Source organism: Mustela nigripes, chromosome 14, assembly GCF_022355385.1.
Source record: "Mustela nigripes isolate SB6536 chromosome 14, MUSNIG.SB6536, whole genome shotgun sequence".
NCBI classification, from domain to species: domain Eukaryota; kingdom Metazoa; phylum Chordata; class Mammalia; order Carnivora; family Mustelidae; genus Mustela; species Mustela nigripes.
Window position 1 is genome coordinate 16,137,187 of NC_081570.1, and position 69,953 is coordinate 16,207,139.

General features: G+C 55.8%; 1 protein-coding gene across 1 annotated transcript; it reads left to right on the plus strand.

Annotated features, from left to right (window-relative positions):
* Positions 1-6,586: 6,586 nt before the first annotated feature.
* EPHA8 (EPH receptor A8) lies at positions 6,587-42,210 on the plus strand. The gene is made up of 17 exons (XM_059376584.1): positions 6,587-6,674; positions 12,077-12,141; positions 17,882-18,545; positions 26,141-26,296; positions 28,467-28,802; positions 32,842-32,966; positions 33,044-33,206; positions 34,338-34,431; positions 35,612-35,679; positions 36,514-36,678; positions 36,870-37,055; positions 37,357-37,418; positions 37,962-38,171; positions 38,885-39,034; positions 39,141-39,331; positions 39,839-40,012; positions 40,177-42,210. The coding sequence occupies exons 3-17, from the start codon at positions 17,948-17,950 to the stop codon at positions 40,289-40,291; spliced, it is 2,793 nt and encodes a 930-aa protein (XP_059232567.1). The 5' UTR covers positions 6,587-6,674; positions 12,077-12,141; positions 17,882-17,947; the 3' UTR covers positions 40,292-42,210.
* Positions 42,211-69,953: the final 27,743 nt, after the last annotated feature.

The following is a 69,953-nucleotide window of genomic DNA, read 5'->3' on the forward strand; positions in this document are numbered from 1 at the left end:
GCCTCACGACTTCGCTCCTGGGCTCTGGAAACACGGATCTGAGTTCGAATTCCGAGCCCACGACTTAGTGACTTTGTCCTCTAGGACAAATATGTCACCTGCCCGCATCCCTGATTATTCTCACTTATAAAATCTAGATAATAATAGAACCTACTTCAAAGGGCTGTTGTTAAGATGAACAGGTGTAATGAACATTGGTCCCTGTCATCCTAGATGTTGGGAACACTTAGAGACCTTCCCCCAGGCTGAGCAGCCCCCCGGAGAGGTAGCAGGTTTGCCTGTAGTCACATAGGCAGTTAGTGGCAAAGGGAATCTAGCTTTAGTTCCAGGCCTGGGCAGGGCTCAAAAGGGAGCCAGGGACGGGGCGAAGAGTCCTTACAAAGGGCTGCGCATGCGCCGGTTGTTGCAGGTTCGGGCCCACGAGGAGCAGAGGCAGTCCCCCTTCTCACAGGACTGTGGCTGGAGTCAAGGAATCAGACACGCAAAGGCAGGATTCCGAACTGAGCCGAGGGTGCCAATGGAAATGGGCAAGTTTCCGCGAGAGCACCGATCCCGGCCAGGGCTCAGGCGTGGCTCTCTGAGGATGGACAGGGGGTACAGAGGTAGGAGAATGTTCCAGAAGAGAGACTTGAGGACACCGTCTGTATGCAAGAGGGGGCATGGTACATTCAAAAGAACACAGAAGGGGAAGAGCAGGTGCCTGGAGAGATGCCGGGGTCCACGTCACCTGGACTGGGCCTTGCAGGTATGATAAGGATTTGGGTCTTTTTCCAGAGAGAAGGGTGGAAGGGTCTGGAAAGTCTCCCCTCAGGGGAGGGGAAGGTGTGGGGCAGCAGCTGACCATGATCTTTGGCACTGAATGGCTTTCTGGCTGCAGTGTGGGCCGTGACTGGAGGGACCCGGGGAGGGTGCACGATGTCAGTCCCCCAGGTGACGGGTGGCTATGGTGAGGAGCAGATGAATTCGAGGTATGTTTTGGTGGTAAAAATCAAAGGATTTGGGGTGTCCAGGATACTCGGCTGATGGAGAAGGAGGTACCGGAGAGAAAGTTCCGTCTTCTGACTTGTGCGGCTGTCTACCGACGAGGATGGTGGCTGAGACCAGGCACGGGCCAGAGAACCGTGCGGCGTGGGTCTGGGGCAGGTGGTGTGTGAGGGGCGGGGAAGGTGAAAAGAATAGAGGAGGGACGGAGAGAGAAGAGCAGGAGAGTCTGTGGAATACACCATTCCTTCCAGAAGTTTCCTGGGTGAGGGTAGGAGAGAGTGAGACAGCATGGGCCAGGCGAGTGAGGGACAAAGGGATGGTTTGGTTTCTCGGGGCAGGAAAGACTTGCACACCAGCAGTGAGCAGCCCAGGGCTCGGAGGCCCATCCCAGTGGGGTCCACCCCCCTTCCCCCCCATTTTCTGCTGTCTCTGGTGGCTCCAAACTGTGGAAGTGATTGATTATATGTAAACAGGAGGAAGCAATTAGTCTGTGCATGCCTGGCCATTAATAAGCCTCTTAGGTATTTATAACAACACCTCATTTACCCTCCAACCCCAGAACAAACATCCTGAGAGCAGCCAGAGCTACCTAAAGAGAACTAGCCACCACATCCCTGACACTAAGCTCGGGCTCCGCTCACAAGGGAGACCCTCGCTTAGAGCCCACGGAGTCTTACTCTACAGACAATTCTAATAGCGTTCCGTTTTCTCAGTCCACGCCAGAAGCAGCAGTTCAGGAGGCTGGAAACTGGTAGAGGCAGGAGCCTAGCAGCAGAGAGAAGGTAGCAGATAGCCAGGGGGTCCTGGGAAGATGGGGTCACACTAGGGAGGCAGAGAAGCCCTGGGGTCATGCTGTGGTCCAGGAGGCCATTCAGCACGCCACCATGGTGCTGGAGGTGCCTCTGCCCCCCACTGTCCTGCCATGAGCGGCTGGATGGACGAACTCATCTTAAAGTCCTTTCCCACATCAATAGTCGAGGATTCTTTATTCATAGGGATGATTCTGGGCCACTGAGCAAGGGCTAAATTACATTCAGTATTTTCTGCTTAAAGAGGACTTTTTTTTTTTTTTTGGAAATATTTTAAATTGTAAATTTTATTTTAAGTTTTCCTACAGTTTCTGAAATATTCCCTTATGTGGAAAGGGATTTTGTAATTGCCTAGTTAATTATCTGCCTCCCCGCTAGGCCGAAGTTCTGCGAGCACGAGGACCATGTCCGTGTGGCCCCAAAGTGTTCACCCCAGCACCTGGCACGGTGCCCTGGGAGGGGTTCAGCACAGAGTTGTTAAATTAGCAAATTGATTAGTAAATTAACATTGTATACCGGGCAACAGTCACTCAACAAATACATTATGACGTTCGATATGGCCTATTTCTTGTTACTTTTGTAATACGGCTACTAGAAAAAAAACAAATTACAAATGTGGCGCGTCAGATCTATTTCGATCTGACAGGTTTGTCTTGGGCTTTCCTGCTCTGGCTCTAGAGGCAACATACAAAAAGTAAACACATTCCCCGTCTTCGGGTGAATCTTTCCTATGTCCCATGAGCTACTTCCTCCCTCGTGTTCTGGGGGGCTGCCTCCTCTCCAGCCTGCAAGCACGTTCCTGGGCGGGGTCCCGTGTCCAGTGGAGTGCCAGCACCGCGTTCCCTCCATGCCCGTTACAACTTGGGAAAACAGGCGCAGTGGGCACATTACAGATTGGAACACTGAGGCCCTAAGGGAGAAGTAACATGAGCCTCATGCTAGGAATCTGGCTCTTCCTAAGACCTCCCAGATTTCCATCCTCCAGCCTGGAGACAAGACAACATTTCTATATGCACAGGTGAGGAATGGGCCCCCCTCCAGTCCCCTGACAGTAGAGGATGAGAGGGGCCGTGGGGCGGGCTTCTCTGCAGGAGTCTGGGTGAGACAGCCTGGGGCAACAGGATATCCTGCGCAGGGGTTAGGGTAGGTGAACCACGAACCACTGTCCCCACTGGGAGCACCCACACCCACCCACCTCCTGCCAGAGCATCTCTTGTACTTGTTCCTGAAGGGGCGCCCTGTGGAGTGCTTCCCTTGGGGTGTGGGACTGCCCAGAGCCAGTCCCGTCCTCTCAAATACAGGAGCGCCTTCCCAACCCAGATCTCATGATGGGTTGCCAAGCACATGTGCACCTGTGAACTCACGTGAGCCTCATAGCAAGCCTTTGAGCTGGTGCACACCCTCATTACACCCCTCTGGTCGGAGAAACTGAGGCTCAGAAAGGTGAAGTGAGAAGAACTACTCCGGAGAGGGTATTTCTCCCAGGAAATGGAGAGTCTCATGGGGCTTGCATCATGTTCCCTTCAACCTCCCTTCCCACTCAGGACAGAGAAGTCCAAAGGCCGGGGGTTGGGGGAGGAACCGTGAAGTGGGAGAGGGAGTCAGAGGCTGTCCTGCTTGGCCAAGTTCAGCTGTCCCCACCCTACCCCCACCTTGCCTGCTCCGCTGGAGCGAGATCCCAAGGGACCCCACGTGCTGGTGGGAGAAGGTGACGTGAGCACTGTTCAGTTTCACCCCGTGGAGAGTGAAGGTCAAGCCCATTTAGCAGGGCTGGCTAGCACACCTGCACGGTGTTCAGAAGGCAAACTGTCCTGCAGCCCAGAAACGGCTTTAGCAATGGCGGCCTCAAGCACTTGGCCAGAGAGGCATGGGCTCCTTGGAGGGTTTCTCACTCATTCACTCACTCAGCAAAAGTTTCCACGGCACCCAGCCAGGACCCTTCATGGCCAACTGCCCTCGAGAGGCTCAGAACCCAGTCGGGGAGGGGAGGCAAGCTAATCACAACCATCCCAGTTCCCACCCGTGCACCTCACATAATTGTATGTGTCCCCAAGAATCTCACTTCCCTTGCCTTTGAAATGGGGAAAAAGCAGGGATCAGAGGAGAGAAGGGATGCAGAGTCCAGCCTGGGAGATGGGCTGGCGGTGACAGAGGCGCCAGGGAAGCTCCCCGGCTCCCCAGCTGCCCTGCCTGCCTGACCACTCAGGAGAGGAGAGAAGGCATCTTATTCCCAAAGGCTCTGGTGAGACACCCATTTCTTTAGGAGAAGGGTCTGATGGCTTCTTTCTTCCCACTGGCGGGTGGGCAAGTTGCATCTTTGCCACACAAGACAGGCAGAGTGGAAAGGGTGGGAGGGAGAGACCCGGATAGGGCACACGGGGGCTGGGGCATCCTGGGAGTTTTGGAGAGCGAGGAGAGGACTGAAAGCAAGCAGCTCTTACCCCGCAGAATTCCGGTGAAATGCAGTTCTAATTTCGCTAAAGAAGATTCAGAATATGGAGCAGACCCGTGACAGAGAACGTCCCCCCATGCTTCAAGGAGTCCCCAGCTCCAAAAGACTGCAGTACGGGTAGAACCCAGGTTCAGCAGGCTCCACCTGGACCTGGAAATGCAGAACCCCAGCCCCCAGCAAAGCCTCCTCCCATGAGTAAATATTTCTGGGAGCCCCGGCCCGGATAGGCAGTGCCCATGAGTACTGGTGACTGCATCCTGCACTCTCCGTGCAATTTTCTGCCCCGTGGTGCCCACGCGCCCAGTGCCCCACAAGCGAGGTGCCAGCCACGAACTCTTCCATCTGAGGAGCCTGCAGGGAGGTCTGGAGTCCTAGGAGCTGTGGCCGCTCCACCACGGGCTTGCCCACACTGCGTTGTTATGAAAACGTTTGCATTAGCTGCCAACTTTAAATATTAGCAGAGAGCACATAAAAATTCCAGCTATAAAATCTCTCTTGGAAGCACAGAAAATCGGATCCCCCTCCCTAAAGCGATGTGAACTGGAGCTGGGGAGCCCCCCCCCCCTCCCGCCACAGTGGGTTTCATCAGGATGCCTGCCTGTCTCATGTGGGCATTTGAGTTTGCCTCTCCGGGTCTGGTCCAATCTGCTCCCTCTAACCCCCACCCCCTTCACAGCATCCCCGAACAGCCTTTTGCTAGTGTCTGCTTGAATGCCTCTGGTAACAGGGGGCTTACTACATCTTTGAGGCAGTTGGTCTGAGCAGTTGGTGCTAGGAAAGCACCTAATCTGAGCTACCTTCCCCCTTTGTGTCACTAAGAAAGATGCACGGGAAAGAAGTGGGTGTTAGAATCCAGTGGATCTGGATCTGAGCTCCTCTCTAGCATGTAACCAGCTGTGTGGTGCAAGCGAGCAATGCTCTTTCTTCACTTCGGTTTCCTTAGCTGCATGGCTGCTGCAGGACTGTGAGACTCAAAGCAGAGCAAATTTATAAAGCGCCTAAAGCAGGGTCTGGCACGTCCTCCCCCAATGGTCTTGATCATTCTATGCAACCTCCAGCCAGGAGTCCAACCAGCTCTTCCGGGTGAACTTGGAGGCTGGGAGTGCAGTTGGAGAGCTAAGGAAAGGTCTATGCCAGCTAAGTCACAGGCAGAGTCCCAACTTGTCCTGGGGGTACCAACACTTGAGGGCCAGTCCCCCAGGAGCTGCAGGTCTCTTATCTGCCTCCTAGACAGCTTGACCCTCCAGGTGCTCAGGTGGCAAGCAGGGCCCAGGGAGGGAGCCCCCACATCCCCACGATCGGCACACAGACCGCAGCCTTCCCAGGACGGGATCCCTACTCCCGAGAATGGAACTGGAGGTGGGGAAGTCAGGGGAGGGAAAAGCAGGGAATGGTGATCACCATCATCTAGGAACAGCTGCCGTTACTGGGCACCTGGCAGTATGCCTGGCAGTATGCTGGACCCTTACCTGAGTCCTTGAATAGGATTCTCATAACAACCCTAGGACACAGAAACGGTTATTCCTGTTTTACAGATCTGGAAATTGAGGCTCAGAGAGGCTAAGAAACATGCCCAAGGCCACACAGCCAGGATTGAAAATCTTGTATGTCTGCACTCCCGACCACTGCACTCTACCGCTTCCTAAACTCGAGGTGCCTTCCTCGCGCCCAGCCATTAGGCTGTGGAAGGGGCGAGGAGTTTTTACCCCAGCGTGCTTCTGAATTGCCCTTCGAGCCTCTGTGTCCGCGCACTAGTTAGGGGGCATCCAAATGTGTCACCGCGCGAGGCACTTTGGGCGCGTGTGTCTGAGGGTCATACGTGTGAGCGTGAGTGTGCGGGAGGACGCCTCGCCTCTGCGTGAGTGTCCACGCGGGGACTCCCCCGTCTGGCCCGCGCGTCCCGGTGTCGCGGGGAGCGTCCTGCCCTGCACGCGGCTCGGCGCGCGGTGGCTCCGAGTCCACGTGCGGACGTGGGGCGCGGGGCGCGCGCCGCCCCCCGAAGGTGCGGGCGGGTGAGGGCGAGCGTGCGCACGTGCGGCGGCGGGGTCCGCGGGCCGGTGTCCGCCGTGCGGCTCCGTGTCCCCCACCCCCACCCCCGCCTCGGTGCTGATTGGCTCGGCGCCGTGACGGGCCGGCCCCCGCCCGGGGCGGCGGCGGCGGCGGCGGCGGCGGCGGGCGCGGGTGCCCGCGTGTGCGCTGTGTGCCGGCGTGTGCGCCGGGGTGTGCGCCCGGCCGCCGGGTGTGCGGGAGAGCGAGGGAGCGCGCCGACGCGCCGGCCGCTGCGGCCGAGCTGGAGGGTGCGCGGCGCCCCCGCCCGCCCGGCCGGGCCATGGCCGTGGCCCCCGCCCGGGGCCGCCTGCCCCCCGCGCTCTGGGTCGTCACGGCCGCGGCGGCGGCGGCCACCTGCGTGTCCGCGGCGCGCGGCGAAGGTGAGCGGCGGCGGCGGCGGCGGGGCGGGGGCGGCCGAGGGGCCGGGGCGCGGTGCCGGCTGCCCGAGGCTCAACTTCCTTCCCCTCCACCAAAGGGGCTGGGATTCCCGGGTTGGGGGCGGGGTTGGGGGGAGCAGGAATGGCTCAGCGGGAGAGACCCGAGGTCAGGGGACCGTGCGATGGAGATGGGAACAGGGCTTGGGGGATAGGGAGCGGAGGGCTTGAGGATGGGGGACAGAGGCCCCCAGGGTCTGGGGGAGAGGAAGGGAGGATAGCACTGAGGGGTCCGAGCCCGGAGGAGAACTGAGGGTTGGACACTGGGGATGAGGGAACAGGACGGGGCACAGAAGACAAGAGGAGAGAGGGGACAGAGCAGGGGAAAGGACCAGGGGACCTGGCAGGGACAGAGAACAGAGGGACACAGGGATGCGAGCAGAGGTTCAGAAGGCTGCAGAAGAGGGCAGGGGTGGCATTGAGAAGGAGGACCAACAACTAAGGAGCAGAGAGCAGGACCAGGTTGCCGGAAGCCGGTGAGAGGGGCGGAGGGACAGGGCATGAGTCTCAGGTGGCCGGGCTACATGGCTGGGGAAGTCATGGCTGGAGGGGAGGGGCAGGAGGGTGGCCGTGGGAGGAGGGGACAGTGAGGAGCAGGCCCAGGGGCTGAGGCAGACAAGGTCCTTGAGAGCAGGGTCTTGTCCAGGGGCAAGGCCGGGGGCCATCCAGTCACAAGGGGAACCCAGGGGTGGGGGGTAAGAGCAGGAGTGTGGGCTGAGCAGTCAGGACCAAAAACGTCTGGGAGGTGACCTCCTGGCGGTGGGAGAGAGCAAGGAAAGCTGGGAAGAGACACCCATCAGGGTCCCCCAACATCCCGGGCCTCACATCTGCACGCATGCACACACCTGAGCGCACCCGCGCACGCATACAATTAGCCCCACTGACGTCCAGGTCCAGCCCGGATGCCGCCCCGGGTTCTGTTCTGCACCCCGCCTCCCATCCCCCAGGATCTCCTCTGCTCCTGCAGCTCGGCCCAGAGGAGGCCCGACGTGTGCTCTGGGCAGGATCCGGGGGCTGGGGTCCTGGGGGCTGAGCTGTGTGCCCACCCCGGCAGGATGAACTTCTTGCACCTGCGAGGGAGCTCCAGAGCCAGTTTCCCTCATCCACACTCGGCTACACCGAAGATCCACCCCCTCACGCATGAACAGCTCAGAAACGCACACGTGCACACATGGACTCACATCAGGATTTACACACATACACCCAGGCCTGTAGAGACTCACATTCATGGACGGCTCCCCACCTCCAGCATCGCCCACAGTCAAACCCAGAAGTGCAGCCAGGACACATGTGCGTAGACATGCCTGTGCACACGCATACATGTCCAGAAGCATGCCCAGGAAAATAGGCGCACCATGGGCGGTTACTCCATATATAAGAAGACCATCCAGCTTGCATTTACGCCCGCGGAAACACACGTGCATGTGATAAATGCACACGTAGAGGAATTCAGTCTCCAGGGGGAGAGGGACTGTGGCAGGGAAGCTGAGAGGTGAGGTAAGGCGGCAGGCGGAGCTGGGCTAGCTGGGGTGGCTGGGGACCGGGGACAGGTTCCTGGGCCACCAGAAGAGAATTGAGGTGGGAGCCAGGTGAATTGGGAAGAGGGCAGGATGGGGGTAGAGGGGCCTGGGGGAGGGGGACACTTTCTTACCAGCAGGATGCTGTGGGGTCCACATTGAGGCTCTGGGTTGTGGACCACACACCCTCAACTGCTTGCTTCAGTTATCTTCTCCAGGAAGGATGCAGCACCTTCCAGAATGGCAGACTGGCACTCCCCAGAGTCCCCTGGGGAGGTGACTTGGAGCAGACTCTCCTGCAGAAGGCAGGCCACTGGCCTGAGAAAGAGAGAGGACTTGTCCAGGGAGGGGGCAGCAGCTGGGGAAGAGGCAAGGTCCACAAAAGGAGGCAGGCGGGATGTCTTTGTCCTGGGCAGAGGGAAGCATCGTCCAAGGGCCAGTCCTCACCTGTCCAGCCAGTGTGGCAGAGTACCCACAGGGGGTCAGGGCTAGGCCATGCGGGCTGGACCGCCCGGGGCAGAGGTTCCGCAAAGGCCAGCCCTCCCTCCGGAAGGAGTCCCTCCCAGTATCAGTCCTGGGCTGGTGCAGTGCCAGGATTGGCCAGGGAGACTGTGGGCACTGAGAGAGGGGTTATCTGCTCCCAGCTGGGCTCCTGAAAAGTAGCAGTGCTCCAGCCTGGCCAGGTGCCCCCATGCCAGGTCCCTCACGGGGCAGGAGAGGACCCTACACCTGCAGCCGTGCCCCCCCCCCCCAAGCCCGATCAGGCCCACAGCCGCTTATCACTCTCTGGTGTGGATTCTCTACCACATTGGGGTGATCGCTGAGGCATTCACATCCTGGCCGACGTCCCCTGGCCACCCGGATTCTCCAGCCTCACCATCACGCACTGCGTCCTCAGGGAATGTAAATCAATTTAAGTATTAGTCTCAGCGAAATGGAATGGGGGAAGGTGACGGTGCTGGAGAAAAAAAGAAATCGCATAATGCTTTCCACAGTGGAACAGGAAAGGCTTAGGAATTATCTGTGCTTCTCAGAGCAGGAGAGGGACCCGTTTGATCTCCTAGAACAGCCTAGGAGGGTAGGCCCAAGAGGGAGGCCTACGGACATCTTGCAGATGAGGAAACTGAACACCGAGGGGCCAAGAGGTTTGCTTCACTGAAGGCCCGGAGAGGCCATGAGTCCTCTCCTCGCACTGGTAAATGGGGAGATGGACCCAGAGAGAACTGACTTCACGGAAGGCACACAGACCTACAGGCCAGGAGTGCAGAAGAGCAGGAGAGAGCCTGGGCTGGGTGACCAGAAGGTTCTGCATTTCCAAGGGCACTCGGGGGGAGTGGGCTTCACGCTGGACTCGTCTCTAGGCCTGAAGCAATCTCCTGTGGGCCCGGAGCTTCCCGTGACCGGCATATACCGGCATATGCTGTGTCTCCTCCCCAGCCCCCCAGGAGAGGGCATGGGAGGTGGGGAAGAAGAGGGACAAAGGGAGAGGAGAGGAGGGCAGGGACGGGGAAGCATCTGGAAGGAGTTGGAACAGGCAGCCCTAGAATCCTATAGCTCTTCCCGAATCCGATAGCATCGACTTTTGACTTATCTTAGGATGCTCCGGGCCCCCTGGCTGGCTGATCAAGAATCCGATGCAAATGTGGTGAGGTTTCCCAGGGCGGGAAGGACCTGGAAGGTGGGGTCCGCTGGCCGCTGCCCCTCCAGTCACGGTGCCCCAACGGAGAGGAGTCTGAGTGGTGGGCACTTACGCCGACCCTCCTGCGGTAGGGGCAGGTCGCGGCTGCGTGGAGAGCGTGCAGCTCCGAGACCCCATCTGGAATGTGGGTTGGGATGGGGGAGCCCCCTAGTCCCCTGTCCCCATCCTCTCCCCCGGACTAGGCTCTGCTGGTCTGGGGGAAACTGCAGTGCGGCCCCTTCCCCCTCCCACCAGCCAGCAGGAGGAGAGAGCTTGCCTGACCCAGTTTTCTCTCCATTGCCTGAGAGGGAGGGAGGGAGGCGGGAAGGCTTCTCTGCCTGCGCCCCTGGCATGGGGCCGGCTGGGGAGGGGAGATCCTTCTGCGGACACTGGCTCTATCCCCCTGATCCCACCTGACCCCTGGGGACCCAGGGAGGAGGACAGAGGCCCCTCCCCTGGTTCTGCAAGCTCTCTCCAGCTGGCCTCTCCTCTGGGGCCCCTGACAATGGGGTAGGAGGGTAAGAGGAGGGAGAAAATCAGCAAATAAGAGCATCCTCACTCCAGCATTTCCTGAAGACGCTTGTCTCCATCTTTGAGGGGCAGGCGCCGAGCTGTGCAAATTTCAGGCAGAAGGACACCAGGCCTCCCTGCAGAAAAGTTCCAAGAGGGCCCCCGCGGGGTTAACCCTCTGGAACATGCCCCAGCTGGCCTAAGCGGAAGCCCATGGTTGTAGCCAGGGAGAGGGGGTCCGGGGAAGGGAGCGTGAAACGGCAACCATCGGGACCATGGAGCCAAGAGCCCTCTTGTACGCCCATCACCAGACAGAGCAAACGGGGCAGGGGCTCAGAGAGGTGAGGGGACTCACCAGAGGACACACAGCAGTGGAGATTCAAACCCCAGTTTCTTAACAGTTTAGCGCGCCTTCATCACCGTACAGTGAGTGGGTAGGTCTGAGGGACAAGGAGAGAGGCAGGAGGGACAGGACTTTGGGAAAGGGGATTAGCTTTAATAAGGCAGTGACTCCTGGCTTTCCGGTTTACTCTCTAGGTGTTGTTATCCCCATTTTACACGTGAAGCAACAGGGGCAGAGAAGCCAAGGTCACCTGCTACTATGTAGCTGGTCCGTGATCTGAGCCCGGGAGTGTCTGTCTCCAAAGGCAAGGTCTTCTCTGTTGTGTCACTGAGACTTCGTGGGGTCCCCTTTGGGGGTCAGGCTTAGAGTAGGCTTGCCTTTCAGGCCAGCGCTCCTTCGCGGCCGCAGCGGTTTGCGCTCAGGTGCTGTTTCCTGGGCTCAGGCTGCTGGAACTGGCGTCTGCGGAGGCTTCTGCGGGTGTTGTGGATGCCAGCCCGTCTGGCTACCCCGGTGGGGCTCCGAGCACGTTCCTGAATGTCCCCAACGCCCAGTGTCTTCACTGGTGAAACAGAGACAGGAGTCACCACCTCGCGGCAACCGTTGTGGTGCAGGGAACGGATGGGAGGCTTCTAGAGCGCCCCTCGCAGAGCTCAGTGTACAGTAGGGGCTGAGAGGCAGCATTTCCCGCTCTAGGTGCCCCCACATCAGATGTGCTCAGAGGATGGAGTAGGTGCCAGGCATCTCCCGAGGGACACTGGTGATTGCAGAGCTGGGCTGGTCCTCCTGTGGGAGGTATGACCTTGAGAGGCGAAGCTTGCTGGGTGCTTTTGAATGCCGTCGTGTCCCATGAGTGAGACCAGCATGAGGCTGTCTTAAAGACACCCTGTGAGACAGGACCCACCGTCACGCTCATTTTTCACAGGAGGAAACTGAGGCTGGGGGGTGGGGACTTGTGCAGGGACACACAGCTGTACGTGGCAGGGCTGGGAATCTGGCCCAGGCCTCCCGGATTCCTGAGCCCATCTCTTAGCCATTCCACTGCATCGCCAACCAGGCAAGCCCGGCTCTTGGGGCACCTTATGTTGTGGGGGTTTGGAAAGTCACATTTGGGCCAAGGTGGTGGGAGATGGCTTCAGGTAAGAGGGACAACTTGAACCAGACCCGGAAGGAGAAGGGAAGTGAGGCGTGAAGCTGGCGTGTTCAGGAGCGAGAGCAGACCAGCATGTCCAGGTTGGGCTGCACTGTGGGACTGGGGAATGGTATCCTAGGGCCTGATGTTCTCTCCTCTCCTGTTTTACAGTGAACTTGCTGGACACGTCCACCATCCACGGAGACTGGGGCTGGCTCACATATCCAGCTCACGGGGTAGGTGACCCGCAGCGGGGCCCGCATCACCCTCTGTGAGCAGAGAAATGCTGTGACTCAGGGTCTTATCATCAGATCAAAAGGAAGCAGATGCCCAGAGAGGTATAGTGACTTACCCAAGGCCACACAGCAGTTAGAAATAGAGCTGCTGATTCCTTCTCTCCCTTCCTCCCTCCCGTTGTGCCTTCCTTCCTTTCTTTATGCAGACCCTTGGGATTATAGAACCAACCCTGCTACAGAGCTCCCAGTTCTTAAGCCTAAGGCCACTAGGTGTGGAATCCGTACATCTGTGTTCTGGGCCTCCAGATTCATATGGGCCCCAGCCAGGCATGTCACCCCTTCGGGATTGGCCCCTCCGTCCTGCCCTGCCTTCACCAGGAGCCACCGGGCCCCTGTTATTCTCTTCCATCAGAATCATCTGGACGGCACCTGCCAACACCCACTGCAGCCAAAGCCGCCAGGCCCCTCTGACCTCCACGGTGACCCTTGGGCTGAGCCCGTCAGGTCTTCGGGGGGTTCCGGACTCTCAGGCGGTACCCCTGCCATCCTCCTGGGGAGTGGGTGTGGTAACCCCACGGCATCCTCGGCCCGACCCTCCACCTTTCCTATCCAGACCCTCCCTCCGTGAGCCTGGCGAGCCCCGATTCTGCCACTGACAAGCGGGGCGGCCCTGGGGGTCACCACCTCACTCCCCGAGGCTCAGTTCCCCGTCTGTGGCAAGGGATAAGCTTGTGACGACCTCGTGGGCTTTGCTGTCAGGTTGAGAGGAGGTGACACCTGGTCCTGGCGCCATGCCTGGCACCTGGGGAGCCCTCGCCGAATGTGCTGTCACTGTCATTGTCATTAGTGTGTGTGACGGTTCTGTGTCACAGACATTTCCTCCTGCAGCACGCTCAGAAACACACACACACATACATCCCCGTCCCCGCCAGATGCAGGCGTGTCACGTGCATGTGACTTCTTTCGTGAACGCTGGCTTCCATGGTTCTGGAGACAAGGCTAATAATGTTAATAATGATGGTGACAGTGACTTCAACTTGTGAAGGGAGTGGGAGTGTTTCTTCACTTTTCATCTGGGCCGTTTGTGGCCTGTGGCTGGGGGCAGGCTGGAGCCCCCCTCCTCTCCCTTTGGAGCTCTCATCTCTGGGCGGCGGGAGGCCAAGTGCACTTCCATGAGGTCCCGTGCTCCAGGCTTCGGGGAGTTTCACAGCAGACCCCATGGACCCAAGAACCAGGAGGGAACTCCTTTCTGCCTGAGAAGCTCAGCCTTGACTCCGGGCAAAGGCTGGGTCCTTGAGGTGTCTCTTTACCTCCCTGGGCCTCAGTTTCTCCCGGTGAAATGCCCCTTTGTGTGCCCCAGGTGGCTGCCTTCCAGGGGTGAGCAGGGTAGGAAAGGGCTTGAGAAAGTGACCCAGCTCTGGAACTGACCCTTGAGTAGGTGACCGCCGGGCCGATGATTGGGTCATCTTTTCCCCTGAGACCCAGCAGCTAGAAAGGACTGAGCCCGGCCCCAGGTTGGCTCTGGGTGTCTCTGTCCCTCTGTCCTTCTCAGAGCTCAGGACTTGGTGTTTAGAGGAATTGTAAGGGTTTTACGCAGGTGGAGTATGGCCAGACTTGTGTTTTCGCTGATTGTGCTAGAAATCTAAGATTCTTTTGTTTGCAGAGTGCCGCAAAGCGTGGCTCAGAGTTATCTTATCCTGTTGGGGAATTAGAACAAATAATGTATATTCACATAGCTCTGAATGGTTCAGAGACATGATCTCATTTAATCCGCATAGCCAATCCTGTGAGTAGGTACAGCCATCCCATTTCACAGATGAGGAAGCTGAGGTCAGAGCAGCCAGGAATAACTTTCCTGCTATCAGTTTCCAGAGGATGGACTCAGACTCCAGTTGCTTGGGCCCAGAGCCTTGGTTGAGTCCCTTGTCCTCTCTTTAGTCTATGTCCTCCTATGTCCACCTATGCGAGAAGGTGAGAGGCCCCCAGCATTGTATGCTGAGCAGGGACCATCTGGGCTTGCCCGGAGTGGAAAGAAGCCTGGGTGAAATCCCTGCTCCCCAAACTCTAGACCTTAACCTGTTCCAGGCTAGCAAGTGAGGCTACAGGACCCTACATGCAGGGGATCCCGGGAGGTTGCCTGGCAGTCTTTTGTTTCATAAGCTTTCCAGGTGATTCTCCTGCTTAGCTGGCTAGGGAGCCTGTGGTCATGGCCCTTAAGGCTCCAGGAGGTTCCTCGGATTCTGAAGGCTATTAAACAGCCTGGGAGCAAGGGCCATCCATGGCTGTCTCCGGCATCAGCAGAGTGACTGGATTGTCAGCCACGGCTGCACAGCCTAAAGGCCGAGGGTGCTGCTGGGTCTGGACGAGCCTGTACTCTGCGGCCTCTAATCACTGTGACCCAGGCAGGTCACTTACCTGGCCGCCACCTCCCCATTTATCACACGGGAATGATCACAGAACCTGCTCTGTGCAGTGGTTATCAATGAGAATGCACGAAAGGGACATTTTCCCTGTGAGAAACCCGAAGCTCTGGGAGGTTAAGCCCCTCTGCTGAGGTCAGGGGATATCTGGCCCCAGGATCCAGGCTCTTCATCAGGCCATGCCCCTCCCTGCACAGGCTGGGACCCATTCCATGGTTCCAGCACATCTGGTGAATTAGCAGGCAGAAACCAGCGCTGCCTTAGATGACAGACACATTCAGTTGTCCCCCACCAAACCTCAGCATCCCCTGGAGTTGGTGGAAGGGGCAGGCCTCCGCCAGCCCACTTCACATACGAGAAGCACAGGCTTCAGAGAGGGGACGGGAGGCCCCCAGGGCTGCACAGCTGGGTCAGTGCATTCTGTTCCAGACAGAGCACAGAGCTGCAGAGCAGTCGGAGGGGGTGGGGGGGGGGGGGGGGGGGCCCCAGGCCCCGGGGGGCGGGGACGGGGGTGCCCAGGTGGGGAGCACGGCTCATTCCATCCTTGCAGCAGCCTCCGGGAATTCTCGCCATTCTGGGCGTCTGCAGCGGCCCCTGGGGCTGACAGGACAAGGCCAGGGCATTGGCATTGGTAGAGCGGCTGGAGCAGACTCAGATGAGGCCGATTAATTTATCCAGGTCCCTGGCAGGAAACAGACAGGGAGCAGCTGGCTGGCTCTTCAGGGCTCCATTAATTGTGACAATGACTTTAACCCCAGATGTGACACAGCACTGCCCAAAGGCCTTGGCTGCAGTGTGGGGTCCAAGGGGGTCCTTCTGGGATACGGGATGTAGGAGGCGTAAGCTTTCAGGTGAGGCCGGCACACCCTGGACCTCTTCCCCCAGGGGCCCCTGGAGGCAGGCACAGGTGGGCTGGGAAGGTGTTGCCAGGCTGGCACCATAGCAGGCCCGTTCCTCTGGTGCCCTGCTGTGCCAGGCCCCAGCCAAGCACTTGGCAGCCTTCTTTCATTCTCTCAAGCCTCGCCGCAGTGTGCCTGTCTGAGCCCCATTTTACAGATGTGGGCACCGAGGGTTGAGACCACATGCTGGCCAAGATAAGGTGAGAGGGAGGGGCTTTCGTCAGGAAAGACTCGAGGCCCCCGTGGTCCCCACTCTTGCACTCGTAGGTCACTCAGAACCCCCAAGATTCTCAGAACATCACGAGGACTGGTTTGTACCTCCCCCATCCCCCATAAGCAATAGGATCTTTAGTTCAAGGACAATTGCGCATAGAGGCCCAAGAGAAAAGAGCAAGGCATTGTACCGCTGGCCAACCCAAGGCAGGGACCCAGAGCCCATCCCCTCCATCTGCACTCAGCCTCCAGCCCCTACTCAGGGCTCTCAGGAGTCCACGGAACTCAGCCCCTCGTGACTGCTCCTAGCCAGCCAGCTTTCTGCAGTTGAGGAAGCCAGGGCCCAGAGAGGAGCCGGGACTTGCCCAAGGTCACACAGCAGTTAGAGACCGAGGGGTCTTGACCTCTCAACTGGCTCATTTCTTAGCAGTGGGTCTTGCATGTGAATCTTCTGTGGCCGAGCTGGGCTATCTGGTGCTCGCTGAACAGTGCTTATTCTTCCCGGCCTCTCGGTGGGCTCTTCCCTCCCATCCCTGCAAGAGCTTCCTGCTTCAGCCTGCAGGAAGTTTTCACCACCCCCTGGATGCCCACCCACTTTGGCATGGAGCCCTCCACCACCTTGTCTGATGGACTGTGAGACGCCCAAGGGGAGGGAGTGTTTCTGGAATGTTCCTTTCTTAGTAGTGGTAAAATACACATAACATTTACCATCACGGGGCCTTTTAAGTCCACGATTCAGTGGCATTAAGTACCTTCCCCATGTCGTATGACCGTTACCACCATCCATCTCCAGAACCCTTTTCATCTTCCCAAACGGAAGCTCTGTGTCCGCGAGACACAAGCTCACCCTTCCCCTGTCCCGCAGTGCCTGGCAACCACCATTCCGTTCTCTGTTTCTGTGGCTCTCAGGACCTCATTTAAGCGGGATCATACAATGTTCTTTCTCAGCTGGCTTATTTCACTTAGCATCATGCCCTCAAGGCTCAGCCGTGTTGTGGCAGGCATCTGAATGTCCTTCCTTTTTAAGGTTGAAAACTGTCCCATTGTTTGGATACGCTGCATTTTGTTTATCTAGTCATCCAATGATGGGCACATTTTGGTCTTCTACCTTGAGGCTACCGCGAATAATGCTGCTGTGAACTTGAGTGTGTGTTATCTGTTGGAGACCCTGCTTCCCGTTGTCCTGCGTGTCTACCCAGAAGTAGAATTGCTGGGTCACAGGCTAGGTCTCTTTTCAACTTTCTGAGGAAGCTCCACACTGGTTCCCAGAGCAGCTGCCCATCTTACACTCCCACCAGAGGTCACACGCATTCCAGGTCCTCCAAATCCTCCAACATTTGTTATGTCCTATGGTTCAGATAATTGCTATCCTTGTGAGTGAGAAGCGTCTCTCATGGTGGTTTTGATTTGTATTTCGCTAATGCTGAGTGACTGTGACCATTTTCCTATGGATTATTTGACCATCTGTATATCTTTAGAGAAAGGTCTATTCAAGTCTTTTACCTGCTCTTCAGTTGGGCTGTTTGGTTTTTTGTTGTTGAGTTATAGGAGTTCTTTATATATTCTGGCTATTAATCCCATATTAGACACATGATTTGCAGGTATGTCCCTCCCATTCTATGGGTGGGTTTTCTTACACTCTGTGAATCGTGTCTGATTTATTTCTGAATCACTGACGCCTCACCAGCAGGTGGCACAGAAGCCACCACATTCAACTTCCCCACATCCTGGCACTCCCTTGATGAAGGATTTGGGGCATAGTCAGGTCTCTGCATTAAAAAGATCCCTCTGGCAACTGATACAGAAACTGGGCCTGTGGGCCCCCTGACTTAGCCAAACACACCCCCAGCCCCAGACTCCCACCCTGGGAGTGTTTGGAGCTGCCATGAAGACACGAGTTCGGGTTTTATACCTTTGGCATCAATTCCAGTCCCGGTTCTACCCCTTACTAGCTGGGTGACTTCAGACACGGGGCTCAGAGCTATTTCGTCACCAGTAAAGTGCCGCAAATAGCACTATCTCGGAATGATGTGGCACTCTGAGGGCTCACATCTCGAGGTCCAGTAGAGGGAAGGTCGGCAACCCAAGGGCAGAGAACATTTGGTCTTCTTCCTGGGGAGGTCCTGACCCCGTGCACGCGGCGCAGAAGTGACTGGCGGGGGAGGGGTGCTCACGCTCACTTCAGTGCTGTACTCTCTGTGCCCGCAGTGGGACTCCATCAACGAGGTGGACGAGTCCTTCCAGCCCATCCACACGTACCAGGTGTGCAACGTCATGAGCCCCAACCAGAACAACTGGCTGCGCACCAGCTGGGTGCCCCGCGACGGCGCCCGGCGCGTCTACGCCGAGATCAAGTTCACCCTGCGCGACTGCAACAGCATGCCCGGTGTGCTGGGCACCTGTAAGGAGACCTTCAACCTCTACTACCTGGAGTCGGACCGCGATCTGGGTGCCAGCACCCAAGAAAGCCAGTTCCTCAAAATCGACACCATTGCAGCGGATGAGAGCTTCACAGGAGCCGACCTGGGCGTGCGACGCCTCAAGCTCAACACGGAGGTGCGCGGCGTGGGCCCCCTCAGCAAACGTGGCTTCTACCTGGCCTTCCAGGACATCGGCGCGTGCCTTGCCATCCTGTCTCTCCGCATCTACTACAAGAAGTGCCCCACCATGGTGCGCAACCTGGCCGCCTTCTCGGAGGCGGTAACGGGGGCCGACTCGTCCTCGCTGGTGGAGGTGCGGGGCCAGTGCGTGCGGCACTCCGAGGAGCGGGACACGCCCAAGATGTACTGCAGCGCCGAGGGCGAGTGGCTGGTGCCCATCGGCAAGTGCGTGTGCAGCGCTGGCTACGAGGAGCGGCGGGATGCCTGTGTGGGTGAGCGCGCCATGCGTGGATGGGCGGGCGACCGGCGTGCAGGCTCGGGTCCGGGAGGGGGCTGCCAGGGTCTGGGTGGGGGCAATCGCAGGTGGCAGGCATCGGGATGGGGGCGCAAACAGCATCTGGGAAGATGGGTGACCTTCCAGCATTTCTGGGTCAGCAAATACAGCAGGCGGTGCATGCATATGTGCTCGTGTGAGTGTGTGTGTGTGTGTGTGTGTGTGTGTGTGTGTGTGTGCATGCGCGTATGTGCACATGGAGCAAGGGGAAGGGAGAAGAGAGGGAGACACACTACAACCAGATGCTACTCTCTGTGGGCAGTGTGGAGATATACCTCTGAGGATACCCGCAGGCCTGGGCGTCCAGCTGCGTATATGCCTGTGGGAGGGGACAATACTATGAGCTCACTTGTGTCAGGCATCGTTTTAGGCACTTTTCATGTATTAACTCGTTTAGTCTCCAGAGCTACCCTATGACATAGAAGCTACGGTTATCCTGACTTTATAGATTAGACTGAAGCACAGAGCGGCAAAGCAACTTGCCCAGGGGTACACAGCTCGGAAGCAGCAGAGCTGCGATTGGAGCCCGGAGGTCTGGTTCCAGTGTTCATGCTCAAACCCACTAAACTTATGTGGAGAGGAGGGAAGTGGCGGCAGACCCCAGATGCAGGGGTGCAGCAGGGGCTACTGGGAAGCTGTGCAGGCAGGGGCCCCCAGGGAGTCCTGTGTAAGTGGCCCGTGTCTGGGGGGCGTCTTCCCCAGGGACCTGTGGGAGAGGACAGCCAAGGTCCTTGAGAAAGGGAAGGCGGAGGATGGGACAGCATGGCATCTGTTCCCATGAGTGTGCTGCTCGGGTTCCCACGCCAGAGCCCAGGAGCAGGGCCGGGACCCCAAGCTGCGTGTGTGTGTGCGTGTGTGTGTGTGTGACACTTGTACTGTGCCCGTGTGGAGGCGGTGTAGCCAGCCATCCCAGGCACCGGGGACACTGCACAAGTTGGTTGGACAGACAGCTGGTGCCTCAGCTGGTACTGGTCTCGGCCGGCTTGCCCTCTGCCCTTCCCTGGCCTCCCCTGGGGGGGCTGGACACATGGCTGCTCGCCCATTCAGAGCAGAATGAAGCCTGCTGTTGGGACCACGGGTGCTCCTGGGGGAGGAGGCTGTTCCGATGCAGAGATCAGAGAGGCTGGGGCCTCGGCCCTATTTGGGGCCCTTCTCCTCGGCCCCAAGCAGGCAGGAAGGACCCCTTGGTGCTCACAAGAGAGAGCAGGGCACAGGCCAAGAATTTCAGGTAGTGTTCAAGGCAGTTCTCTGGGATCAAGATCCTGTATCCAGCCACCAGGCCCCTTCCAGACCCTCTCTGGGGCTTTCTGGTTTCCTTAAGCTGTCCTTCTTAACTGCTATGAGTCTTCACCTCTTAGGGACCCTAACCCCCGAAGCATCATCTGTGACATTCACCTGTTTGTGGACTGGTTCTGCCAGTGTTCATGCCTCAATTATCAGGTTCCCAGGCTTCCAGCCTCTCCTGGTTCCTGTCACAGTCATCCCTGTGCTTCTCGACGCCCCGCTGCGTGATAACCAGCATCCCCGTGCCTTTGCAGCTTACATAGGGAGGCTCACACATCAGCTCATTTGCTCACTGCAGCAAGGCAGGTGTTACAGATCCATTTTACCAATGGGGAAACTGAGGCTCGAGAGGGAGCGTCCCTGCACGGGCCTCACAGCTGGTGAGAGGTGGACCTGGGACCTGAGTCGGGTCTGTCTTGCTGGAAGCCACGTGTAGGTATTTAACCTACCCCTGGCCCAGCCTGACTGCTCTCCCTGCCAGAGCTGGCTTCCAGTATCCCTTTCTTCTGATGGGGACAATAAAGTCCCTTAGCAACAATTTTCAAGTGTTTTCCATGAACAGGTCACATTAGTAAGTACTTCTTCCTCGTCGGGGCAGTTTCTCATTCTGTTGAGCATCTGTTGCGTCTCAGGCATGGAGATTTAGGGAGTTCACACACGTTCTCATGCTTACAAAAGTCCTCTAAGCGAGTAGCATATCCCCATCTTACAGATGCGAGAAACTGAGTCCTTTGACGTAAACCGCAGAGTAGGTCTCTGATCTCAGGCTGGCTCCCTCCAGAGCCCCTTTTCCACAGATCCCTCTGTCAAACCCGGCTTCCCTCCTCCCTGGGGGAACAGCACAACAGCTCTAACTGGTACAGCATAGGCCATAATAAGAGGCCAGCTGGTCAGTGGACACCTGGTCAAGGTCAGCTGCAGACCCCAACCCTGGGTTTAGTCTGTAAGCACAAGTAAGCCACTTGTCTGTCCAGTATGCAACAGGACACCTCTGCCCTTGGGAGGGAGACTGATCTTCCGGACTTTTGGGTCCAAGGTCTCGAGTCCTGCACTGGCCTCCATGTTTGACAGGGTTGGGAAGTGGAGCCCAGTGAGGGATGTGTCTTGCCCCAGGCCCCACAGCAAGTCAAGGGCAGGACTCTGGGTAGAAGCTCCTAGGTCTGGAGCAGCAGGACCTTCCCAGGGCTGGGAGAGGCTGGAGTCATGCCCACTGCCTGGCACTGTTGGCTCATTAATAAAAAATAATAAATGCCAAAGCGGACTTAGGAAATTGCAGCATATTTTGAATTTTACATTTAAATCACAATACCACATAATTATGCCAGTTGCAAGATAATTATAGGTTTTATAAAAAAATATTAATTCCTAATGCACTGCAGGCAGAGAGGTTTGGGGACAAAATGCCAGTGGCAAGTCACACGAGGAGAGACTTTTCTCACTCCTGTGAGTGGGTTTCCGGGATTATCTGGGAAACCTCCTTGGAAGAAGCAGCATGGCTCTGACACAGAGCTCCTCCACACATGGGAGGTCCTGGCATGCGGCCCTGCTGGGGGGGCCCCTGTCCCCAGCCCTCCTTGGGCAGGTAACCTGAGAGTGGGGAGGCTGGAGACCAAGCAGGAGGCGGAAACAGAGTAGGGGTGACTTTCCGGGCTTCCTGAGTTGTCCTCTCAAAGCTGTAGCTCACCTCTGCCACCAACCAACCTGAGAGGGACACCCTGAGGACCGTGGGTCCCCTGGCCACCTCCCTCAGGCAGTTGTCTCTGATCAAACAATTGAGGAGGAAGGCTGGGCTCTGGGGTCCTGCCTTGTCCAGGCTGATGCCACCGCCTTCCTTCTAGCAAAAGGGGATCCAGAGCCTGAGGCCTGTGGCAGGGGCCAGCCCAGGTGGCCACGGCCACCCTCCCAGCCTGCAGGCCCCTCCCCCCTGCTTTCACCTTCATGGCTCTCCACAGAGGTGGCCAGGGAGCACCTGATTCCACAGAGAAGACAGTGGAGCCCAGGAGGAGGGACCAGGCCGGTCACGGGTTCCATGAAGGCTTCCTGAGAAGCCCTCAGGCCCTCAGGCCTCAGACACCCACAGGAGAGCATCAGAGCCAAGGTGGGAGCTGGTCTAGTTTCCCAGTGGGCAGGTGGGGGTCCAGAGAGCCAAAGTGACTGGTCCAAGGGCACACTGCTAGCGGCGGTCGATTGGACCCCAGATCTCCCAGCCAGAGCACCCCTCTCAATACACAGTGCCAGGCCCAGTGACCTGTCCCCACAGCTGGCTACAGTGCCCCCCCCTCAGTCCAGGCAGGGGAGAGGCCTCTCGGAACACCACCCAAGGGAGCAGCAGCCCTGACGCTGAAGCCCTGGTTGCTGTCCTTCCCGTCACCTGGACACAGAATGCAAACCACCCTTGGAGGCCCTAATCATTTTTCTATAAATATCAGAGAGTCTCGCTTCGGAGGGGCAGCACGAGCGCTGAGCTCTTTTGCCTTCCTGACTGTGTTTAAAATCTGATTTAGAATTAATTTCCTCTGGTCATCCACCGGCAGACACCTTATTTGTCAAATCTCGGGCTCTTGGTGGGGGAGCGGGGAGAGGTGGCGGGGCCGCAGGCAGCTGCCGGCCGGGCGGGCGGCCTGGGCAAGGTGCCCTCGGCAGGGGCAGCGGCCCCACCTGGCGCTCGGCCGACTCGCCAGGCACAAGGGCTCCGGAAGCGCCCTGGGTCGGTGGCCGGGCCCGGGCCCCAGCCCAGAGCCGCTCCATCTGTCTCAGCCATTCATCCCAGGCTCTGCCTCCAGGTCTCCGGGCTCCCCGAGGCCTGGTGATTAGTATTCTTATTAAAGATTATTTTATTTTCATTGCGCGGATTAATCTGGCTTTGACACGTTAGAGCCATATGGGTATTAGCAGAGCGGGTGAGAACCGCCCACTGGCGAGCGGCAGAAAGGCTGGGCCATCTCTAAGCCCCGGACGCGTGTTGAGAGGCTGATGGGGGACAGGCCTGGGCCCCAGAGGTTCTCCAAGCTGGGTTTGTGTTCTGGCCCGGCGGGGAGCCTGGGGCGAGGTACCCCGCCTGTTTCCTCTCTGCCAAGCGCATTGTCCCCACCACATAGCACTGGGATAAGTGCCAGGCAGGGTCCTGGCGTGAGTTCACGTGTACTTACTCACGTCACCCTCACGACAGCCCTAGGAGATGCAGCCTATTACTGTCCCATTTTACAGATGAAGAAACTGAGGCCTGGTCACCTGCCCAGCATCCCTTAGCCTAGGTGAAGGGGTTAGAGCAGAAGAGGAACCCAGGCAGCCTACTCCCGAGTTTGTGCTCTTTTTTTTTTTTTTTCCTAAAGACTTTCTTTATTAGAGAGAGAGAGCACGCGCACAAGCAGAAGGAGAGGCAGAAGCAGGCTCCCCGCAGAGCAGGTGAAGCCCGATATGGGACTCTATCCCAGGACTCCGGATCATGAGCTGAGCCAGAGGCAGTGGCTTAACCAACTGAGTCACCCAGGCACCAACGAGTTTCTGCTCTTAACGGATGAGAACAAGATGATCTCTGGGGCAGTCAGAGACTCAGGAACTGTGGGCCGTCTTTCCGTGCGTCCTTCCTGCCACAAATCACACGAGGGTGTCGCCCACACCTTCCCCGTGCCTGTCACAGCCCAGACAGCTCCTGGAAAGCAGGGCCAGCTCTTGCTTAGCTTGGCCCCATAGTAGCAGCTCAATAAATTTGGATAAAGGAACAAATGCAGGGCAGCTTGGGCAAGCGGTCCCTGAACCCCTAACCGACACAGGTCTGATCACAGCAGTGAGGACGACTGTCACTCAGCTCAATGACGGGTTGAACCACATATTTGCTGACGAAGGGCAAAGCCATCTTCCTCTGCCTGAGTCCTGGGCCCCGAGGAGGCCTCTTTGGCTTGCCCCAGGACTTTGTCAACTGGGGGACTTCTGGGAGGAGGAGGTGAGATCACAGTGCGTCAGCTAGGAGGCCCACAACGCTGAGGCCCAGCACCCTGGCAGGCCTGAGAACCCTTGGGGTCTGTCCAGGCAGGAGGGAAGAAGTGTCAGAGCGGAGGCATGTTTCCCCACTCTCCAGCCTGTAGGCCCCATCCTGCTTTGCGGCCTCTGAATCCATAAAGCAAATGTGAGGACAGAGTCATTCTTCCCAGCTTCAGTTTTTCTCTTGACCTGGGAGAATTTTACAAATTAGCTTGATTTTAGCTATTAGAATAAAGAGATACGACTTCATTTTATTTATTTATTTATGACATGATGTCTTTTCTCTCTCTCTTTTTTAATGCATTTCTTTTCTTTTCTATTTTTTTAAAGATTTTATTTGTTTATTTGACAGACAGAGATCACAAGTAGGCAAAGAGGCAGGCAGAGAGAGAGGAGGAAGCAGGCTCCCCACAGAGCAGAGAGCCCGATGCAGGGCTCCATCCCAGGACCCTGAGATCATGACCTGAGCCGAAGGCAGAGGCTTAACCCACTGAGCCACCCAGGCACCCCCATGATGTCTTTTCAAGTGAAGCTTCTGTCAAGCACGGAGTTTTCCAGAATGGGACTTTGTGGATAGAAATCCCATAAACTTCCCGGTGGTCTCTGTGGCAAAGGATGTCAGGTCCATGGTGCAGCCGGGAGCCGCCTGGCTGGGTGGCATTCGGTGCTCTTGAACTCCCGGGTTCGCTTTCTGCCCAGAGCAGACAATGGCAGGATTAGCTCACTTTGAAACCTTCTACGGGTGCTGACAATTTCTGCTCGGAGCCAGACACTAGGAAGGTTGAGATGTCCTTATCCACAAGGAGCTGGCTGCAAGCACCTGCTGGTTTAGGAGGTGAGCCAGACCTACAGATTAAACAGCACAGCCGTAGGGTGTGTGAGAGGTGGTGGTCCTGAGCAGGGGCTGCAGAAGTGGGGCGGGGAGTGATGGCTTCTGTGCACCTGCGTGTGTGTGTGTGTGTGTGTGTGTGTGTGTAGGTATGGAGAAAGGCTTCATTCGAAGGGACAGTTAAAATGAATCTTGAAAGAGTTTCACAGGTTGACCAAGGGTGCAAAAGACACCCCAGGAAGAAGGCACAGTCCATGCAAAGGCCCTGAGGCAGGAAGCAAACTGCCAGATGTGGGGAATTGCCAGCTCCTTAGTTTAGCCTGCGGGTGGGAAGGGAGGAGGCTGCAGCAGGGCTTTGAACGCTGGGCACTGTTGCACTGGGCATTGCTTTAGGGAGTTCCTCAACCTAGAATGTCTCTATTGGTTCTTATTTTTTTAGGCAAGGTTCAAATATCATTTCCTTCTCCAGGAAGCTAGCTTCTCCCACCAGTCACCCTTTGACGTAGCTACCCCGTTGGATTTCCTTCCTGGAAACGGTTTCAGCCTCGTTTACTGCATGTCTCCCACTCGAAGAGACTGGCTCCGTGAGGGCAGCGACCCTCCTTGAGAGTCTCGCTCATGGCTGGGTCTCTGGTGCCCGGATCCGTGCCTGGCACAGAGTAGGCGCTCGTGAACTCTGCTGGAACGAGCAGCAGTCAGGCTGGCGGCCGGGGCGGGGGAGGCCAGGCTGGAGGCTGGGGCCTCCACGTCAGAGATGATGCAGGTGTGGTGGAGGCCAGGGGCGGGGCACGGTGACAGGGATGCAGGCTCTGGGAGGGGTGGGAGCCGGCGATGTCCTGGGGAGTCGTTGCTTGGGAGCTTGGGAAACGGAGCCCCGGGCCCCACGCCTGGCCCTTCCACACCAGGTGGCTGTGGTGGCGTCTGGAATCTGTGCTGAGTGGGGTCTTACCACTTGTGTCTCTTATCACGGTCACACTGCCGCCCACCCCATTCCCTTCCAGTGTTTTTTCCTCCCCAAGTCACAGCCCTTGGATGCCTAGCCTCCTGATACTCCGAGGCAGCGTCTCACTCAGGGACCGGGTTCCTGTGAGGGACAGATTCGGGCTGGAGACAGGCCTGGCCAGGAAGGGCCACAGGAGGAGATGTTTCTCCAGTGTGAGGAGGCTCTTTCCTGGGCCGACTTCAGGCTGGGACTCTGGTGTCAGGGTCCTGGCCTCAGCTCTGCCCCCGCCTAGCTGTGCAACCCCGTGTAAGTCACAAGCCCTCTCTGTGCTTCAGTCTTTCCATCTGCCAGCGAGGGTAGGACTGGGGCATGCTGAAGGCCTGCACCGGTGTCCCCTGGGAGATCTGGCCGGAAGCCCTGGGTCAGAGTGAGGGCGATCCCAGGGCCGGCCAGGGCAGCCTGGTGGGCTCCTCTGAAGCCGCCTTATCCTCCGCAGCCTGTGAGCTGGGCTTCTACAAGTCGGCCCCCGGGGACCAGCTCTGCGCCCGCTGCCCCCTCCACAGCCACTCTGCAGCCCCCGCTGCCCAGGCCTGCCACTGTGACCTCAGCTATTACCGCGCATCCCTAGACCCGCCGTCTGCAGCCTGCACCCGTGAGTACCGCCCTGCACCCCGGAATCCTGGAGACCAAGAGCAGGCCAGGACCTCCTGTTCCCAGACTCCAGGGAGCCAGGACTCTGGAGGTGACACAGGGACAGGTGGCTTTCTTGGATCAGGGGCCAGTCTAGGGCTGGGGGGTGACTCTAACTCTGCCTCCATGGTGGGGGTCCCTACCTTGACCTCTCTCGGGGTCCCCACTTCCTGTCATACGTCACCTGCCACCTCCCCTCAGGGGAATCTTTCCTTCCTTCCCTCCATCTTTCCTCTCTGCTTCAGAGGACCGATGAGAGGTGGCTTTGGTCATTTCCTGACCCAGCAGTGAGGCTGATGTCCTGGGAGCTGGGGTGGGCAAGCCAGCAGGTTCCCAGGGAGCAGAGGAGTCTCAGAGCAGCCCCCGATCCCTGTCATCCCTGATGGTCAGAGCTGCCTCCATGTGTGTGCGGTGAGTGCACGAGTGTGTGCAGGAGTGCGTGTGGCTGCCTGCGCAGATGCTGCCATGTGCGGGTCTGATTCTGCATGTGGCTCTGGAACACCTGCCGCGATGGTGACACCGTGTGCGTCTGTGTCGGCAGCTGCTCCTATGGAAGACGCCTGCGTAGTGTGTGTACGCTCGAGCGTGAGCGTCGGGGTTTCATGGCCGTGTGTGTAAAGGATTGCTACGGCTGTGTGTGCACATCCGGGTCCCTAAAGGGGACCCCCAAGTCCCCGCAGAGATTGCATGAATGTGCCTTGGGGGTTCAGCGTGTGCACACCTCGCTTTGCAGGGGACGTGCGTGTGCCTGGAGAAGTGTGGTTGTGTGTGCTTATGCCCTGTGTACCCGAGGGGATGCCAAGGGACTCTGGCACCGTGCCTGCAGGGCTGCGCGACTGTCCCAGCGTTCTGATGGTTCTCCTTCCTTACTTCCTCTCCTGGCCTGAAGGGACCTCTCACACCCCCATCCCAGCTGGGAGAGGCAGCAGCCAGCTTAGCCCGTCCCGTTTCCCAACCCTGGTCTCTTGTGGTGGGGTGGCAGGGGCTTCCTAAGGTTCTGTCTGGTTGTGCCCCCCAGTCCAACCCAGCCTCAGTCCCCAATCTCCCTCTCCCCGCACATCCTTCACGCCAAGCCCCCCGGTCCCTGTATGTGGCAGCTGAGAGTGTACACACACACACACACACACACACACACACACACACACACACATTGTTTCCCTCCCTCCCTCCTTCTGCCCAGACCTGTGTGTTTACCCCATGTGGGACCGGCCCAGGCAAAAAGGATGGCTGAGTGACATGGTAACTACCATATGGTTTGCAGGCAAGGGGAGCTCAGCTCTAGATCAGGGACACTTGTATTCGGTGAGCCAGACTCCAGTTTCCCTCCAGATCCACAATTCAGGGCCCTCAGGTTCTAGAAATCTTAAGACTGTAAAAGACGAGGCTTTTAGTATTCTGTGCCCTTCGGATTCTATGATTCCCTATGATTCCGAGATTCTTCTATTTTCTTAAGATCTAAGAGTCCCTGCCTGGGGTGCTGAGAACTGGAATTCTAAGCCCCAGGGGTCCCCACATCCCCCCCCCATGCCCTCCAGACTCAAATCCCCACCCACCCTGGGAACCTACCCCAGCCCCCACCCCCCATCCCCAGCTTTCCAGAATCTCTGCACTGCCCAGATTGGGCTCCCTTGGGGGTGGGGGGTGGGAGTGGGGGGTTACACTGCCACAGAGACCCCACTGGGCTTCCCGGCGCCTCCCCCGCACCCCGCAGCAGGGCTCCGGGATCTGCGCAGTAAACCAAGCACAGAGGGTAGGAACAGAGTGTGGGACACAGACAGCAGGGGCCTTTTACACCCAGGGTGGCTGCTGTGGGCACCCCTGAGGATTGTCCGTCTCTCACCCTGCTCCCGATGGAAACTTCAGGAAGCACAAACCTGGGCTCTCTGTGGTCTAGCAGTGGGATGGTAAGGGATGGGGCTTAGCTTTCTGGACACAGACCTGACACTGTGGTCCAGTCTGATGCTGTGTCTGCTCTTAGGGGGCTCCCAGAGGCTGGACGAGGCCATGTCCTTTTCCTCGGGGACCCCCGAATATCATAGGGGAGTCCCAGCCCTTCTCTGGTCTGATGGAGGGCAGCTGGGCCAGCCCAGGTAAATGCCCTCCGCTGCCACCAGTCACTCTCCTCTCCCCAGGGCCACCCTCGGCGCCCGTGAATCTGATCTCCAGCGTGAACGGGACCTCCGTGACCCTGGAATGGGCCCCTCCCCTGGATCTGGGCGGCCGCAATGACATCACCTACAACGCCGTGTGCCGCCGCTGCCCTTGGGCACTGGGCCACTGCGAGACCTGTGGGAGCGGCCCCCGCTTCGTGCCTCAGCAGACAAGCCTGGTGCGGGCCAGTCTGATGGTGGCCAATCTGCTGGCCCACATGAACTACTCCTTCTGGATCGAGGCCGTCAACGGCGTGTCTGACCTGAGCCCTGAGCCCCGCCGGGCAGCTGTCGTCAATATCACCACGAACCAGGCAGGTAGGCGGAGTGGTTCGGGCTGGCAGCTTCCCTGGCCCCTGGCCCTGCCTTCCTCCCCAGGACTCAGAGCTCTGGGCTCTCCGGGCTGTTAGGAGAGTAGAACCTGTCCTGTAGGTGGGAGGAAGCCAACAAAGCAGAGACAGGTGGGCACGGCATTTCATAGGTTCCAGAACCTTCTTTCTGCCTCTGTTTCTTCCCTAGTACAATGGGAGTAATGGTGTCTGCCTCGGGTACTATGAGGCTTAAGTGAGAGAGATAAAAATGCTTAGCCTCCGACCTGGCCCAAGGTCCGTGCCCCATAAATGTCATTAAAAGGTAAAATCACTCTGATTATCATTTTCCAGAACACCTGCCACTGCTGCTCCAGGGATGGACTTAGTTGCACTGGTTTGGACAACAGCCATTTATCTCGGGTCCTAGCCAGCTGTTGGGCTGGGTTCTGCCCCTGGAGCCTCTCTCTTCCCAAATTCTGGTGGGTCCTGCCTGTCCAGTGACAGCTCAACCCAAGAGCCCACCACGGCAGCCTCGCCATCCACAGCCACCCCAGCACACGCCTAGGATTGCTGTGGCTCCCACCCCGTCCCTGGCCCTGAGCCTTCTCACCATGTCACCAGGGAGGACAGCAAGGGTCTGAGTCACCGCGTAGGAAATGGCAGAGTCGGAATTCGAACCCAGGTCTGTTTTGCCCCCAAGGGAAACGGACCTCCCAACTGTGAGCCCAGAGCACCCCCTCTCTGATGCCAGAGATAGACATCCACTCGAGAGACTCTCATCAGACCAGCACATGCAAGGCACCCCCAGAATGCCCGGCTCTGTCCTCAGGGCTGGTGACATGGTGGGGAATAGGCCTATGGGTCTGGTGCTTGTGGCCCTGACCTTGCCCATGGGTCTTCAGAGCCCAACAGTGCTCCTGACGCCAGCCGTATGCTCCATCATGAAAAGAAAAAGCCTCCCTTGAAGGCACACTCCCTTCCGCCACCGACCAGTTCTCTTCCCAGGGAACCTTTCCGAAAGAGCAGTCTGTGTGACTCTGTCTGCGTCCTCTTCAGGCAGCCCTGGCCAGGTCTGTCTCCCCAGCTGTCCACTGAAGTTCAGGTTCCCCACCTGGCCACACGCAGTGGGGGTTTCTCTCCCTCTTCTTTCTTCCCTCGTGGAACGCTTCTGTCTCGCCCCCAAACCCTTCCTACGCCCCCCATTTCTTGTCTACCTGTCTGCCCTGCCCTCCATCTCTGCCAGCCCCTCTTCTAGAAACAGCCTCAGAAGGCTAGAGGACCCCATGCTTGTCCCAGACCCTCCTCTCTTCCCTGTTCACCTGGGTCCATCTTCCCTGAGTGACCGGATCAGGGCCCATGGCTAGGAACCCCACTGACATTTTGTCACCAGCACAGGCCTCTCCCCTGAGGACCATGTGCCCACTCTTGCCCCCCGCTCGGATGTGTTTTAGCCACACAGCACGCAGCCCCCCACTCCCAGAACACGGCACCACTGTTCATGGGGTTGGTCAAGCCCCAGAGCCTGTTGTCATCCGGACTCTCCCTCCCTGTCTCCGTATCACGTCCACCCACCTGCCAGGCCCACCGGGCCTCCCTCCAGGGGACCGTCTCCACCTCAGACCCCTTCTGATCTATTTCCCTGAGCTCAGGCTACCGTGATAAAATACCATAGGTCGGGGGCTTAAACCACAGAAATGCACTGATGACCGTCCTTGAGGCTGGAGGTCCAAGATCAAGGTGCTGGGCTGTTTGGTTTCTAGTGAGAACCTGCTTCCTGGCTCGTGGATAGCTGCCTGCTCGCTGTGTTCTCGCAAGGCAGAGAAAGAGAGAAGTCTAATCCCATCCTGAGGGCCTCACCTGCACGACCCCACGGACACCTAACCGCGTCCCCAGGCCCCGCCTACAAACACTATCAAATTAGGGCTTTGATATATGAATTTGGGGAGGGGGACCCAGTTCAATCCATAGCATATTCCCATCCCCACCCTGCGTTGTCTGGATGACCCCGGAGCCCGCTCCCCCTCGCCCCAGGATACCTTCTCACTCCACATCCTGATTGAATTTTTTAAAAGCATAAGTGAGTTCTGGTCACACCTGAGTCCTTTACCAGCTTCAGCCTGAGCTCAGATCCCACTGAGACGCTCCCAGGGCCGGGATGGGGGGCACTCCCAGCCACCCACCCCACACACCCCTCCAGCCTCACCCACTTACTCTCACCTGGCTCCCTCCCTTGCAACCACACTGGCCTCCCATGCATCTGTCCAGCTCTTGGAGCACACCAAGCGCTTCCTGCCTCGGCCTTACTTCTCCGGAGAGCGCTGGTCGGATCAGAGTCTCTCGAGTGGGTGCCCTGGCCTCACCGTTGGGAAGTCCTTCGGAATGACAGGCTCGTCCCTGTGATGCTGGGTGGCTGATTCCTTCAGTCCTTGGTTCCTCTGTCATCCCTGCCTTGGGGAGACCCACCCTGACCACCTCCCTGCGCCAGCTAACATGGCCTGGTTCCACTCCCCACTCCCGCCCCCTGTGCATACAAAGTCGGCTCCATCACACACCCAGCCTTCTTCCTGTCCCTCGGGGTACTTAACCAGCCTGTGATTATACATCGATTTGTTTTTTTTATTTACTTTCTCTGTATGGATTCTGAGCTCCTTGAAAGCTGCTTGGGTCACTGTAGATCTCCAGGTCCTAGTAGACCACAAGGCATGTGGAAGGCATTCAGAAAATCCTGGGGCGGTGGGGGGTGGCCCTGGGGCAGGTAACAGCCCGGAGCAAATTGGGGAGGTCTGGCTTCCAATGGCCCTCCTCTCTCCCTCCCCTCCCCTCTCCTCTTCTCTGTCCCTCTTCTCTACAGCAATCTCCTCCTAGGAGCCTCTCTGGTGCCCCCACCCTGTTTCCCTTCCTCCTCTGTGCTCCTGGTCCCCCTCTGTGTCTGCTCCCCTCATACAGCACCTCTTGCCTTGGAAGTCCTTTGTTTTTAAGGGGCACCTACGTATTGCTGGCACTGGTGTGTGTTCCTCCCAAACAACGGTCTTACCCCATCCTCACCTCGTCCTGGCAGGTGGTAATGCTAGCTTCCCTTTCTGGATGGGAAAACTGCCATCCCAGGGAATAATGGCCCCAGCCACCAAGAAGAGGACAGGTTGTGACCCAGGCCCGATTCTGGGGCTGATGGGGGGTCCTGTGCCACGCCCCCCCACTTAACTCTGGGAGTTTATTTTTCATGTCAAAGTCGCCTAGCAATGTTTGTTGGGTACCTACCCTGTGTAGCCCCTGCTTTCGAGGAGCTCCGGATGTGCGGGGGGAGTGGGGGACAGGATACCCTGATAGTGGGACAGGGGAGCTGTGGGCCAGAGAGTCAGCCTGGCTGTGGCTGGCGGACTCTGGCACCTTCCAGCAGACTCACCTTGGGGGTAGGTGCCCTGAAAGCAGGAGACAGGGAGGGAGGGAATGGTGACTCAGTCACTGTGTGACCTGTTGAACAGGTGACCTGGTGTGACACAGGAATCTTGGGGCTCAGGGGTATTCAGCTCATTACCTTTCCCCGAGTATCAGAGCTGCTGCGGTCCTACCCTCCAAACCTAGGCAGTGAAGACACGGGGTCCGTCTGCTTTTCCCCTCTCCTTCCTCCTCCTCAGGCACTCCTGAGAGCCTGTCCTACCCCAGACCCTTGGAGATAGAGACATCCGGTGGTGGGGCCCCAGGGCATCAAGGGTCTGCTGGATGGGGTTCGTGGTGTCCAGCAGGCTTCCAGAGGATGGGCCTGGCCAGAGATGAGGAGGAAGCAGTGAAAGCTGGGCCACGTCTGGGTCAAGCCAGCCCCAGCATCCAGGCCCAGAGCCAGGCTGTGCTGACCCCGGGGGGCCGGCTAGAGTGGCAGTGGGTGATTTGCTGGGAGTGTTGGAGGCTGCCGGCTCTCCTGGGATGGGTGCTGGGGGGCAGGATAGTTCGCAGGGTGAGCACGCCCCAAGCCAGCCTCCCTGGGACAGAGGCCAGTCTCCGTCATCCCCCATCCAGCCATCTGACCGAGGCTGGCCTCCGTCCCCTAGCCCCGTCCCAGGTGGTGGTGATCCGCCAGGAGCGGGCCGGGCAGACGAGCGTGTCCCTGCTGTGGCAGGAGCCAGAGCAGCCCAACGGCATCATCCTGGAGTACGAGATCAAGTACTACGAGAAGGTACCAGCCGGGAAGGGAGAGAGGGGCAGCGGAAGCCGGCGGGAGGAGCCTGGGCTCACCACCCCTCTTGTGCCCAGGACAAGGAGATGCAGAGCTACTCTACGCTCAAGGCTGTCACCACCAGGGCCACCGTCTCGGGCCTCAAGCCGGGCACCCGCTACATGTTCCAGGTCCGAGCCCGCACGTCCGCAGGCTGCGGCCGCTTCAGCCAGGCCATGGAGGTGGAGACCGGGAAACCCCGTGAGTGCGGGGAGCGGGGAGGCCGAGAGAGCTGGGCCAGGCTGGGTGCTGGGGCCCCGGTGGCCAGAGGAAGGGAACGCGAGGCTCCGAGAATGGAAGCGACTTGCCCAAGGTGACGGAGCCGGTGACATCCCACCAAACACTGGCTGTCACCGAGTCACCAGGGTGTCTAGCCGGTGTCATGGTGCGCATCGCGGACAAGACCCCTTATACTTGCCCCAGAGACCCTCTAGGTAGTTGTCCAACAATTCAGGTTTGGGTTTTTTTTTTTTTTTTTAAGATTTTATTTTATTTACCTACTTACTTATTTTAGAGAGAGAGTGAGAATGTGCGCAGGGGGAGGGGCAAAGGGAGGGAGAGAGAATCTCAAGCAGACTCCTTGCGAATCACAAAGCCTGGCACAGGGCTTGATCTCGTGACCCTGGGATCATGACCTGAGCCAAAATCAAGAGTCAACCGACTGAGCCCCCAGGCGCCCCAGCAATTCAGACCGTCAGGGTGATCCTGAGGCACATTCAAGCTTGCGGATGCCCTGCCCCCCTCTCCAACTGCTTGGGGTCCTCTCTGTGCTCTATGCTGGGGTGCCCTCTGGGGGGCGGTGTTGGCAGAGAAAGGTTCGAGCCCCAGCCCATGGAGTGTCTCAGGTGCTCTGAGGTCTGACAGGGCACTGAGACTGCCCCGCTCCCTCCCGTTTACTGTGTGGCCTGGAGGAAGTTCCCTGCGTCTCTGAGCCTCAGGGTTCTGGTCTGAAAGCTGAAGAGAATAGTGGGTTCTTCTGTAACTGGGACGGGAACCCGCACGTCTCAGCACATTTGGTTTTGCTACTGTTTGAACAATAGGCGGGACAGGCAGGTTACAGGGGGAAGACAGGGGCTCAGAGAAGTCTAGTGCTTCTCCGGAGCTCACACTGTGTCAGAAAGGGCTGGCACCAGAGTGGGAAGCCGGGAAGCTGGGAAGCCTGGGTTAGCAGGGTTTGGAAGGGACGGCTTAGTAGAGGGGAGGGTCTGGGCAGAGGAGGTGGCCGCTGTGACCCCAACCCAGGGCTGACTCACAGCCAGGATGCTGCTCACCCCGTGTGTCCGCCCCGGGGAGCCTGCAGACTCCCTCACCCTGCTGTTCCCCACCCCCCAGGGCCCCGCTACGACACCCGGACCATTGTGTGGATCTGCCTGACCCTCATCACGGGCCTGGTCGTGCTTCTGCTCTTGCTCATCTGCAAAAAGAGGTGGGTGGTCCTGGCCGTGCCACCCCCGACCCCCCGCCACCGCACCACCACCCAAACCCTTCCCCCACCAGCCTGGTCCAGGCTCCACCAAGCTGCTGGGGGCTGGCTTTGCTTCCTGCATACGTGCTCTTCTTTCCCCCCTTGGGGAACGCTTCTGTCTCGCCCCCACGTCCCTCCTACCCCCACCCCCGCCGTTTCCTGTCCACCTGCCTGGCCTGCCCTCCTCCATCTCTGCCAGCCCCTCTTCTAGAAACAGCCTCGGAAGGCTGGAGGACCCCATGCTTGTCCCGGACCCTCCTCTCTTCCCTGTTCACCTGGGTCCATCTTCCCTGAGTGACCGGATCAGGGCCCATGGCTAGGAACCCCGCTGTCATGCTGACATTTTGTCACCAGCACAGGCCTCTCCCCTGAGGACCATGTGCCCACTCCTGCCCCCGCTCAGATGTGTTTTAGCCACACAGCACGCAGCCCCCCACTCCCAGAACACGGCACCACTGTTCATGGGGTCGCTCAAGCCCCAGAGCCCGTTGTCATCCGGACTCTCCCTCCGTGTCTCCGTACCACGCCCACCCACCTGCCAGGCCCACCAGGCTTCCCTCCAGGGGACCGTCTCCGCCTCAGTTAATGCTGTAATGGAGACATCCTGGCGTCGCGTTGCAGGTGAACTAGTTGGGGATCAGAGAGGTTAGGCCTCTTCTGCCAAGTAGATGTCAGAACTGGGACAGGAACCAAGATCTGTCAAAACCGAAGTTGCCGTGGTCTCCCACGGCATCCCAGAGGGCGTTGGAGATAGGACACTGTGCCTTGTGTGGGCTTAGGAGCCCAGACAGCGAGGCCTGGAAGCATCGTCTTACACGTGGAGACACGGGCCCAGGGAAGGGAGGTGGCTGGCCAAGGTTACACAGTGTTATATATACCGGAAGCCCCTGTCCCCACCCCCAAGGGTGGTTTCATGTAAAATGGGGCTTAGGCTGTGTAGACTGCTGTGCAGACCAGCTGCACTTGATTTTGTAAATCGTAACTGTCAAAGGTGTCACCATCCAGCTGGGTTGAGAGCCTGAGGGTGGGCACTCTGCTCTGTAGGGGCAGGAACTGACCAGAAAGGGAAGGAGCTAGAAGGGAGGAGTTCTGCTCTGTCCCCGAACCGGGTCAGGGCTGAGGCTAGGGCTGTCCTCCGCAGGCACTGTGGCTACAGCAAGGCCTTCCAGGACTCGGACGAGGAGAAGATGCAGTATCAGAACGGGCAGGGTGAGTGCAGGGGCCCAGGCTCATGGGGGCAGAGAGGAGGTCCAGCCAGGGGGGTGGGGACAATGCTGGTCTGGGGAGGGGACAGGTGGGGAGGAGCAGAGCAGCCCGCAGAAAAGAGGAGAGCCCCAGAGATAGTAGGATGTCAGACACCCCAGACCTCAGAGGCGGCACGCTGTTCACCTGTATCAGGTCGGCGGGCCCTACCCGGGATGCTGGAAACTCTCCTCCCCAGGAAATGCATGCATCTGCACTCACACACAATTTTGTGTAGTTTTGGAGGTGGTGTGTCATATACCGTTGGATAAGAACCCATGGTGCAGACAGCTTTCCCAGGACCCTGCAGGGACCCCACAAGATGGGGCACATAGGAGAAAGCCTACCTCCGTACCTCACACCTGTGCCGGTGGTAGACGTTAGTATCAGTTCTGGTACCGATTCTCAGCTGGGCGCAGCTCAGAGTCCTTCTCACTGCAGTTTTCTAGGGAGCTACTTTCAATCAAAATTGGCATTTGGGATGCTCTACCCTAGAGCAACTTAGATAGACCTTAAAGTTTCTAGAAGTGACCTCCCCCCAAAACAGCATATGTGCTCAGAACCCACTGGAGACCCCGAAGTCCCCTAGAGACCCCATAGCTCCTCCATAGAGACCCCATTTTCATTCGGTAAGCGTGTACTGGGCACCTACTGTTTGCCGCCACAACCTGAGCTTCCCGGGGCTTCGCGGGGCCACTCCTTACCCTCTGCATCCATCCCAGATCTACCCCAGGCCCAGGGGATGCTGCGAGAACAAGCCTTCTGTGCCCCACTCATGGCATTTCTTTCCTGGCCCTTCAGCACCCCCACCTGTCTTCCTGCCCCTGCACCACCCCCCAGGGAAGATCCCGGAGCCCCAGTTCTATGCAGAACCCCACAATTACGAGGAGCCTGGGCGGGCGGGCCGCAGTTTCACCCGAGAGATTGAAGCCTCCAGGATCCACATCGAGAAAATTATCGGCTCTGGTGAGCCTTGGGGGTTGTGAAGGTGGGGACAGCACAGAGGGTGCCCGGGCGAGGGGCACCCAGGGCAGGGAAAGAGGGGAGTCCTGGAGAACACACTTTGTGGGGCAGGGTGGGGGAGGGGGGTACTGGGGTCCAGGTGTGGAGGGGAGGGTCCCACAGCCTCCTCTCCCTGCCCCACTCGGGGTCCACAGGGGAGTCCGGTGAGGTCTGCTATGGGCGGCTGCGGGTGCCGGGACAGCGGGATGTGCCCGTGGCCATCAAGGCCCTCAAAGCCGGCTACACAGAGAGGCAGCGGCAGGACTTTCTGAGTGAGGCGTCCATCATGGGTCAGTTTGACCACCCCAATATCATCCGCCTGGAAGGTGTCGTCACCCGTGGTAGGTCCCGGGCGGGGGCAGCCTCACCCTGCAGGGCCCCTCCTGCCCCAGCATGGAAGTCTGGGTCCACCCCTGGACCACGGTGCTCTGCCCCTGCCCTGCCCCCATCTCCCCAGTTCAGGTCCCTGGGTAACTTGGGTGGGGAGGGGACCCAGAGTCCAGGACCCCAGTGGGAACCCTAGTCTCCCTGGAGCCCTCAGTGCCAGCCCAGCTCTTGGCAGGTCACAGAGGGACCGTGTTCCTGGGGTCTCTGATCGATAGACTCGATCAAGAGCTACCCCGTGCCTCTACCCCTCCCCAGGCCGCCTGGCAATGATCGTGACCGAGTACATGGAGAACGGCTCTCTGGACGCCTTCCTGCGGGTGCGTGTCCCTTGCCGCCTTCTCCGTGGGGGGAGGGGAGTTCAGTCTGGGTGTTGGGAGATAAGGACAGACCTCCAGACACCCCCGGGAGCTTGGACCCAGTGGACCTGGGGAAGGGGAGTGGGGTACAGGGAGGAGCCTTAAGGGTCAGCCGATCAAATTGCCTTGCAGCCCCCCTTAATGGGAAAGGCCCTCCCCGCACAGGGTCCTCTGCCCTGCACGCAGGCTGGGAGGGGTGCCTCCGTAGAGACCAGGGTCCTGCCTGCCGGGAGGCAAGGTGCGGAAATAGCTAGCCTCCAGCCCCCTCCCCCAAGCCGTTTATCTGCTGAGCCTCCCGGGCGCCAGGCTTCCCCTCTCTGGGCCTCCGTTTCTCCTTCTCAGGATGGGTGAGACATCATCACAGCCCCACCTCCCTCTCAGGGTCACTAAGAGCGTAAATGAGACCATGAGAAGGAGCTGAGACAGGAACGTGCTTCATAAGCAGTGAAGACACTTGGCACGCGGCGCGGAGCCTTGCTGAAGCCCAGCCGTGTCCCCCTACAGACTCACGACGGGCAGTTCACCATCGCGCAGCTGGTGGGCATGCTCAGAGGCGTGGGCGCCGGCATGTGCTACCTCTCGGACCTGGGCTACGTCCACCGAGACCTGGCTGCCCGCAACGTCCTGGTTGACAGCAACCTGGTGTGCAAGGTGTCCGACTTCGGGCTCTCCCGGGTGCTGGAGGATGACCCTGGCGCGGCCTACACCACCACGGTGCGTGGGCCCCCCGCTTTCCGGTGAGACCAGGGAGGGCTCCCACACACACAGTGAAGTTGGAAATGTCGGGGCTGCCTTCAGCCGGGGCAAGTCCTACTTCTTCTCCGCACCTCAGTTTCCCCCTCTGGGAAATGGGAGCTCCCGTTCCCACCTTTCCTATATACCGGGTGGCCTGGAGAGACACCAGGGTTTGGCCCGTGGTCACTCACTCTCTGGGAGGTTTTGGGAGGGTCTGTGTCTCTCTGAATTTCGAGAAGAAGCCTTGGGGTCCACCTTCGAGGCATGAGGCTGGGTGGGCTGGGGCTCGGGCCCCCCAACCCTGCCTCAGTGAGAACCTTCCCTTGGGGTCTCCCCTACCGAGCATCCGGATAAGGTTTCACTTAGAGAAAGGATTTTGTGACAAAAACAGAAAGAAACGAGAAAGAAAGGAAGGCAGGGCAGCAAGATAATGAGTCCCGCAGGCTGCGTCCCTTGTCAGCCTGTTGACGCGTGTTTGCTGAGTACCTGCTGTGTTCCAGCCACACCACAAGGGTCCTCCGCTCAGTCTGCAAATCAGCTGGGAGTGCAGGTCCCCTGAGCGGAATGGGGGCTCCAGGCAGGGGGAGGCTGGGCCTCCGCGCCTGCACTGCCACGTTCCTGGCCCTGCCCCAGCGCTCGGCTCCCTGCCTCGGGCCAGGGAGAAGGCCTCGGCACTTGGGCATGTCTTGCAGGGAGGCAAGATCCCAATCCGCTGGACAGCTCCGGAGGCCATCGCTTTCCGGACCTTCTCCTCGGCCAGCGACGTGTGGAGCTTCGGTGTGGTCATGTGGGAGGTGCTGGCCTACGGGGAGAGGCCCTACTGGAACATGACAAACCGTGATGTGAGTCCAGGACCCTGGCTGGGCAGAGGCCACGGGGCGCGTTGGGCGGAAGGGAGGGGGGCGGCCTCCAGCCCAGCACTGTGCTTGTCCCCTCCCCCCACCCCAGGTCATCAGCTCCGTGGAGGAGGGGTACCGCCTGCCCGCGCCCATGGGCTGCCCCCGCGCCCTGCACCAGCTCATGCTAGACTGCTGGCACAAGGACAGGGCCCAGCGGCCTCGCTTCTCCCAGATTGTCAGTGTCCTCGATGCCCTCATCCGGAGCCCTGAGAGTCTCAGGGCTACTGCCACTGTCAACAGGTGCCTGGCGCCCACCCCAGCTCTGCCCAAACCCAGCTGCCCTCCCGGTATTCCCCCAGATAAGGCCCAGACTTAGGGTCAGCCCTGATGTCCAGACCACACCGAAATGACTCCTGAACCCCTCACCTGCCTAGGCCCCTGACCCCTGAGCTTCCTGGGCCCCTGACCCCTGTCAAGTCTGGACCCCCAACCTCTGGCTTACCTGGGCCCCTGACTGCTGTCCTACCTGGGCTCCCCACCCGTGTCCTGTCTGGGCCCCTGAGCCCTGAGCTTCCTGGGCCCCTCATCCCTGCCTTACCTGGGCCCCTGACAGCTGTCCTGCCTGGACCCCAGACCCCGGTCCTGCCTGAGCTTTCCTCTGCCCTCTCCTTTCAGGCCTGGGGGCTACCTTGTCAGACCCTTTGCTCACTAGTGAGCCTGCATGGAGGCCGAGGGTGGCTGGTGCCAGGGTCCCCAAGGAAGGCAGAGACCCTGGCAGGTCACTTACCAAAGGCCCCTGTGCCTCAGGTGCCCGCCCCCTGCCTTTGCCCAGAGCTGCTTTGACCTCCGCGGTGGCGGGAGTGGTGGCGGTGGCCTCACCGTGGGGGACTGGCTGGATTCCATCCGCATGGGCCGCTACCGGGACCACTTTGCCGCCGGCGGCTACTCCTCGCTGGGAATGGTGCTACGTATGGATGCTCAGTGAGTGAAGGGTCCGGCGGTGACCGTGTGGGTGGGGACCGGAGGCAGGGCCACCGAGGCGGTGGGGCAGGGTTGGGGGAAGCTTTAGGGGATGGGTCTTCCCCCTGGCTCTGTGGTTCTCGGCCTCCCAGGCCGACCAGAGCAGCCCAACCCTTCCTTCACAGGGATGTGCGTGCCCTGGGCATCACCCTCATGGGCCACCAGAAGAAGATCCTGGGCAGCATCCAGACCATGAGGGCCCAGCTGACGAACACCCAGGGGCCCCGCCGGCACCTCTGACCCAAGGCCAGTGGGACCTGGGCAGCAACGAAAGCAGACCCGGGTCGTGTTGGCCATCAGAGGACTTGCAGGGTTGGCTGGGGGGGTCAGGCATGCCCCCAAGCCTCTGTCCCTCCTCTCAGGTGCCAGTGAGGCCAAGAGCTGCCCCGCAGGACCTGGGCATACTGGGGCTCAGGCTGCCTGGGGAGGGGCGTTCGGCGCCCAGATGGCTGGGACATCTGTCCCCGGGGCAGAGGGGCTGCTCTTCCCCTGAGGCTGGGGCCTCAGTGACACGGAGCCCGACAGAGACATCACCCACCTGCCTCCGCGTGTGCGTGCGTGCGTGTGCGTGTGTGCTGCTATGCTGTAGGGATGTGTTTTCATGAGGTTGTGGGAGCCTTGGTGAACATTTGTGATCACGTGTGTGTGTCCAGCCATCAGGTCCGAGCACGGACGTATGCTTATGGGTGTGCATGCTTTTCCATTAGGGCGGGGGGCCTATGTGTGTGACCATGGCTGGTGTGTCGTGACTGAGGACGTGTGTCACAGGCCTGTGCCCACAGAACTTGGTGTGACGCTGCCCACTGCAGATGGGCCCGGGGCCCCAGCGCCCGCAGGGACTAGGGAGAGGCACATACCCACCTCCCCTGACACCTGGAGGCTGGAATCAGGGGCCACTTCGGAACCACACCAGCACCAGGCCCGCCCTTGTCTCCGCCAGGGTGAGCCCTCCCCCGGCTCTATCTCAGGTCTGCGCCCTCCCTCCAGCAGGTGGGGGGCCACCTGCGGCCTCCACCAGGCTCCCACCGCTGCTTCCACAGGAAAACAGGGTTCCCGGCCAGCCCCTCTGGCCGCCTACTGTGTAGACATCGCTGTAGAGTACACAAGATGCCCTCAGCTGGACTTGGCTGCCTGGTCAGGGGCCAGGCCATTGAACTTCCCTCTGGTTCCCATGCCCCTCCGTGGCCCAGGGCTCCTCCCTTGGAAACCCTCTGCCAACCTCTCACTGCCCAGCCCTGGCCTGCACCCCTCCCTCCTCAATCCTAAGATCAGGGACCATAAGATCACAGCTTTTCAGCCCCACGTTCACCTCCTGTACCACCTGGGGAGACCAAGGCCCAGAGAGGGCATGTGCCCTGTCCAAGATCACACAGCAACCAAGTATCAGAGCTGAGGCTGCCTGCCTCCCAGCCCAGGGCTCTTTCTCCCCACACAATCCCACACTGACAGCTGTGGGTGAGAGGGGGCTTTGGAAGCTCCCCCACCCCGAGACTGACCCTCCCCTTTACGGCCCACCAGGGTATGTAAATATCTTTTTTCTACCATGCCAGAATATTTTTTCCTCACTCCTGACAATGCAAAAATGGTCTTCAAAGCACATAAAAAGCACCCAGGGTGAGAAAGAACCATCCCAGGGAAAGCTTGGCAGGCAGGGCCCCAAGGAACCATTGGGCAGGATGCCTTGCGCCCCCTGCCGGCCCCAGAGGGAGGGGCAAGCCCAGCTCCCCCCCAACCCAGCCCACCCCTCCCCTGAGCCAGCACAGCTGTCCCGCAGAGACGCCAGCACTGAGCCCCCCCTCCTCCTGCAATAATTTGGGGAGTCTCAGCCCCGCCTAGGTGCCGCGGCCAGCTCTCTACACCTCTATATATTATATTACTATATAGCCGAGCTGTTCTTCCTTCCTATGGAAGTCGGAAACATGGTCAGGACACGATCCGGGGAGGACCCTGTCTTCCTCCCACCCCCACCCCACTCTCACTCAGTTCCTGGGCTCTGATCCTCACAGTCAGGGTGGACACGGTGGGCCCAGCACTTGCCAAAGTGTGGCCCCTGCCCCGGGCGTGAGGTGCCCTTGGGGCCCCAGGGATCTGCTTCTCTGTGGTCTTCATCCTGAGTCTTGATCTTGCCCACAATGAGAATAAATTCTGCCTCATCTTTGCCTGTGTCCCCCATTTTTTTCCCCATCTTTTCAACCTCAACATCACCTGGTAAGAAAGAACAGCCTTCTGCTATGCACCTACTGTATGTATCCCATACATTTTTTCTGCTCTGGTTTTCTCATCTATCTCGGGATGTAGGATTCATGCACCCATTTTATATATGGAGATGCTGAGTCTCACAGAGGTCAACTTCCCTAAAGTCATGTTTGCGGGGTGCTGAGCCAGAACCCTGGTTTTTCCAACTTCAAAGCCCATGCTGTGCTAGGAAGCACGCCCGCAGGTCCCACATTTTGTCTTTCAAGACATGCAGTTGGTGCTTAACATGGGAGGGCGATTGCTTGCAAGTGGGCACTGCCTTTGCCTCAAGTGCTCTTGTGGAAGAAAGACATCCTCCAGAGGAGGAACACATGAGGAAGGAGCATTTATTGGAACAACTTCCTTGGGGCCAATAGATCCATTGAGAGACCTGGGTGCTGTGGGCAGGGAGGGGATGCAAGCACCTGCAATTGTGGCATCAGGGGCTGAGGACCCATCTCTGTTTCAAGGGAGAGGGGAGAGCAGCAGGAGCCAGGGCAGTGGTTTTGGAGGCAGAGCAGAGCCTGACTATGTCCATTTGGAGAAGATGCCCCTGAGGATCCTGTTGATGAGAAAGCAAATGATCTCCAGCCACACCCCCCCCCCCCCCCCAAGAATCTTCATTCCTGCACGTCCCCCAGATTGGAGATCTAGACCAGGGAGAAAACATTTTACTGTGTTTCCTCCATTGTCTCACTAATAATCCCAGCAGCCCAAGGAGATTGGTAATATTGTCTCCAGTTTACTGCTGGGCACAAGCACACTCAGACCAGTGTCCCAACTGGCAGAATGACCATGTAAACCTGGAAGTGTCTGATTTCAAGCTGTTTCTCCTAAAACTAAACTCTGCTCCAGACCTCCCTGCATGGGACTAGCCATTTCCTATGAGATAGAACCTGCTACTGCACATTTCCTTCCCCAAGGGAAGGAATCATCAGAGCCTATGGGGCACCTGCTGTGTGCTGGGTGACACTGGGGGATAGAAAGGTGAAGGCAGACCCTCCAGAGGCCAAGGCTGGGTGGAGGTATAGAGTGCACCCAAGGGGCTGGTGCTAAGTGTCCAGGAAATGGGTCACCCAGAAAGATTAAAGGAAATTAGAGGAGAAAAAGCTTGGAGGGTCAGGACTGTCACCAAGGACTTTCTGAAGGAGGAAGCATTCAGTTGGGCACTGAACAAGGAGAAGGATTTGGAGGTTCGTTTCCTTTAAGTGAGGATGGATGCAGAGAAGAGGGAGAGTAACAACCAGAGAAGAAACAGATGGGTGTTCTGTCTAGAAACTCTCGCCATCATAAAGTCAGCTAGTCCCCTTCAATTTAATCTATACATTGTATTTCCTATAAAATTTGTAGTGGGGTTTTCTCTGTAACTTGACAAGGTCATCCCAAAATGTTTATGGAATAATAACCTAGAATAGCCAAGATAACTTTTATTTATTTATTTGACAGAGAGCGAGAGATCACAAGTAGGCAGAGAAGCAGGCAGAGGGGGGGGGGGGGAAGCAGGCTCCCCGCTGAGCAGAGAGCCTGATGTGGGGCTCGATCCCAGGATCCTGAGATCATGACCTGAGCTGAAGGCCAGAGGTTTTAACCAACTGAGCCACCCAGGTGCCCCTCCAAGATAATTTTTAAGAAGAAAAAAGAAAAGGAAGGGAACCTCACCCTACCTGATGCCCATAATTACTCTACAGCTCTAATAATTAAGATAGTTTTATTTGGTTCTGGGAATACAGAAACATAAAAAGAACAGAATAATAATGCCTAGGTATGGATCTAAATATATATGGGAGTTTGAAACATGACAAAGGGCAGAGGGTGGTCTAGTTAATGGGTGATGTTAGGACAAGTAAATACCCCCATAGATAAAGATAAAATTGGATCCCAGCTTATACCACTCACAAAATAAATTCCCAGTTGATTAAGATTTAAATGTAAAAAGCAGACTATAGAACTTTAAAAAGAAAACTGGAAGATAACTTTATGACCTTAGAGCAGAAAATAAGCAAGACACAAAAAAGCACAAATGGTAAATGAAAACAATGATAAACCTCATTTCAATCAAATTAAAAACTTATGGATGGCAAAAAAGAAAAGAAAAGAAATAGATTTGTTAGAACCATAGCTGGGGGAGTGTTTGCAAACTGTATAACCAACCAAGAGAGATTTAGTTTCCAAAATAAATTTTTTTTTTAATTTCAAAGAATCCATTTACCCAAACATTTCAAAGCATAGGAAAGTGGGCAAAAGAGGCAAGCAGACAAATAACAGGAGAAGAAATTTGAATGCCCAATAAAGTTATAAAAGAGATTCTTAACATCACTAGTAAACATGGAAATGCAAATTAAAACAATAACAAGATAGGTATTACACCAATTTGATTGGGAAACGTAGTCTGTAATGCCAGCATTGATGAAGGTGTTGGGGGAATAGAAATGTTTATAAAGCACGAGTGGAAATGTAAATTGGTGTACTACCTTGGAGAGCAATTTGGAAACACTTAGTAAATTTTAAGATGAGCAAATCTAAGACCAAGCAGCCCCACCTTAGTGTGTATTTGTCTTAGATTAAGTTCCCTTAGTACTGGCTGAGATTCTCATGGGTGATTTCTTGAGGAAGAGCTCCCAGGTGAAAGAGAGAGGGGAAGGCAGATAGGGTGGGAGGGAATGCTAGGCAACGATATGTTCTTGTTGGAGATCAGCTTCAATCTGATGCCACGGGGAGTTCTGGAGTATTAATAGCACCATAGAGTTGATCTGCCTTGAAGCAAGGGGGCCAGACTTGTACCCTTGTCAGTCATTGATTGCCCACAGGCAGCCTGCCCCATTGGGGGTGGGTGGGTGATGGTGTATAGGGTACCTTCTTGGGTGAGGAGGTTCCCAGGAAGGGAACAACTATGGGCTCTTAACAGCCAACCCTTATGGCAGCTGTAGGATGAGTGTATCTGGAGGTCAAAGGAATCTGTGCAGGTCACCTGCAGTGTTTTCTACCCATCTTAGGGAAACTCATGCTCACATGCAAAAGGATACATGTCTAAGGATATTCACTGCACCTTAGTATGTAATAGAAAAATGAGGAGCAGCCTAACTGCTCTCAGCAGGGGAACAGGAAAATAAGCTGCTTTATAAGTCCAAAGAAATCATCTATCACAGCTAAAATGAACACACTAGATCAACATGTAGCAATAAGGATAAGTCTCCATGACATACTGTGGAGTGAAAAATAAATGACAAAAGAATATGTACAGTAGTATACCATTTATGTAAACTTTAAAAATATATGTCACAATAGAATTACAGGATTTGGATGCGTAACTCGATAATGACAATAAAAAAACATGCCTGAGACAGAAAAACACCAGCTTCAGCTCAGTGAGTTCTGAGGAAGAAGGGCAAGGCGTATTGAGCTGGGTTGACTCTTTAATTTGTTTTCCTTTTTAAAAAGAGGGTTGTGAGGCAAATACGGGAAAATGTTAACACACATTTAATCTTGGGGGGGTGCATCCGTGCCTGTTACTTTATGAGTTTTCTATATATTGAAATGTCTTATAATTAAAAATAAAGATGTGTGAAAGCCACAGGGAAGGGGGCGCCTGGGTGGCTCAGTGGATTGAGGCCTCTGCCTTCGGCTCAGGTCATGGTCTCAGGGTCCTGGAATTGGGCCCCAAGTTGGGCTCTCTGCTCAGCGGGGAGCCTGCTTCTCTCTCTCTCTCTGCCTGCCTCTCTGCCTACTTGTGATCTCTGTCTGACAAATAAATGGATGGAATCTTAAAAAAAAAAAAAAAAGAAAGAAAACAAACAAACAAACAAACAAAAACCACAAGGGAGGAAGGAGTTCCAAGAGCTGCCCTGAGGAAGCTCAGTGTCTCCTTTGAACTAGGGTCAGCCTTGCTGTGGGTGAGGCTTGCGCTGTCCGTGGTGCTGAATCCCAATGGCGGGAGCTGGTGGGTGTGTTGCAACAAATTAGCTGGTCTTGTCAGCTCTCTCTTCAAACTATGTCCCAAATGTAACCATTTATCTCCACCTGCTCTGCCCCCATCTGCAGGAGCCTCCTCACTGGTCTCCCTGCTTCCTCTCTCACTTCCCCCACCAGTGCATTCTCTGCAAGAGGCTGAAGGATCTTTTTAAAACCAGAGCATGCCACTTTCCTAATTATAACCCTCCAACAGTGTCCTATCAAGTTTGTAATAACATCTAAAATCCTCACCTGGCCTACAACATCCCACATGATCAGCTCCTGCTGGACTCTCTGACCTGCCTCCAACCATCCTCTCCCTCACTCATGCCTGTCCTTTTATTTCTTGAATGTGCCAGGCCTTGGCAGTAGTTCTTCCCTCTGCCTGCGATGCTCTTTCATGTCTGCAAAAGGTTCAGCCCAAATGTGACCACCTCCCATCTGAGTCACTCTCTACCATGTTACCCAATATTATTGTATTTGTAGTATTTACAACCAGATAGATAGATTTATCTATCATTTATTTGTTTGTTTATTTTCTGCTCCTGTAATTCAGTATGGCTGAAAAAGCAGGTACTGCATCTAATTACTCAATGCTCTACCTGCAGCACACAATGCAGTGGTGGCCCTCACTCGTGTGCAACAGATATTTGTGGAATGAATGAATGTATATCTTCTGAGCACCTGTTCTGTGACAGGACCTGTGCTTAGCTAGAGATATGAATTCTAGAGTAAATAAAGATAATTCTTGTCCTCAAGATGCTCATGGACTAGGAAAAAAAAAACAAACAGAGAAAGCCAAATCACAAGATCATAAAATGCTGGAATAAGTCCCTTGTTGTTGTTGTTGTTGTTGTTGTTTTAAAGAAATTTTAAATTAATTAATTCGTTAGTTTATTAGAGAGAGAGAGAGAGATAGGTGTGAGGGGCACAGAGAGACGGAGAGAGAGAATCCTGAGTGGACTCTGTGCTCACATGGAGCCCAACACCAGGCTCATTCCCACAACCCTGAGACTGTGACCTGAGCCCAAATCAAGAGTCAAATGTCCAAATGACTGAGCCACTCAGGAGTACCTCTTTTGCTTTTATTAAAGAATTAGAGGACTTTAAGGGAAATCAGATTGGTTGTTCTCCACATGCTTCATTTTTCTTAAATAAAGAAATCTGGCCTTACCCAGAGACGGAAAAGGGGCTCACCCAGTTTCACAGAGCATCAGAGGCATAGTCTGAGTATGAAATTCTCCACCTAATTTCCTATAGTTAGTATTTAAAGAAAGCACCCACCCTACCCCACCCCACAAGGCAGCTCTTCCACCACGCTCTTCTACCACCTGGCTCTTGAATGCCCCTCTAGGCACCACCTGCAGAAAGAAAACAAATTCCCAGAGGAGTGATTTGAGGAGCAACAGGAAATCCTCAGGCAGATGGATGCCTGGATGCCTTAGCTTTCAATCAAACACAATGCCTAGATTTTCACCATTAGGATCTCATCTCTTTGAAGCAAGACTTCCTGTCTTTGGACTTCCCTGAGAAAATACAAAAGCCCCTGGAAGAACAATTCTCTGAGCCCCTGGTGTGGGCAAAACCAGCCAAACCTTCCCACGCCTATGAGGGGGCTCCCTGGGAGAGGAGAATAGATAATATGGTTGGGGGTTGGAGGAAGCATGGAAAGGGGTAGTCCAAGATACCAAGTGAAACTTTCTAACCTGGTGCCACCTGTGTCTCTAACCTCATCCCCTGCTCTTACTCCTCAGCAAACCCACAGAGGAACTTCCAGCCTGAAAGAAGTACCTACAGACCCATAAATACTCTTGACCCTCTCCTGTGACTGAGTCATGGGCCTTTTTCACTGAAGGAATGTTCCTCCTCTCCCTTCCCACCCTGTGTAGTTCCTACTCATGCTTCAGCTCTCTTTCTCTGGGGCCTCTCGCTCATTTAGGTTTGGGTTTCTCCCTTCTTTGAGGTCCCACAGACCAGGTTTCCTCATTAAAGCACTTATATTGCACTGTGATAGATCTCCTACCTTCACTGTGCACTGATTAAAGTCAAAACTGTCCCTATTTAGCACAAGAACCTCAATGCCCAGCCCAGGTCTGGTTTGTGGTAAGGATTCAGTGACTAATAAAGGAACAGGCAAATAATCCTTCCTGGGTCCCTGGATATCTACCCCGTTGTGGGGTCCATTTCTTCCTCCTTCTCCTCCATGTGACTTTGAACACAGCATGTCAGTTGCTTCTTTGAGCCGCATTTCATCACTCATCACCTATAACATGAGGTCAGTACTTACACGCACTGCACAGGCTTGTCCTGAGGTATAGAGGATTATATGAAGACAAGACAGAGGGACAGAAGGAAGGTTGCCAGGTGTCTCTGGGATGGTGTAAGGGCAAGGCTGTTGATGACTGTGGGTGAGGTTTTAGAAGTGGAGAGCCCCAGAACCCAGGACAGTCCCCTCAGTGTGGTTCCTCTATCTCTCACTTCACCCAGGGGATGATGACCTGGGTCCATGGGTCACCACCTCTCACATTCCATCCCCATTGCCCAGGTGCCTCGTTAGGAACATCTCAATCTCTCCAGCCCTAGGCTGGCGGGGAAGGGTCAGCTACTGGTATGAAATTCGCAGTCCTTGGAGAGTTTGCATTTCCATGTCTCCTGTGTTGGGGATGGTGGAAGGTGATGAATAAAAGATGGGAACAGGGGGAGCTCCTGTGGCTTTAAGAGAAATGTGATGAGCATTTTGAGTGGAGAGATTAGTGCAAGAGCTTCTCTCTGAATACCAAAAGTGAGGGGTCCAGTATCAAATGTAAAATAACTAAAATAAACCAGAAAGCTGTCTTTCTGCTTTGATATGGTAGGAACCCACGGGAAGGAGATGGGGGCATGGGGACCTTGGGTAAATGTAAAGACGTGGGGGAAGTCATCTGGAACAATCAAGAAAAAAGATCAAGAGGAGGTATGACCAAGGTGACCCAAGGGCTGAGAACAGGGCAGTGAGGGGAGAGGAGTCCAGATGCAGCCCCCTCTTTCCCTATGCTGACATTCTTTTTGGATGCTGAATGTAATTACCACTCCCCCCAACACAAACATACTCCTGTAAAAGAGATTGTGAAGAAAATTCTGTCTCTGTGGCATGTAATGAGAACCTATGTAGGTGGCTGTTATTAATAATAACAAATCACTATTTGCTTCACTTTTGTCATTTACCAGACACAGTGACAAGTGCTCTCCATGCATTACAATTTCCAGTCCTCACAGCAACCTTATGAGAGAGTTACTATTACTATCTCATTTTCATTAGTAAGGAAACAGAAGCACTTATGTACATGTTCCATGTTGCACAGCTTGTGAGTGGTGGATCAGGATTGGAATGTAAGTCAGCCTGACTCCCTGGGGAGGACTAATGTTAGGGTGTCCTGAAGGCAAGGACGTTGGCTCTCTCCGAAATTCAAGAATCACCCAGCAGTTCACACCTGTATCTGTCTTCTGGACAGTTGCTTCTAGGGAAAAGCATCCAAGACTCACTTGCCAGAAGGGATAAGTAATGGAGTAGCAGGGTAGGGTCCGTTATTGCAGATTTGGGCTTCAATGTAAGTGGATGACCACAAGCAATTGTGTGGACATTTTTCTGCATTTGGTGGCTTGAGACTATACAAAAGGGGACATGTGACATTATCTCCAAGTGTGTGCATGACTGTTGGTGTATGATCTTTATGTGCATGTGTCTGTGTGATGGGTAAGCTTATGCCATGAAGGTGAGGGTGACTGACATTACTGGATGTGTTTTTCTATGTAGAGTTCAGTGACTAACATGCATAAAACACAAAAATGTGTGATTGGGGGGCGCCTGGGTGGCTCAGTGGGTTAAGCCTCTACCTTCGGCGCAGGTCATGTTCCCAGGGGCCTGGGATCGAGTCCCGCATATGGCTCTCTGCTCAGCAGGGAGCCTGCTTCTCCTCATCTCTCTCTCTGTCTGTCTCTCTGCCTATTTGTGATCTCTCCCTCTGTCAAATAAATAAATAAAATCTATAAAAAAAATGTGTGATTGGTGTAGGTATATTATTGTATCTACGATTGTACTTGTGTGGGTTAAGTGCATAAACATTTCCATAACTGCAACATGAGCCAGAATGTGACTGAGTATATGAATGGTGCGCCTGTGTGTAGAGGCAGGTAGGAGCATGTGTGTGTATGTGTGTGTGTGCCAAGCCCAGATGGTCACCTCTGATTTCCTCCCTCCTCCCGTCTCTCTCCCAGTGACAGAACTGAATGTCTGTCAAGATGCTCAAAATAGGAGTCATTTTGCCTCAGTGTAAGGATCCTCAAGGCGACATTCTGAATATGGAACTTTCAATATTCAGGTGCAGGTGCAGAGCAAAGCCCCAGAGTCCTGCTTAACCCTGAGAGCCACCCAGCATCCCTCCCAGGCCAGGCAGATACTCTAGCTCTATCCTTAAGAAAGGTCAAGACTTGGGGTGCCTGGGTGGCTCAGTGGGTTAAGCATCTGCCTTTGGTTGAGGTCATGATCCCAGAGTTCTGGGATCAAGCCCCACTTCGGGCTCCCTCTTCCGTGGAGCAGGGAACCTGCTTCTCCCTCTCACTTTGCCTGCTGTTTATGTGTGTGCTCACTCTCTCTCTCTCTTTATCTGTCAAATAAATAAATAAAATTTTAAATAAAAAGGCTCAGCCTCAGAAGGATTATGTGTGTGTGTGTGTGTGTGTGTGTGTTCATTCTTCTTCCCATCCTTTCACAGCTGGAGAAACTGAGGTTCAGACAAGACTCTTGCCTTCAACTTCAGGTCCAAATTTCTTTCCCCCAAGGTCCCCTAATGTTCTGAGGTTTTGTTTCATTATTTCACCCCTTGTCCTGTCTGAAATGAAGACAACCAATTTTTCATCCAACAATTGTTCAACACTTCCACCCTGTGACACTGTGACACTGTCAGTGTATAACCAACTCTTCAAGGACAAGTAGTCCTGTTGTACAGACTTCCTTGCGCCTCAAATCCAGGGAGAAAGTATTGCCCCCTCCTGGTGTGGCGCTGTCCTTGGTGCTGAAACTTCACAGGGGGGGATCTGCCTCCAAGGCCTGATATGGGACCACCTCTGAACTTTGGGAGGGCCCGAAGCTGAATTTTTGGAAGCATAGAGTCATGGTCAGGGGAGGTGATTTTCCTGCCATGCACCATGCTGGTCTGCCCTGTCTAGAGTCTTGCCTCTTTTCTTGCCTGAATGCTACTCTTGGAGCTTCTCGAAGGCTGGGTATAGCTGATGCAGCCCAGGCCCTGGTTCAGTAATATTTGCTGGACTGAACTGAAGGAAAACAAACAAACAAACAAACAAGACCTTAAGTGTGTCCATGAGAGTATACCATGGTGGAGGTGATCTAGGAGTCAGAGCAAGAGGAGAGTCACCAGTCACTGTCTTCAGATCCTGGAAGGACTGTCTGGGAAAGAGACTCAGGCTAGCTCTTCCCGGAACCAAACACTGGAGACTTCAGGAAGAGAGGAGCTTCCCAAAAGTGAGAAATATTCCATTTTTCTAGGTACTTCATGACAAAAGACCAGCTTTTAGCCACAATGGTTACTCTTTATTGAATCTCTATCACACGCCTGCCACAATGCAGGGGCATATATATCATTAGGCCCATGTTACAGATAAGGAAACTGAGGCCTCAAGAGGGGAGGCAACTTGTTCATGGTCACGTGGCTGGCAAGTAATTTGACTGAAAAGATATCCAGGCATGTGATTCCATGTGCTGTTAACCTGACCAATCCAGAAGGCGCAGAGTTCCTACCTTCTCCCTCATATCTCCCCACAGTCTTCTCTCAGCTCCTTCCCCTCCTCCTCCCCTTGGGTTGAGTTTTAAGGAAGAAATAAATTAAAAATGGATGAGGCACCCAGCCCAGAGTGTGGGGCCTGATCCGATTAACACTGATGTTTCTTTCATGAGGGATGGGACAGTATTTCTCACCCGCAGCAAACCAGGGCCATGGAGGAAGCTGCCTGCAAGTCACCAAGGCCTCCCAGCTCTGCAGGTTCTCCGACCCGCCCTGCCCCACCATCTGCCATCACCTCCCCCTCCTCCTGTGCTCCCCACGGCCCAGCCACAGCTCTTGGAAGCTCCAGCGACCTCCAGCTGCATCTCCCAGACAGCCTGGGGCAGCAAAACAAGGCCAGACTTTGGATCAGACCAGAGTCTAGATCCTGGCTCTGCCTCTTTCCCTGAGACCTTAGAGAAGCTGCATAAGCTTTGGTTTCTCCTCCAGCACAATGAGGGAGATGCTTGCCTCCCAGAGCAATTGGGAGGTGAGGTCATGTATCAAGGGCTTGCTGCATCGTTTATCTTCTCTTGGTTAACACCCAACAAATGGTCATTACTGTTATTACTGCTGCTGGAGAGGCGATAGTAGTAACTGCTCCCGCCACTACTGCTAGCCATAGCAATGTTACTAGTACTAGTAGCAATACTGCTGCTGCTAATAGTACTGGTGGCAATACTGCGCTGCTAGTAGTGCTAGTAGTAATACTGCTGCTGTCATAGTAATACTGCTGCTTATAGTACTTGGTAATGCTACTATTGCTAGTAGTGCTGGTAGTAATGCTGCTGCTAGTAATAGTAATGCTGCTACTACTAATAGTTGTAGTAATGCTATTGCTGCTAATACTACTAGTAGCAATGCTCTTGCTAGTAGCACTAGTAGTAATACTGCTGCTGTCATAGAAATACTGCGGCTTGTAGTACTCATGGCAATGCTACTGCTGCTATACCACTGCTGCTAGTAGTGTTAGTAGCAATACTGCTGCTAGTAATAGTAGTAATATTGTTGCTGATAGTAGTACTGGTAATAATGCTACTGCTTGCTACTAGTAGTCATAGCAATACTGTTGCTAGTAGTAATGCTACTGCTGCTACTTCTAGTCATAGTAACACTGCTGCTTGTAGTACTCATAGTAATACTGCTGCTGTTAGTAGTACTCATAGTAATGATATTCCTACTGTGCTGTAACTACTATCATTGTGTTGATGAATGGAAGCATTTCCCATCCTGAGTGCTAATGACCAAAAAAAAAGACATGGATGAAAATCAAGATGGTTGGAGTTGAGGCCCTTTCATGGAGAAGCAGGGCACACCTTAGGGAAGCCCCCAGTTTCTCTCCACCAGCCATTTCCCAGGGGTGGGAGGCACGCAAGAAACACAAGAGATTCTGCTGGACCAGGCCCCAGTTATTGGGAATTTGCCTGGCCTGACTTTGCACCAACGAGACAGGTGGGAGTCCCTCGGAAGGACACAGGCATCTCGGCCGCTGGAAAAGCTGATGCTGGATGATGGGCCTGGCACCTAAGGTCTAGTGGGTCCCCATGGTGAGTCCCAGGGTCCGACAGACTCACTGTGCAGGGACCACCAGCCAACCACAGGGGAGCAGGGCACACGTGGGCTTCCTGTAGGCAGCCTGGCTCCCAGAAGGAAAGATCCCATCACCCACGAGCTGAGAGCCCTTGGCCTGAGGACTGTCCCTCTCTGAGCCTCTGTAGGCTATTCTGTGAAATGGGGACTAGAACAGAGCCCACCACATAGAGCCATGGCTGGGGTTACAGGGTACAAATGAGGCAGAGGAGTGGCAGGCAGAGGCTGCCTCCTAGGCTTCCTGTCCCCATGTTCTCAGGGCCAAGACCTTTCACTGGGTCTGAACCCCCCACAGATACCTGGACACAGATGACCCACAGAGGGGTCCAGCAGCTGCCCCCATCCCCCAACCATGGAGCGGCCGTCAGCAGCAGCTCTGAGCCTCCCTGCATTGCGTGCTAGACAATGCCTGTGGCTATGAGGAGAAGGCGGGGAAGAAGCCGGGAAGACTGGGGCCCAGGGGAGCACCCCGCCTGCCAGACTCCCTCACGCAAAAGGCTTCACATGCAATGTGAAAGTGTCCACCAGACCTTTTCCTCACTCTTTCCCCCTCCCCCTAAGCACACCCAGGGAAGCTCAGTGACCCCAGCCTCTGCCTCAATTCCAGTCTCTGTTCACTGTCCATCCATCTGTTTATCTACCCGCTGAATGGGTAGACTGGCTGCCTGCCTCTCCTTTGATCTGCTTCCTGGACTATCACTAAACATGTCTATCTCCCTGTGATTCTGTCCATCTGTCTGTCGGTTGTTAGGCTCCTTGTGGGTCAGACTGGTTGTCAGTCTGTCTTTCTGTTGGTCTTCCTCTCCATTTTCCCATTAAGACTCTCTGTCCTCCCAATGGACAGACTGGCCTCCCATTTCTCAGTCTACCTGCTGTCTGTCTTCACAACTATCTGTCAGTCTGTCTGTTTGTTAATTACCCTTTTACAGGTCATCCTGGCTGTCCATCTATCTTTGAGTTTGTGTGTTTTCCTCTGTCTACCTGGTGGTCCGTCTGTCCTGCCTCCCAGTCTGTCTGCTTGTCTGTCCACCTTGTTATTCTCCATCCCCCCTTGTCTCCATGCATGGAGCTGGGTTCAATCTTCCCCAAAAGCCACCTTGCTTGGCCCTGAACTAGGACTGGCTGCCCCCAGTGAGGCAGAGCAGGTGGTCAGTGAGCCAGGACCCCCTCCCCCAAGCTGTTCAGCCCCAGCTCAGCCCCTCAGCCTCCGTGGCACAGCCTCTCCCTTAGTTCAGCACCCCCCTCCTCTCTCCAGCCCTAAAGTCTTACAGAAAGATTTATCAGAAGGTATTTGGGGAAGACTAGGTTCAAATTAATGGTGAAAATAAGGTTTTATGATTCCATTTCGGCTTTATTCCTCTACTGATTTTCTCCATTACCACCGAGCATCAATTGTGAATGGCTGTTCTCTGCAGTATTTATGGTAATGCAGGTTAATGTCTGAGTTCGAGGAGCTCAATTAGCAAATTCATGGACAAGGGGGTCTGTTCGCGCTTCTCTTGTGAGCCCGACGATTCATTAGCCACATGGAGATACTGGGTTTCACGTCCGCATACAAAATGCCAGCCACGGTTCTCCCAGGCGTGTGGTGCTCCGTTCAGAGCTGGTATTCAGAGACCAAGTGGCTCTTTGTTCCCGGTACCCATCAGAGTCCTTGGCACAGAGTAGGACCTCAATCTTTGTTTGGCACTCAGCCTCGAGCACACGGCAGTCATCTCTAAACATTACATCAATCAATTAATCACTTTGTTCTCCGTGCCAGGCCCAGAGCCTGAAACAAAGGAGATGTTTGATATTCGCTAAAGAATTGGTACATTCCTGATCTCCTGTGCCTAATATACGCTTGTCACATGGTAAATGCTGGATGAGTGTTTGTTGACTGACCAACTGATTGATAACGAATGAATGAATGAAGAATGAATGAATGTCACTGGTCTTTTCCAGTAGCATAATTGTCTGGATCCCCAGAATCCCATCCTCAGGGTGACTAGAAGAAATGGGAGTTTGAGGAGGGGTCCCAGTATGGAGAGCCCAGGGCTAGAGGAGACATGCAGAGCTCCTGTTCCCACCTAAAGACCAGACTTGAGAAAATGGAACAGCCATTTCCAGGTTCATGGCTTTGGGGGTTGCTGGGCTGGGGCATCTGGACTGAGTACCCACCTGTTCTCTGATAGTTGCCTAGCCCTGATTCTCAGGGTGGGGAAGCTGCACAGAGAGAGGAAACTGGTCTCTCCAGTGCCTTCCCAAGACTGATCTTGATGGAGACTCATCTCTTGATGATGCAAGACTGGGTGGTTAGTCTCATTTTGCAAATGTGGAAACTAAAGCCCAGAGAGGGGAAGTGCTTTTTCCAATCGCACAGCACGACAGTGGCTGAGTTGGAATTTGAACACAGGTGTACTGTGTTTTTTCCTCTGCTTCCTGCTGTTCCCTAACCCCATCCCTTGTCCTCTCTGGGCCTCTGATTTCGCATGCCCTCTCCCACTAGAATGACAGCTCCATGAGGACAGGATCTTTTCTGTGTTCACTGATGTCTCGCCGGTGCCTGGGCCTGGGCAGGCATATTACAGGAGTGTGCACTAAAGTCCTGTTGAGTGAACAAAGAGCACCAAGCCCACCTGTGACAGCAAGAGCATGACAACCTTCCTGGCACCTCCCACTCATGCTGCTCCTACTGCATGTGTCAGGTGCCGGCGGCTCTACAGTCTTCCAGCAGTCCCGTGGAGACAGTGTCCATCCAGTTCTAATTTTCCGTCAAAGAACCTGAGTTTAGAGAGGTGACTTGGCTTGCCCCAGATCTCACAGCTAGTGAGTGGTAGAGTCAGGATCAGGATTCCAAACCAGTGCATTCTGTATCCAAGCCCTGAGCCCATTCCCATGAGCCACCTGCCCTCTGCACCCCTTGCTTGAAGCTGAGTGTGCCCAGCTGCCCACCCACCAGCTCCAGCTACGGCTCACCCCCGGAATGACGGCTCCCCAGCCCCAGGCAACCTTTGGGGTGGCCTCCTGGGGCTGGAGCCACAGCTGTGACAGGGAGACCACGAAAGGCCAGGCCCCAGGGGAGCGAGGCTAGACCCTGGGCCGCTCCCTGCCCACTCTGCCTGCCAGGGATCTCATCCGTGTCAGCAGAGGCCTCTCCGTGAGATGCGGTTGACGTTTCTTGCACAGCCTGCCATGGACTGCCTGTCTCTCCCAGGAAGGGGCTCTAGTGGGAGGGGGTGTGGCGTGAAAGGCAGGCAAGACAGCCAGGCCCCAGAGACAGGCCCAGTACGCCCTCTTTCTCCAAGTGCTTGACAAAGAAAGCAGATAGATCTCCAGCCCCACACTAAAGGCTGGCAAGAATAGTTGTGGGCACTTAGGGTCCGTGTATGCCGGGCCCCGCACCGAGCATTTCGTGGGCAGCCTTTCCTTTGCTCTCACAGCTACGGATAAAGGAGGCCTAAGGAAGAGCCCCCTTTTGCAGTTAGGGAAACCGAGACTCAGGGGTGTGAAATGGATTGCCTAAGGTCACACAAACAGAGCAGCAGATGTAAGACCAAGTTCTGTTTGACCCCAAGCTCTCGCCCTTAAACTCCACTCTCGACAGCCTCAGCTGAAAAACATAAGCCACATGAACATGGCCCCTCGTACCCGGAAACTTCCTCCGGCAGCTTAATGAGACTGGGGAGTTAAAAAACACAGATTCCCTCCTGCTTCTGCCACAGACTCCCCTGCTGTGTGACCTTGGGCAAGCCACTTAACCCTTCTAATCTCCAGCTGTGACATCCTCAAAATGGAGATTTATGGCCCTGCGTCTGAGGGATCCTCTTGGTCACCTGTTCCCCAGAGGCCCCACCACCGGCCTCTCTGATTTCCTGGGCTCAGGAAGACTTTCATATCAAAAAGAAGGAGGGGACCCGTGACAGTGAGTCTCAAGGAAAACAAACAGCACAGCCTGTGAGAAGGTTCCCAAATGTGGGGGTGGGGGGAACGGAACCAGTCAAACCCTCATTAGGGATCTGACGACCAGAGAGGAGTGACTTGCCCAAGGTCACACAGCCCATTAGTATCCAGGATGGGATTCCCAAGCCAGCACCTTCCCCCACGCGGCCGCCACAGCAGTCAAAATGTTCAAAGAAAATCAAAAGCTTTACCTTTGGCTCTTAGTTTTCTCTTTTTAAAAATCTTTATTCCTTTTTCTTTGAAGAGAATGAAACATTGGGGTTCTTGAAAACTCTTTTCTCCCCCATCCTTTTAAACAAAAAATAAGCAAACTCAGTCTAGGAGACCCTGAAGACAGACATGGCATGTGGGCTTCCTCTGCATGCGCCCCCCCCACCCCCACCCCGAGACCCGGCGGCTGTCTCCCGGAGTCCCTGGCGGCCGGCACCATCGTGGAAAGGCCCGGCGGGGGTACTTTCTGGACCAGCTGCTGCATAAGCAGCTAGCAACTTCAGACAGACTGGAGAATCAGGCGCCACTTCAAAGGCTCAATGACAGGCGGCAGCGGAGGTGGGAGCAAGGAGATGGCCTCCCCTGACGACCAGCCGTGACGGGGAGGCTCTGAAAAACAGCCAACAGAAGGACAGGCACACTGCTCCCCACCAGCGAGGATGCTCTTACAATATTTGTCAACCCTGAGCTCCAGGGGGTGGATGGGCCTGCCTGGGGGGTGCGGGAGCGCAGAGCAGGGGCCCAGGGTCTGGGACAAGGGGACCTGACCCTCCCAGAGCCAAACTTCACGTGCGGAGCTGTGGGTGTCGGGCAGAGGGTGGGCGGCTGGGAGCCCAGCACGCCCCGGCCTGGCTGAGATGGAGGAGCCAGAGAGGATGAGCCCACTGACCAAGCCTCCCCTAACCGCGGGTGCCAGGCCGCCAGCTGGCCACGGCCCACCTCCAGACCCCACCACTCTTCTCTCACTTTGCAAATGAGGGGAAGCTGGGCTCACCGGCCTCAGACAGGCAGCAGGAAGCCCCGCTAGAAGGGTTGGGATGTGTGTGTGCCCAGGTGCGTGCTTGAGCGTGCGTGTGGGTTAAGTGTGTGCGTGTGTGTGCACATGCGTGTGAGTGTGTTTACGGGTGCACTCATGCTCTCCCACACAGAGGTCTTCAGCACCACATCCTTCCCGTCACATCTTGCTTGCTCCCCTTGATTGCTCCTCCCCCCCCCCGCTTCAGGGCTCCTGTCCCCCTCACTTCCCTCTGTCCTCCCTCCCCCTCCTCAGAGACCACCCAGGTTCCAGACCCAGCCCATCACTCCCAGGCCCTGCGACCTCAGACGTGGGACGCCGCCTCTCCCAGCCTCAGCTTTCTGTCTGCGACATGGGACACATGGCTCTGCTGGCACAGAGCGGCGGTAAGTAAAGCCCACACTGGCGCACACGAGCCCCCGGTGGCCCCACGCTCTTCCCTCCCCCACCTCCCAACCTCCAACCTCTTCACTCCTCCTCTCTCAGTTCCTTCCAAGCCCTCTCTGTGCCTCTGTTTCCCCATCTGTAGCATGGCGATGACACTCCCTATCTCCTAGCCTTGTGGGGAAGATTAGGAGAGACCCATGGTGTCAGGGCCAGCGGGTTCATCACGGCTGCCTGTGTCCCTCATCATCCTCCTACCTTAACACTGGCACATGAAAGCGAGTTGTTGTTACTGAATGGGAGGGAGCATTTGTGTGTATCTGCACGCTCGTGTGTCACAGCTGATGCTGATCTTAAGCGTGCTGCAAAAGGGCTTATTACACATGTATACACCCCTGAGAACACCAGAGATAAAAATGTACAGCATCCCCAGAATCCCAGAATGTTCTGTCTCCCAGGCCATATCTTCCCCAGAGCTAACCACTCTTCTAGATCCTGCCCAAGTTTTAGTCTAGAAAATCTACCAGGTTAGGCTGCACACAGGAGGGGACAGGCAAGAGTGAGTGAGGCGGGTGGGGGGTGGGCGTGAGGGGGCACCAGGGCACAGATACCCAGGCAGGGATAGAGCAGAGGCTGCATTCGAGGTGGGGTGGTAGGAAAGTGCTGGCTGTCAGAGAAGGCCCCTGAGCCTGGGGTCTCAGGGGACCCCTTCTCCAGGAGGCTGCTGCTTCCCGAGGGGGAGACAGGAAGCATGCACGGTGGCTTGCGTTCATGTGCATCTGGGTCCTCTAGGCTGGGCCGGCCTGGCAGAGCCAGAAACGTGGGCAGCTGCTGTCCCTGGGCCTTTGATGTGACAGAGATGGAGACACACACACGCCCGACAATTAATTAATTGTGACTTTCACCGTGCTGCGGCCGTTTCCTATTGATCTCCACCGGTCTGGAGTGAGAGAGACAATTAGGAGGGAGCACAGTGGCAGCCGCTAATTACCCACAGAATGAAAACCATGCCTTTCAATTTATTAAACTTTTATCACAAAAATAACCGAGCCGCCCCATCCTGCTGAGAAGCAAAGAGGGGGATGCTCTGGACAGGCACCCCCATTTAGCCTTTCCCAGATGTTGCAAGTGCTGGGAAGTCCTTGCAGCAGAAGACCCCGCACACACGTGAGCACTGGGAAACAGCTGAGGGAGGGAGCCATTACGTCACCGAAACCAGCCCCAGGGGGCCTGGGTTGGGAGCAAAATCAGGCGGCTGGCCAGATGAAATCAGGCAGAGGCCGTCAAGGGATCTGGAGGCTTAGAGGAGGCTTGGGAATGTCCGAGTCAAGCTGCAAAGGCTCCCAGCGACCACCCTGTCGCCCCCCCTGTCGAGTGCCAGAGGCGGTGTGGTGTGCAAGCAGGGCCGAGGGGTCCTGCAGCCCCCGGTTCAAGCCTCAGCCAGGCCTCCAAGGATTGTTGCTGCCCAACGCTCCTCAGTGTCTGCCACTCCCGTGTTACAAATGTTGACCCGCAGTTCTGAGAGCCGAAGCGCTTGCTCGAGGCCCTACAGTTGCCTGCGCTGAAGCCCCGCGGGAGCTCCACGCTCCTAGTCCTTCACCGGGTGGTTTGGGGCAAGTGACACCATCTCCCAGAGCCCCCACCTCCACATCCATAGACTGGGAAGGATCAGGCAAGAAAGTTGTAAACATTTAGAGATTAGAAAACAAAACAAAAACCCTGACTATCCTGTAGCACGGCTGACTGCCGTTGCCCTCACAACAGGGAAACTGAGGCTGAGACCCCCTCACTGGCTCCGGTCCGGAATGCAGGCTGCCTGGGGGGGGGGGGGGGGAAGGGGGGCAGAGGACGGTCAGCCAGCATGTGCTTTCTGCTCCAGAGACGTCTCTAGGTTCAGACCTGGCTCTGCCTCTTGCTGACGTCTATGGGGGACCCTGAGTGAGTTACCCACTGACGAGACCTGGTACCCTTAGATGGGTCCGGCTTTGGGACACTCCCCAATGAGCGTCCTCACACAGAGCCAGCCCACAGCCCCATAGGGCAGACCGGATAGCGTCTGCTAGAGATGGAGATGCCGGCACCCCAAGGAGGTGGGGTGAACAGAGACTGGGGAGCACCCGGCCTCCAGGATCCCAAGCCGGGTCCCTCTCTCGGCGCAGCTGGTGTCCCCGCCTGGCTCCCAAGCACGGCAGACCCCATGGGCTAGGCTGGTCCCAGAGGCCAACCCACAAGCTTTGCTTCCTCTCTGTCCCATCAGGTCAGGCCAGTTTCTGGAAAGCCCCCTGCATTCCCAGTTCCTGTGGGAGCTGATGAGAATGAAGTTGGGGTGCTTTTTCCACTAGCCCCTTCCCCAGTGGGTGCCAACCCCCACTGGTATGTCCCAGCAACTGCCCAGAGCCATGTGGCTGCAGAAATTGGTTGGGGGGCGCCCAGAGAGGGCTTCTCAGAAGCCCCTTTTGCTGGGGAGGCCATAGCTGAGACAGGGGCCACTTGCCCTGCTTCCCCCTGTGCCTGTACCCCAAGCCCCCCAGTAATCCCTTGGCAGCCTTGCAGCGAGGGCAATGGAAATCATGTTCTTCGTGTCGCGGAGGAGACACGGAGACTCCCGGGGGCGAAGCAGCTCTCTCAAGGCAACCCGGGCACCTACTGACTTTGAACACAAGCTCCTTCTGTGGGCTCAGCCTTCCCATTAATTTGGCCACAGTTCCCTGAGCAAGCACTATATATTTCTTGAGTGAAAAGTATCTGGTAGGGCGCCTGGGTGGCTCAGTGGGTTAAGCCGCTGCCTTCGGCTCAGGTCATGATCTCAGGGCCCTGGGATCGAGTCCCGCATCAGGCTCTCTGCTCAGCAGGGAGCCTGCTTCCTCCTCTCTCTCTCTGCCTGCCTCTCTGCCTACTTGTGATCTCTCTCTGTCAAATAAATAAATAAAATCTTAAAAAAAATTTAAAAAAAAAAAAAAAAAAGAAAAGTATCTGGTATTTCCTAAGCACTTGCTAGATGCTTGGCACTGTTCTAACAATATTACCGTAGCGACTTCTTCCTCTTCAGCACAGTCACGTGAGTGTGCTTCTCTTACTAGCCCCAGTTTACAGATGGATTCACTGAGGTGCCAAGGGGAGAGGACTTAAGTAAGTGGCCACATATCACCCAGCGAGGGAGGGCCAGGGGCTGGATGTGAGCCCAGCATCCAGACTGCTTTTCTGGCACACTGGGGTGAAGGAAGCAAGCGGGAGGAAAGGGTGGGGAAGGTGCCACGTACAGGCCACATACAGGCCACGCACAGGCCACGTATAGGCCACACACTGCATCAAGCCGGAAGAAGGTGACTCAGGCCTGGCCTGCCCTCCAAGATTCACAATCTGCTGGGGTTTCTGTGCGATTCAAGGAATTCAATGTGCATTCTGACCCTTCCTGACCTGTCATGGGGTCCAGTCACAAGGAGCCTCCAATGGAGGCATCCCCCCTGCCCGACCCAAAATATGGAAGGTCTCTTACCTGGGGATCAGGGGCTATGCTGCAGGGAAAGAGGAGTCTGTGTCCCTTGTCCCCCAGACTCTGTCCACCCCCATTTCCTCTGGGAAGGACAGAGCTAATGGGAACTTTGGTCCCCTTTCAATCAGATGTCCTCATGGACCATCTCCTGGGCGGGGGCAGATCTCAGATCCTCATCAATGAAGACAGATGAGGCCCCTGGTGCTCTCACACCCACCATTTCCTCCTGCCCACCTGCCTTCACTCTGGAGGGACCGGCTCCCTGGGCCCTCCCACTTGTCCCTCCCCAGGGCTTGCTCAGTTCTGAAGCCCACTCAGAAGAGAAGTACGCAACTGTGGCCTCGGTGCCTTTTCTAGCTTGAAAAGACAGTGTGGCAAGACCCAGCAAGCCACATTGCTTCTAATGGGTCACATGGGTACAATAACATGCTAAGATTCAGGGGTCACCTAAGCTGGACGCAGTTTGGAAGGGGACTCTCACTTTTGCTTTTCTTCAAGGGGACATTATCTCCACCATATTGAAAGGAAATTCTCGATTCTGGAAGGGTGGGTGTAGGTGAGACCAGACACCGATAGCAATAATCTAAGGTTTGAAGTAATAAGAGACTCGAGCATGGGGCAGATGCAGGGGTCGGGTGCTACAGGGGTAGGAGAAGGCCACGGAGGGAGGGTAGAGAGTGCTTCCCGGAGGGTTGGGTGATTCGAGATGGGCCTTGGGGAATGGGTGGACTTGGACCATGGAGATGGTGAAGGGCAGGCGGGAAGGAGAGGAATTGACAGCAAGAGCGTGGAGCTAATGGGACAGCAAGATGACCAGTGCACTTTGGGCTGGGTGTGGGTCTGGCTCTGGATCATCGGGAACTCTGGATCCCGGCAAAGCCCTTGGGGTGGTCCCTGAGTCGTGGCAGCCACGGGGTCTCATGCGAGCAGAGACTCCAGCAAACACTGGACACCCACCTTCATGGCAATATTCAGGAGCCCAAAGCTGCCAGCGACCAAAGTGTCCATCCGTGAATGAACCAATAAATAAAATGTGAAATATACACACAAAGGAATATGATTCACTTTGAAGAAAGAAGAAAATTCTGACACCTGCTACCACATGGAGGAAACGCGAGGGCTTTACACTGAGTGAAATAAGCCGGACAAAAAAAAAAAGGACAAATAGCGTATGATTCCACATACACAAGGTCCCTGGAGTCATCAGATTCATAGAGACAGAAGGTGGACTAGTGGTTGCCAGGGGCTGGGGGAGGGGAGGGATGGACCGAGTGTTTAATGAGGACAGAGTTCCCGTGTGGGAGGATGGTAACCGTTCCGGAGACGGCCGGTGGTGAAGATCACAGAACAGGGTGACTGTAATTAGTGCTACGATGCTGTACCATTAAAAATGGCTTAAATAGTAAACACTTTTCTGTACATTTTGCCACAATAAGAAAACAGGTGGGATCTCAAAGGCCAGGCATCGAGAGAGGGAAAGATGCAGTCAAGCCAGAGGGAGCAGCGAGCCTCCAGGTCTGACGATACAAATCCTAACCCCAGACAGGCTCTGGTTAGAGGCACGCCCAGCATACGTCGCACGCCCAGGCACTTCTTAGCTGTGTGCTTTAGGCAAGTTGCTGGCCCTCTCTGAGCTTCCTTCATCTCATCTGTAAAGCAAAGATAATCCCGGTCATTTCTCTTCTCTCGCAGGGCTGTTGCAAGGGCCAAGCGAGGTTGTAATAACAGCTGTTTATTGAGCAATTGCTATAGCCAGGCACGGAGTAAAGCCCTCTATGTGTATTAACTTGTTTGATTCTCGTGACAACCTTAGGAAGAGGGACTTTTATTGTCCCCATTTTACAGATGAGAAAACCAAGGCTTTAGGAGGGAAAATGCCCACTCGACATTGTCCAGTGGGAAGTGGAAGGACTAGAACTCAGACCTATGTCAGGAGAGCCTATAAATACCGGGGAGGGAGTCGCTGCTGTCACCTCCTTCCTCCAACCGGTCCTCCTCCTCCAAGGCGTCCCCCAAGATTCCCGCCCTGGGGTGACTCTTATCTTACCCATTGGGAGCTCCCACCTCTGGTTTCTAGGTGTCTCTGGCACCCACAAGCTGCTCACTTTGGGTGTTATTCATGTCTGCCTTCCCCAACAGAACGTAAGCTGTCCAAAGGTGAGTCTGGGTATTTTTTGTTGTAGAATCCCAAGTGCCCAGCCTGGATAGCACAGAACTGATGAAAGTCTGGGCAGTGGTGGGAGGTCCGGCTGAGGAAAGGACCCTGGACAGCTCAGCAGAGCCAAGCCACCTGAAGCATCCTGTGAGGGCGTCGTCATGACAATGACAGCCTTGGAAATGGAGAGGAGGAGGACGGTGGTGACTAGGACTCTGAGGTTGGCAATCTTACCAGGGTTGGGCCCATCGGTCAGGATAGGGAAGTTATGCTGTAGTGTCAGCCCACTCCTCAGTGGCTTACCCCCACCAGGGTTTACTCATTCCTCCTGCAAAGCCTGTTGTGGCCCAGATGAGCCTCCGGGACAGTTGTCCTCCATGAAGACACTCCGCAAGCCACTCAGAGCCTGGGGCTCTACCCTCACAACATGAGGTCTCCAGGAGAGCAGCAGGCAAGAGCGTGTTGGCAGATCTATACCATCGACGTCACTCTGCTCAGCATCCCTGCACCAACTAGCCCACACCCCACCTAGCTGCAAGGATGGGCAAGGGATGTGCAACTCATCTGTGTCCCAGGTGTGCGGGAGCACTTACTGTCTCTCTGCAAGTGGCAAACATTCCACGTATCACACCCGTGACAATTCCTGCACACACATGATCCTGGGAGAGTCAGTAGAGAAGAGACCAAGGCCTTGGAGCCTGGAGTCAGATCTGGGTTTGAATCCCAGTCCCACTGCCAAACAAGTGATATCCTGGCTCCACCGGTGGTGAGCTCCCCATCATAGGAGGTGTACAAGCCGAAGGTGGGTGATCACTTTGGTAATCATCCTCCTCCTCCTCCTCATCATCATTGTACATTAATGTGTAATATCTCTCAAAAGATACATTCAATTTACATATAAATTATGTTTTGTTGAAGTCAAATGTCTATACAGTGAAATGCATGTAATGTAAATGTACCATTGGATAATTTTCACCAAAGGGATACATCTGTCTGTGTTCCTGACACTTCGGTTAGGATGTAGTATATTTCTGTGACCCAGAACATGGGCTCACGCCCCCATCCCTGTAGTGTTGGAGCGCATGCTGAGGGCTGAGCGAGGTCAACTCAGCAGAGGTAGAGTGGCAGCAGGATCTGGACAAGGGGAGGAGAGAGCAAGATGCCTGCCTGGGGTGTAGCAGTGGACACAGACACTCACTCCCGGCATTGATTCTGCACTTGCACCACCCGAGAGTGAATGCCTCCAGAAATTGTGCTCCCAGGGAGCTTCTCTCTCTTACCCTGGGCCTGGTGCAGAATTTCAGGTAAGACAGGAGACATACATGCCTGGGAGCAGGAGGGCCATTCCTGCAGCCTTTCAAATCTTGTATCACAAAGCCGACGGTACCCTGGAGAGACAGACCAGGTGGAGATGAGCCCCCAAGGGGACTGGGCCTTGACCAGGCAGCACATGGCCACAGGGATGTTATGGGACAATCTGGATAATTTTTGCAAAGAGCTCTGAATTACGGAACACCTACTAATCACCAGACAATGCTAGGCGCTTTAGGTATTGTCCAATTCTCATACAGCATAAAAAGTATGTATTTTTATCCCCATCTTTCAATGAGGAAACTGAGGCTCAGGACTGTGAGAGAGACTAGCCCAAGTCATGTAGGTGAGGACCAGCGGGGCTCAGACTCAAAGCTTGTCCTCTCTGAGCTCCTAGCCCATTTCCCCTCAGCCTTCCAGACACAGGGACTGCAGGTGCACTGGGGAGCCCAGAAGGTGCACCCCCACTCCTACTCTGACCCCACCAGCCTCCCTCAATCCGAAGGATGGGGTCCCTGGCAGCCAGGACCACTGTTCCCAGAGCCTGTCCCTCCTCAGAAGCCAGGGCTCGAGGCTCTGGCGGCCTTTCCCAGGAACCCAAAGAGGTTGCTTTGCATACTACGGGTGTCATTTGCATACTACTTAGGAAAAGCCTTCGCTTTTCCCACCTGCAGCAAACTCCAGGCTGATTAGTTCTCCCCACATTGGAGAGTTAATTACTCTCCCGCGTAGACCGGGTGTTTATTTGTAATCAGCAGAGGGCTGGAAGAGGGGGAGGAGATAGGGCAGAAGCAGCTGTCGCTAGCTAGCCTCGAGCCTGGAGCAGCTCTGCAGGTGGAGAGACGAGTGTGGGCTGGGGCACCCCAGACCCGCACCCAGCCCCCCGGCTCTGTGTCGGTAATTGCCATGTGACTCTGGGTGTGCCTGGCTCAGGGAAGGGAGGAGGGATGATTGCTGAGCTCTGGGGGGTGTAGGACAATCGCACCCCCCCCCCCGGGAGCTGGCAGCAGGACAAGAGACGGGGCTCAGAACCACGCAAGGAAGAAATGCCCAGAACCCAGGAGCCTGGGAAGGGAAGAGACTGGAGTAGGACCTTCCAGAACCACCTGGGGGTGGTGCTGCTGGGTAGAGTCCTGGCCCCAGAGACTAGAGAGTGCACCAGCTCTGCTCTGTGACACCAGGAACCCACTGCCTGCTCTGAGCCTTGGTCTCCCCATCAGGTGGGCCAACAGCCTGGCTGGGAATCATGGGGGCCACGAAGGGGTTGTGAAAAACGCAAATCTCTACTCAAATGGAGAGACATATGTAAGACATAGGGAAGATATATTTCTGGATTCCCGGGTTGGAAATGGTCTCAGCCCCAGGGGCGATTTAGTGACCTTCCCTCCCTCCTCCTCCTACCCAACCTATCAGGACTTGCCCCCTCTCTCCTACTCCAGCAAAGCCTTTCTGGACCCTTCTGCCCCTGGTCTCTACTTGTGAGATGCAGAACGGTCATGTCCAAAGGGCCAGGGTGGGCCCAACCAATGTGTCAAGGTTGGAAAGGTCCTGAGTTGCTATCCGAGCTCCAGAAAGATGCTGAGCTGCCTCCTGCGTGAGACCCCGCCCAGGGCACCTATGCCAAACCCAGAAGGTATGGCTTCTAAAGCAGTAGGGAGCGGAGCGGCTGGGGCAGTGGTGTCCCAGGGACTCGGACCCAAGGGAACCACTGCTTTGATTCAACTCTTCCCTCTTTTTCACAGAGGGGGAGAGACTGAGGCCCAGAAAGATGATTTGTCAGACCACACTCAGCAGAGCTGGAATTAAGTCTTCTGCCACCAGCCCACAGGGACCTCTTCTAATGAAAGTCTGGGGCAGGGAAAGATCCCCCAGAGGATAGCCTGTGCCAGCAATGATGTAGGGACCAGGGCTCATGGTGGGGAAACCTGGCCGAGGTCCTTGGCTCACCCACAAGAGCGGTAACTGGGACCCTAGGTGGGGACAAAGGCCCATATTCACCTGGGAGACAGAAAGGAGCCAACCCTTGGTCCATCCTTCTCTCCCAGACAGACTTCCTAGTGAGTCAGGGCCCTGTGGGACAATAGCCACCCGGTTGTGTGACCTCTGTAGGTTGCTGGAGAAAATACATGACAATTTTTTAAAATACAACTATACCACAAGTATACCGATGTTTATCTGAATTCAAATTTAATGGAATATCCTGTATTTTTCTTTGTTAAATGTGGTAACTCGGGACTCATGAGCAAGTCACTCCACCTCTCTGAACCCCAGTTTCTTCACCATCGAAAAGGAATCAAAATGCTACCCGTGTCAATTAAATGGGATGATATATGTGAAATGCCCAACCCAGGGGAGGGTGCCTTCCAAGCACCCACAACCAATACATTTCCCCCTCTACACTCCTCGCTCTCCCTTTCAGAGTCTCTGCTTTAGACACCACCTACCTCCGCCAGCGGAAAACCTTCAGAAAGGCTTCTGAGGTAATAGAAGTACCTCTACCACTGACTGGCTGTGTGACCTTATGGGAATCACTTACACTCTCTGAGTTCAGTTGCCTCATGTTAAGCCCTGGTAGCAAGCCCAGCGCTTGGGCTTCCTAAGGCGTGGCGGTTAACATCTTGCACCTGCACCGAGACACAGCTCTGGTTTTAAAACACCTCAAGACAGCAATGCTTCCCCCATGGAAAGAATGGGTAACTGTGGAACTTCAGGCCAGGTGAAGGACAGATCGGGGAGATGGTCCCTGCAAGGCGGCGGGAGGGCTTCCTCTTGCGTCTGTCGGAGCTCTTTAGAACTGGGCATCATCTGGCCTTCTAGGTGACACGTTTCCCAGCTGTGGTGTCCCCACAGCCTTCGGAACCCAGGGCTCGGCCACCCCAACCAGAGGCAAGCTGTCCTCGCACTCTCCCACCGCCTGCTCAGTTTGGGTCCCTAACTCTCTTAAGCCTCTTCATCTTTTTACATCTCACCCGCCTGCAAGTTTGGCAGCTTCCATCAGTGCCCTTCCCCCCTAGATCTGGCTAGATCTGCCTGTTGGGAACTTCTCCCCCGGTGGGCCGCCACATGGCCCCTGGAAGGAAGGACGGTGTGCGGGTTTCACTCTGGGTGTCTGGAATGCAGGCACCAGCCATTACAGGAGGCTTGCTTTCTCCCTATTCTTCTTCACCCTCCCCCAGTGAAATTGCCTTTGCCTTCTTTTGTTTTCTTTTTACATTCCCTTTCCCAAACTTCTCAACTGGGACTGTGCCCAGGCCCCCTGGTTGGCAGGTAGGGGAGGGAGGAGGAGACTGGACTTTTGCTAAGTCCCGCACCGGGGACAAGCCACACTGACCCGAAACCTTGTCACAGTTGGAGGGGTCAGTTGCCACCCCCAAACCCCGGAGTTCTCTCATGCAAGCGCGCGCAGCAAACGGAAGGCAGATGCTGAATTTGAACCCGTGCTGCCTCTCATCTCCCCAGCAAATTATTTGGTGTTTACAATCCCCTCCGTTTTTCATAAAACGAGCCCCCCAAACGCTTTTATCTGCCAAGAGAGGCAGAGAATAAAGCATGTGCACTGAAGACGAGTGGCAGGCTCTGACAGCTCCCTCCCCAATTCCCAGTCCGCCCCGCCAACCTTGCCAAGAGAACCCTGATCTCATTGGGCTGTGGGGAAGGAGGATACAAGGAGAGACCCTAAAGGCCCAGGAGGGGGGGGAAGGATTTTCAGCCCCAAAGAGGGGAGACCCGTCATTAAGAAGATCTCCGTAACAAAGAGCAAGAGGAGTGAGATGGGAGCCGGGAGAAGGAGAAAAAGAGGTTCCAGGAAGGGCCCCGGAGATTTGTGGGGTTTTTTGAGGGAAGGGGTATTGAAGAGAGAGGTGCGCGGCAGTGGATGGGGAGGACCGGGTACGGGGGTAAGCTCGGTGCCTCCTGCACGGTGTGCGAACAGCACAGCAGAGACCTGAGTGCATAAGGGGATTGCAGGAGAAGGCTCTCTCCGCAGCTCTATTCATCATAACAATAATACCCACCAATGGGGA

Bases quoted from the DNA above. Each gene is read 5' to 3' on its own strand.
- EPHA8 (XM_059376584.1), top strand. From the start codon at position 17,948: ATGAGCCCCAACCAGAACAACTGGCTGCGCACCAGCTGGGTGCCCCGC. The intron at 26,297-28,466 runs GTGAGTACCGCC...TCCTCTCCCCAG, and splicing joins GCCGTCTGCAGCCTGCACCC to GGCCACCCTCGGCGCCCGTG. The intron at 40,013-40,176 runs GTGAGTGAAGGG...CTTCCTTCACAG, and splicing joins GTGCTACGTATGGATGCTCA to GGATGTGCGTGCCCTGGGCA.